Source organism: Centruroides sculpturatus, unplaced genomic scaffold (genome assembly GCF_000671375.1).
Source record: "Centruroides sculpturatus isolate CEXI.00-Female unplaced genomic scaffold, Cexi_2.0 scaffold1223, whole genome shotgun sequence".
In the NCBI taxonomy this organism is placed as follows: domain Eukaryota; kingdom Metazoa; phylum Arthropoda; class Arachnida; order Scorpiones; family Buthidae; genus Centruroides; species Centruroides sculpturatus.
Window position 1 is genome coordinate 169828 of NW_019385329.1, and position 72089 is coordinate 241916.

Below are 72089 nucleotides of genomic sequence, written 5' to 3' on the forward strand. Positions count from 1 at the left end.
TGAAGAAAAAAAATTTAGGTCTGTAATATACTATTGTTTCTGTTTCAATAAAACTTGATTGATCCCCGTGGGGTTCGACCCCATTGGAAGTCGCTAGAATCTTAATAAAATAAGGATATATTTTATTTTTTGGCTATTCCTTGTTATAATCTTGTACATCTTTGACCCTGCTAAAATGGCTCCTGCATTGTCCATTTGTCTTCGATTTATCACGTGACTGCTGCTTTAGACACTGATGTGTTCTTCAAATATACTTGTATTAATAAATAAGAATTGGTTTATTGGTTTAAAACTGCGTATGAACGGGCGTTTGTAACGGGGCGTTCCCATCCCTCGAAGTGGCTAGTAAATCTCTTAACATTCGAACTTTCGCCGCATAAACCAGTGCTTCTCGAACTGTTTTTTGGATTACCGCCCTCTTGGTTGTGTCTGTTAGTAGTAACGTCCCCTGTTCTGTGTACACAGGGATCCTCCTATCATTCCTAACGCCCCCTTGGATAATTTAAACGCCCCCATCGCCCACTTTAATATTGTTACACCAAGTGGGAACTCTAACGCCAAGCAGAATCACCCACGTAAAAACAATAATTGCATTGTTTAAGATACAATTCCCATTAGTCCTATTATTCTATTTAAAATACGTGCTCATTTATTCCCATTTCTGGTTAGCAAAGCGAAACGTTTCCATTGACTCGAATGTAAAAGTAAATGATTCCCTTGCATTGGCAAATGCCGTGCCACACAATTCAGGAGTTTCTCTTATCACCTGATATAAAAACCAACGGTTAATTCAAGGAATTAAAGTCGATTAAACCGAGTTGTGCACAATTTGAAAGGTGACAATTTCTAGTGATTTTTAAATAACCCGATGCCAAATCAAACGAGAAACTTTATTACAGAAATAAAATAGTTTACAACAACAATTCAATTGTTACGACGTTTCTTAGTAATTATATTTATATTATTCACCAATTATTCTTCATACGGAAATGATAAATTTAGAAATTCTCGAATTGATCCAATACCAAGCTTTGCCACCGAATATCTTGTAGAAATCCTAAATTGATTTGAATTCTTCTGCAACTGTGTTGCTTCTGTGTTTAATTCGATTAGTTCAGAATCTGTTTTATGTAAATCACAATTCTGTCGAGTTCTCCAAGTATATCTTAATAAAACTTTACGATCCTGGAAGCGATAAACAATGCTTAACGACATTTATTTAAATTTGTATTCCCTTAATAATAATGCCACTTACAGTTTCATTCAACGCAATTTTTCTGTCGAAAACCGCGTACTTCACGAGAAATTTCGGAAATAATCCGTCTTCATTTTTTTGTATTAACACATCATCTTTTCGTGTTCCCGGCATTCTTCGGATATTGAGTAAATTAATATGACGAAGTAAGCAATGGATACAATTCCAAGAGACAATTTAAGAGTCCAAATTCGAGAGAAAATACAATTTAGGAGACAAATTTGAGCACAAACATATTCGGGAGAGTCCAAATTCGAGTGCAGACATAAGTCAGGAGTCAAATTCGAGGATAGACATAATTCAGGATAGTCCAAATTCGAGGATAGACATAATTCAGGATAGTCCAAATTCGAGGATAGACATAATTCAGGATAGTCCAAATTCGTGGGTAGACATAATTCGTGAGTCAAAATTCGAGTAGTCCAATTTGGGAAAATGGTAATTCACTTAAATTAAAGATAATAAAGTTAAAAAGGTAAAAACAAACCAACTTTGCAAAGAGAAAGAGAGAAACGCTTTTATTATTTTGGTACATCCCCTAAATGCATTTCGCCAACAATATCGGCCTCTTCAGTAAGGTTATTTCTTACACAGCTTAAATTCCGACAATTTTTCATCATGGGATTCCATTTTAAGTTTCCATTTATATTCGGGTATATAAGTGCATATTCGGGTATATACAGTGCATTCTCACTTATCTAAACTTACTTAATCCGAACAAATTTTGTTTTTTTTTTTTTTTCATAATTTTTACACAAAATCTTACACAATTTTGAATTGTCCTTAATTATAAAAAAAATAAATAAATGCGAGTACAATATGCAATATTGCAAAATAAATATCATCGTGTTTTATTCAGTATGATTGATTTCGAAAGAAACAGAAAAGACTCTAAGAATTCCTTACTTCCGACAACCTTCACTTCTCCGAATTCTGTCGAGACATCCTCTGAAACGGAGCTATCCTCCTACTTCGCCACCAGACTTTCCATTTCTACATTCACTGTGCTTACATGTCTCACAGTCCACCACTTCAGACATTCCTTTCTAATCTCGATCCGCTTCTCCTGCTATTAGTTTTGCCGGTACATCGTTAGTCCTCTTCCCTGTCGTCCTCTGACAGATTCTTCCAGTAACTTTTATTGCCACACTGAAAGTACGTAACCTCCAAACACATTTTTGCCATAGGCCCCAGTTTAAAGCATCCCAGACAATCTGTTTGTCTCTGCTTAATAGACATGTGTAATAGTACCGGAAACAGCTAAAAAGTTACGTTTTTCTTTTGGGTGAATAACACTTTCTTCTCGGTAAACAACGAACGCGTACCGGCGCGAATACAAGAAAAGCAGTTCACAACCTTGAGGTAATCTCCAGGATCTTACAGATTCTCTGTTCTGAGAATCCATCCGAAACATAATTCAATTTGACTGGTTTCATCCATCCGTCTCAGTAGCGTTACTACAGTTTGAGCCGCCCGGCGAGATCTGTCAACAGACGTTCTCTTTTTGGGTTATACATAATACACTTCAAATCTATTTAGACAAAGTTTGAAAATTAACTTTAAGAAAACATAATTTTTTCTTTTATTTACAAATAATAATATTTATAAATAATTTTATTCTTCTTATTATTATTATTAAACAAAAGTGTTTAACAAAAATTTTAATGCCAAAAATGCCGCCCAAAAAAGTGCCGCTCGGGGCGGATCGCCCCCTCTGTCCATCCCTACCTACGCTATTGATCCGTCAATAGTTTCCACAGGGACCTTCTTCCTATATACCTCTACATTGTTATACAAAACCACCCACTTTGCAGTTGACATTGTGGCATTTCAATAGGCACCTTTGAAGACGTTTATCTGCTTAACCCAGAGGTCTTTTTTCTTACTCTTTCCGCCCTGTGGACAGTAAGAGAGCCACATTTAGCAAGCCCATTATGGGTTCGGCTAGACTCACAGGCCGAATAATGACGAACGAGGGCCGACGTATCCTGTTGGACCACCCCGAAAAATTACTCGGGATTTTTCAACCGTCTGAATTCGATTCCGGGTCCTCCAGAGCGGTAGACCGCCATATTAACCTCTCGGCCATCCGACCGTCTAACCCAGAGGTCACCAAACTACGGCCCGCCATCGCATTACGACACAAATGAGCTAAAATATAATTACTGTATTTATAAGAAAATATAGATTGTAGATAATTTACTAAGCAAAAAATGATAAAAATAAGTGTAAGTAAAAATGTCCAAATCTGTCTAATCTGATTTTTGCATCTGACAGCAATATAATTTTAGGAAAATCGGTAAAATTAAAAGATTCGGCGACTTTTTGCGACTTTGGCTATCAGAACGCATTTTGTGTAAGTGAACCTGCAATGAAGTTTCTAAGTAAAGCGATTACGAGTCTGCTGAGCGAACGTGTTTTAACTTGCATTGCCCTGTTTTAAACTATCTTATTGCTAACGTCGCCTTTTTTAATAACTTTTGGTAAATAAATATGTTTGTTGTCTTTAAAATACACAAAAAAAATATTTTATAAATAAATACAGTATGTTGATTATTATCTGGCCCGCTGTGAAAAAAAAAGTTTGGTGACCCCTGTCTTAACCAAAGAATCGTCAATGATGTTATATATATCCTTCGAAAAAGTTCGTACTAGGAGGTCGCTATCGTAAACACGGAAAGACATCTCTCCGGGCATTCCATTGTCAGCAGAAACAAATTCAACAAATTCTAAAGTTGTGCCGTCCTGATACATGATAAATTCGTCCTTCTGGTAGTTCAATTTCTTGTTGGCCGGATGACAGAGTAGTTAAAAACGCAACCCATTCTATATTTGATTCCTGGAGGGGCCAGGAATCAAATATAGACGGATTGGAAAACCCCAGGAACTTTTCGAAGTAGTGCGTCTACCTAAATGTTGTATGTCAGGCACCGCTCCTGAAGATCCGGCCGTCCCATTGTGGGTCTCCCAATCGGCTTCCCAAAAGAAGGCCCTTTTAGTGCCCACGAAGTGAAAAATGAAAAGACTAATTTATTATTTTACATTAAAAATGGAAACAAATTTAAAAATAATAACTGTAATGAATTGTCAAATTTTAATTTATAACAAAAAAAAATAATTAAAATTTTTTAAATTTCGTATAATTATAATATTTTATAATAAAATCTAATTTGTTTTCGAGATTCTTAAATTATATATATAATGTAATAATTTTATTATAATATTGTATAATATAAATATGTCTATTTTTAACGGTTATTATGATATTTCATATTAAGTAAGATGGCAACACTTATTCGTTCTAGTGTTTACCTGAAGTTTAAGTTCACACGTGGAAAAGTAGTAAATTTTAGTTATATTTTAATCGCGTATTTTGAAATATGTCACGTGTAATTGTGAAGAATTTGCCAAAACGAGTAAGTTCCTTTTTTAATTTTTAATGTGATATAGTTATTTAATTTTGAATATGAATGCTTATTAAGATAGTTTCTGTAAATGATAATCTGTTCTCATCATTAAAATATAATGTATTAAATCATTCCAATATATTATGTATTCCTGTTAAAATTTAAAACTTTAATTTTATTATAAGAAATAATGTAAAAAATTGGATAAAATTACCATTACGCATGAATTAAAATGTAATTTGCATAAAATCAAAATCTACTTGGTTACGCTCTATTCAAAAATATTCCTTTGGATAATTAGATGTATCTGCTGTATTTTCAAATACATTCAGAAATAAATTGTAGTAGAGATGGATGGGTACTTCTCTATTAATGGGATGCCAGTTGATATATACAGCACCGTTTAAAGAAATGGCTATTTTATTATATGTAAAGTACAGTACATTCAAGAAACATGGACAAGTATAGAAATTAACAAATAAAAAACTTACAAATAGTATTCTCCACATTATATGGGAGGCATAAAGCTGCAGATTTCATTTAACGTTGCCAAAAACATTGTGATTTTTTTTCAAGCTTTAATTATTTTGTGTATTATTAAATCTACTTCACTTATTCTCTTTTCTGTTATGTCAATAAGATGATGGCATTGCGCATTGGATTACAATTACAACTGGCATCCCATTAACAGAAAAGTACTGATGAGTGAGAAAATATATAAATACATACATACCCTCATGCTCATAATCCAAAAAGGATGAGCAGCAGGCAAAAGCAGAGTACAGTCCTATAAATTATCCATTCAGAAATGAATGCTATGACATATAAAATGCGGAAGTGCATACTTTAGTGGGTTTGATTGTTTAAATTTTTGATTTTCCATATACTATAATTGGGATAAGATAGATTATATATGTTATCTGATTTTATTTATTTTGAATTATTAGCATTTATTGACTGAAATGAGAGTTCAGAATAAAAAAGAACAAACAAACTTGTTATTGATTTATAGGTTTCATTTATAAATCAGATATTATATTTATTAGAGACCATTATTAATGTATATAATAAGTTCAACATTTAATTTTATAATTGTGGCATAGTAAACACTAGTATTGTGTTTTATTCCAAAGACACATGGCAAGTTTTCCATCAAATTCCTTTATTGAGTGTTTACTACACCACAATTATAAAACAGGACATGGTTTCAAAAAACAAATTTAATTTTATAATCAAGAGAAAAGAATTTTTATAATTGTAAAATTATAAAAATTCTTTTCTCTTGATTATAAAATTAAATGTTGAACTTAATATCTTAAATTTTTTCAAAATAATATTGCAAATTGCTTCTGAAGTTAATGCTATTTATAATTCATAAACAAACCATCATGATATTGTATCAAGGCTCAATTGAAGAGAAATACTGTTTTCAACCATACTTTAATGGTAATCATCAGTTACGGCTTTAGAATGTATAAACAGAAAAACATAATTCAAAAATAAAGCATTTAGCATGGTAGCTCGTTTTTTTAATTAGAATAAATGTACAAAAATTTTATGATTACATTCCATGAAATTTTTATGCAATCAAAAATGACCTATCCTCCCATATAATGTGACCATTAAAGTATGGCCAAAAACATTAGTTTTCTTAAACTGAACTTTGCTAGAATATCATGGTGATTTATTTGTTAATTGTTTCCAATTTTGGTTAATTTCTTTGACTTTAAATGTTATCATCATTTGTTTTATTAATATTTATTTTTGATTAGATTTGTAAGATACAAGAAAGAAAATAAAAAAGTAAAATAAGGTTATGCAAAAAGAATGAATTAAATTATAATCAAACATTAATTTGTTGCTCCATTTGTTCATTTTTGAAATGATATTAAATTGTGTGTGATGCTAAACTGAAGAGCCTCAAATAAAAAAATTATTTACATATGAATTTGAGAGTTTAAAGTTACATGATTTGTAATAATATATCATTTGAATTTGAATTTTGAATTACAGATACTGAAGGATTCTTTATTTAATATTTATAGGGATTTGTTTACAAGGATGGTGCTATTCAGGAAAGTGCCATATTGCAATTTGACTGTATATCATATATTTATTGAATAAATAAGCAATATATTAATAAATGTTTAATTTAAATTTTTTAAAATATCATAAAATTATGAAGGAGCTGAGTACAGAAAAGAATATCATGGTAGTTTGAGAAGTAATAACTGAACTAAGTTAATTCCACGAATTAAATTTAAATACTTTATAATTAAGATGTTTTCTGTAAAACTTTATTTATTAATTTTAAGAAAGTCAATTCTTAGATATTGCATAAAAAATATTATATTTTCTATAAAAATAAAAATCTAACAATAATACAAAATTTTAAAAGTATTCTTCAAATTTTTTATTTTATTGTAATTCTTATAGATTACTGCAGATCGTTTAAGAGAAGTATTTTCATCCAAGGGCCAGATTACTGATTTACAGTTAAAATATACAAAACAAGGAATCTTTCGACAATTTGCATTTATTGGATTTAAAGAAAAAGAAGAAGCAGAGGCTGCTGTTCATTATTTTCATAATACTTTTCTCGATACTTCAAAAATTTCAGTAAGTGAAAATGAATTTGTTTAAATTATAAAATTCCAGCATTTGAAAATATAAATTTAATGTAAAATGAACATTTTGGTGTTTGATGGATGTTTTATATTATAAGCCAGTTTCTAAGTTGTTTATATTTTTTTCAATGTGTTTTTATGGATAGAATAAATGACAGTCTTCTTAGGAACATAAAAAAACTAATTTATTAATTAACAAAATTAGCTAAATAAATTGGTTAACACAAAAAATGAACAAAAGATTATACTGGAAAGGGGGGAAAAAACAATGATTGTTGTGTTTTGAAAAGGTTTAGAGATGGAATAGTTCCATGAGCAATACTTGTTTAAACAGTTTTTTTTACATTGGCATAAGCCTTCTTCCTTTGAACAAAGGTCCAACCAAAAAAATCTGCTTAGTGACAATATAAGTGACTATAGAATGGTTATTCTATAATCATTTATAAATGATTCATGTGAATTAATTTCTTATCAGCTTCTTATTCAGCTGATTTTATATCATACAATCTACTCTTACTTCAAATTCTTACCACTTCAAAATCTTGGTGCATTGGGGAAATTGTCAATATTAAATAGACAGATTTATTTTCATGTTTTGATGATATCAGAATTTTCTATATAACAATTAATATAATATAATATAAGGACCTTGAATAAGTTCTCGCTGTTTTCCAACAGATGGAGTTACCAGAACTACGTGTGTTTATTTTTAGATGGTGACACATCTGTAAGTCTCATCATTAAAATATAATGTATTAAATCATTCCAATATATTATGTATTCCTGTTAAAATTTAAAACTTTAATTTTATTATAAGAAATAATGTAAAAAATTGGATAAAATTACCATTACGCATGAATTAAAATGTAATTTGCATAAAATCAAAATCTACTTGGTTACGCTCTATTCAAAAATATTCCTTTGGATAATTAGATGTATCTGCTGTATTTTCAAATACATTCAGAAATAAATTGTAGTAGAGATGGATGGGTACTTCTCTATTAATGGGATGCCAGTTGATATATACAGCACCGTTTAAAGAAATGGCTATTTTATTATATGTAAAGTACAGTACATTCAAGAAACATGGACAAGTATAGAAATTAACAAATAAAAAACTTACAAATAGTATTCTCCACATTATATGGGAGGCATAAAGCTGCAGATTTCATTTAACGTTGCCAAAAACATTGTGATTTTTTTTCAAGCTTTAATTATTTTGTGTATTATTAAATCTACTTCACTTATTCTCTTTTCTGTTATGTCAATAAGATGATGGCATTGCGCATTGGATTACAATTACAACTGGCATCCCATTAACAGAAAAGTACTGATGAGTGAGAAAATATATAAATACATACATACCCTCATGCTCATAATCCAAAAAGGATGAGCAGCAGGCAAAAGCAGAGTACAGTCCTATAAATTATCCATTCAGAAATGAATGCTATGACATATAAAATGCGGAAGTGCATACTTTAGTGGGTTTGATTGTTTAAATTTTTGATTTTCCATATACTATAATTGGGATAAGATAGATTATATATGTTATCTGATTTTATTTATTTTGAATTATTAGCATTTATTGACTGAAATGAGAGTTCAGAATAAAAAAGAACAAACAAACTTGTTATTGATTTATAGGTTTCATTTATAAATCAGATATTATATTTATTAGAGACCATTATTAATGTATATAATAAGTTCAACATTTAATTTTATAATTGTGGCATAGTAAACACTAGTATTGTGTTTTATTCCAAAGACACATGGCAAGTTTTCCATCAAATTCCTTTATTGAGTGTTTACTACACCACAATTATAAAACAGGACATGGTTTCAAAAAACAAATTTNTTTTTTTTTTTTTTTTTGTAATTTGGATGATGATTTGAATTTTGGATGAATTTTAAGGAATGATTTATGTTCACTAATATCTACATTCACTGAGTTTTATTGTGAGTTAACAACTTTGGATTAGAAATTAGTTCCACATCTGATCTAGAGTTGTTATTCTTTTGTGTTCACCAAAATTTTTGAATTAAAAAGATTATCAAGTCAAGAGTTAACTAGCATAAGCTTAGTAAAAGTAAAATTTTCTTTTTATTGGATAATATCTAGAATTTTCTAGAATTATTTTTATTAGGTCCTTATATGTAATATTTAAACATTAAATTATTGAAAATGATTTAAAATGATTGAACAATGTTACTTAAAATTGACTTTTATTTCTTTCACAATTTTATTTGGGTCTGTTGATTATATTATATATTTATTGAATAAAATTTATTTAAAGAAATAAGGATATGCTTTAAATTCAATTAGGGGCTGTCCATAAATGACATTCACACTAGAGGGGAGAGGAGGGATACAAGTTGGACAAAGTTGTACAAGGGGGAGGGGGGAGGTTGATCTTTATTGGACATCTGGTTTATTTCATTAAATTTTATACAGTTTATGCATTTTATTATATTTATTTCAAAATTTCTTGTATGTTTTGTTTCTACTTATGACATCTATCATTTACAAAGTTTTAAAGGGAGTTTTGTTGGATGTCCAAAGAGGAAAGGGGTTACAGAAACTTGGACAAACTGGGATAAAAAGGGGGAGTACAAATTTCAAGAAAAATGCATACATACAAGGTCTGTTCAAAAAGTATTGGACCTTTTTTTTTTCCGCGTAAACCAATGATGCGCAACAGGCCTCCTTCGGTGGAGTTGTGGAGGAGACAGTCATGCACAACCCTGAATTTTTTCCCGCCTGCAGGAAGCGTCAGTCGTTGGCAATCGGCCTATGAGTGAGGTCATGTAGTGCGCTCTCGTCGGATTCCACTAAGCTGGAAAATGACTGAACAACGTGAGCAGCGATATTACATCAAATTTTGCCAAAAACCTTGGCGATACCCGAGCGTAAACCATTCGCAAGATTCAGCAGGCTTTCGGGGACGATCCTCGAGGCCAAAAAAAGCGCGGCAGGTCCGCAGCAATATCAAAGGTCATGTTGACAGTTTTTTCGACTCTCGTGGGGTGGTGTGTCGTGAGTACGCACCACAAGGCCAAACCATCGCAAAGGAGTACTACCAGGAGGTCCTTCGTCGTCTTTCCGATACAGTGCGACGCAAACGACCGGATCTGTGGTCGATCAAAACTTGGCAGCTCCATCGTGATAACGCATCCGCCCATTCTGCGCATCTGATTCGGGCTTTCGTCGCCAAACATAACACTCCTGTGGTTCGTCACACTCCATACTCTCCCCATATGGCTCCGTGTGACCTTTGGCTATTTCCCAAGCTGAAAATGCCGCTAAAAGGAACCCGAATTTAGTCGAGAGAAGACATTGTGCAAAATCCGACGGAGCGGCTGATGGCCATTCCAAAAGATGCGTTCCAGCAGTGTTTCCAGCAATGGCAGGAACGCTGGGAGAAGTATATACATTACCAAGGAGACTACTTTGAAGGGGATTAGGGTTTTGTACCTCAAAGTCAATAAATTTATTTTTACCGACCAAAGGTTCGATACTTTTTGAACAGACCTTGTAATTTGTGGACAGCCTCTTCTTTGCAATATTTTTAATTAAAATTTATTTGTAAAAAATATGTTATTATTATAATAAAATATATAATTAGTTTATAATTTATAATATTATTATTTTTCAGGTTGAATTTTGCTGTGATTTAGGTGATACAAATAAACCCAAAGCTTGGAGTAAATATTCTAAAGATAATTCTGTTCAACAGAATAATTTTGAAGTTATTGATGTTAAATCAAGCAAAGTATATACAATATAAATTTTTAATTAATATAACTGTGATTTCAATTAACAAACTTATAAACTAATCATACATTGCACTAAATCAAGAATTTAAACTTCTTCTTTATTTAATATATGTAAAGAAATTGTGCATAAATTAAATTTCAAAACTCTTTATATTCATTAATATTCAGTTTAAATTGTTTTTGCTTATAACATAGTAATATTATTGGTTTTAATAAGTTACTTAATAAAAAATTTTATTAAGTATATATAATTTGAAGAAGTTTATTGCAATGTAGAATTTTTTAATATTTTAAGCATGTTTTATGCTTTATTTTTTAATAATTTATTTTAATATAAATTAATTTTTTCTTTACATATAGAAAGAAAAAACTAAAGCAAATAAAAATGTGAATAATGAAAAAGCCAAATCAGTATTTGAAGAAATGTTAGAAGAGGTAAAATTTAAATTTTATTTACTTCTCTTTATTAAAAACATCAAGTTGTGTGAAAGTTGACATCAAATTATAAAAATTTTTATGCAGTAATTCATAAATTACAATGATTACCATTCAATGTTGTGTTTAATATTAATTTTGTCTGAACCATTTCTGTATTGAATATAATAAAGATGAATTTGTTTTATGGTCAATTAATTCTTCCAAAAGATATTATGCTATGTAGATACAATATTCCCATTTTGATAGTTATGATTTTCTCAAATATATGTTCCATAAATTTTCTTGATTTTTGTAAATTGTAAAAGAAGGAATTGAAGATGATGTCAACTGCCAAGCACTCAAGTTATTAATTGCAATTTCAATTTTGTAGCTTACCAATGGCTCTTTAAATATAATGAATGTGTGGCTTGGGAAAATATTTATTTATTTAAACATCCTGGATATTGGCCTGGATACATCCTTGGCCTTGAACATATTACAAAAAATAACCATAGGTAGACAAAATTGCTTTAACCAAATATAATCCATCATGAACCAATTACAGAATTAAACCCAACAATACACATAATCAAAAATACAATTAAACTTGTGATTCTTTAAAACATATAATTAAAATTAAAATTGAAGCTATATATCCAAAAATAAGAAAAACAAGGAACAAAAAACATTCCTACAAATGAAGAAATATTAGCATACAATCAAGTGACAACAGCATATACAGTAGATATGTCATATGACAGCTCCACCTAATCAGAAACTAAAAGTTTACCTATCTTAATGCATAAAACAAAGTAATTTATTACATATAATTCTTTTGAATAATTTTTTAGTCGAAAATTCACTACCAAAAATTATTGTCTTAAATTAACTAATTTACAGTGAGCTAATAAATGAAAGACATTTAAGCAGGAACTTTCTTTACAAATTTGACATGATTCTTTTTATAAGTTGGTAAAAAAGAAATAACATTGCATTTGACTCACAAAAGAAGAAATATTAGCATAAAAAGTCCACCAACTTTGGACAGCTCTCCCTAGCTTGTAGAAATATGCTGGTTTAACTCATTTTGCAACACAATTAATATAAAAGCAAATCAAAAAGTTTTCAAGCATACTGAATACTGGTGGATGGTCTCAGGTTGATACCTGATCAATGAACTGGCCATGTAGAGTTTCTGGGTTTTGTTATATGCATTTAACAGCTAAATAGGAACAGTTAAATGGGCTTCTATTTAATTGATAAATCAGATTGCCTTATCCCTTTAGATCAAATCAAACTAAACCATTTGAGAAAGACATTTAACTAGTGAAACTAGTAAAAATTCTTAATCAAAATTATTTGTTTATAAGCCCTATAATATAGAAAGAGTAACTCATGGTATTATTATATGAATAAACTAGTTTCAGATTAATCTTGAACAATTTATTTAGAAAATAGACATTTAATGGTTAGAAATTTAATATTTTTATGAAATGGTACAGATTCAAATTCTACTATATATTGACACAATTGAAATAAAAGAGTATTTGGACAGAAAAATCCTATTTGATTCATTTCATGCATTTTAATCCTAATAGACTTTTCTTCCTAAACAATTGTTTCTTTAGCATTTAAGAAAAAATTTCAGTGAGAAAAAGTCATTATTATTCTTTCCAAAATTTTATTGTTAATATTTTAACTGTATTCATTTTTTGACAATTATATGTATTTTGAGTGATTTTTAAATTTTTATTAGGTCAAAGATGATAAAGAATTTTCTGAATTTATACAACTACACAAAAACAAAAAAAAATTCTGGAGTAATGATACTGAAGAATTTACACCAAATAATATCTCATTACCAAGTGATTCAGAAGATGAAACAGGTAATTAATTATAAAATAAGAAATGTTATATTTATAGAAGATTGTGATGGTGTTTTAAATTTTAAAAATACAGTCAAACCATAACTGGTCACTTCAGGTTAGAAGTCACATTTCTTGGTTCGTTAATTTTTCATTGATGTTAATGTAATTCATGAACCAATTTGTTTAAAAAGTGAGTCATTTGAAAATCAAGGTTTGACTGTATTTTAATTTAAATTACTAAAAATATTAAATGAAAATGATATTTTATTTTTAATTAATACATAAAATTTTATATTCACAAAAATTTTATCCTGGCATAGTTTCTAATTGTTTCTGTAAATTAAGGAAAATATAAAAAAGTATAGTTTTTTACAACACATCAAAAATGCATTAAACTAGGATGTGTTACATTGTTAAAAGAGGATATGAGAACAACAAATAAGTGACACAGTAATAGATTTGTACAAATGAGTTCCATCATAAAAAGAGCTGTTTTCAGATGTTCCTTAATTAGGTGTTCTGATTGTGTAAAAATATTTTCTGAAATAGGAAATTTGTTTATTATTTACCATATGAATTGCAATGGAGAGTCATCAGAAGATTAGAGGCTTTATATTCTGATCTGGAGAGAACGAGGGATGTGCTACCAGCCTTCTAACATTTGTGAAAGGAACATCTATTGTGAAGGCATCTTTATGGTTTGGGATGGTATCTCATAAGGCAGATTACAGACTTCTGCTCATTTCCAAGAGAAACCATGAAAGCCATAAGATAATAAATTCTTTTTAGGGATAAAAATACTAATACTAATTCTAATAGAATTTTAAAAGAATTAGTATTTTTATCCCGAATATTTCTAATGTTCGAGCCAAATGATTGCCATAATTAATTGGGCTAATATTATGCTATAATTAATAANATATTATTAACTTTTTAAGACAGTCATACAAAATAACCATTGTTTCAATTCTATTTTATTGTGAATCAAATTTTTTCAATTCTTTTTGCATGTTTCAAATTTTTTGATTTTTAGAAAATTTAATTTTTATTTCAATAGACATAAAACTGGTATTTTGTATTTCATTCCAGTATAATATATACATGTTAATATTTATACAGTAAATTAACAATTTATAGTGTTCTGCATGGTAATTTTTATATTAATTAAAACATAATAATGTTTTTTTTTTTTATTCAACTTTATGTTCCAGAATACGTCGTAAGCTAAAAATTATTTTATTTATATAAACAGTAGAGCAGTGGTTCTTAATCTTTTTGAATAGTGTTTATATGCGTAGATATTTAATATTGTGTTTTGTTTAAATGTTTTATATAAAAATATACAAATAATATCAAAAAACAGACAAAAAATATTTTAAATGAATTTATGAAATTTCATGACATCCCATGAGAAGTTTGTGGAATATCAGTTTGTCTTAGCACACTGGTTGAGAACCACTGCAGTTTGTCCTAATTTTCCAAGGTAATGTGGACTGAGTATACCTTGGATAATCAAAAACTTGGATTAAAAAATGTCACACACAGGCAGTCAGACTCAGAGTTTCATATAAGACATGATTTACATTCTTCAATCAAAACAAGACTAACATCACACTCAAGCAAACTGTAAATGCTGTCGTTATTTTCTCTTGCTTTGAAGATTTAGTGAAGAATTTGAAGTATTTACATCACATTTCGGTTGAAAAACTTTGACATAATTTGCATATATTTTGATAGTAGATATATATTTATTAAATACTTTCACAATTACTTTTGTGTTTATACTTGTTTGAGATGAAAATGATTCCTATTCTGGTTGATGATAATGGCAGCACATCTATCAATAGTTTCATTATAGTGCAGTTCTATTTTACCTTTTATAATTTATTTTCTTAATTTTATAAGTCTTTTATCCTAAATATCCATCTCATGCATAGCCAATCAATGTGATTAATTGAAATAATTCATTGTTTTATTAACTTAGTTTATTCCTAAATATTCATAAAAATATTTAAATGTTGTGAAAGCAAGTACAATTCAAATTTTTTTTTTTTTTTACTCTTCATCTCTATGGACTCAAAGAGGGCCTTTTATCAAGCCCAGCATGGGTTTTATCAGACCTGATATGTCTGGACAGACCACCTTCTTGAAAAATTCGTGGAATTTTTTGATCTGTTCCTGGATCCCCAGAGATCTAAGCTGATACTTTAACCAGTTGGCCATCAGATCATCATACAATCCACATTACAACATAAAAGGAATTTAATATAGACAACATTATGTATATATCAGCAGCATGAGTGCACCACGTGCTTTCTAGTTATTAAATAAACTACATTTGATGCATTAACATGTATGATGTATTCTATTCTTAGGCTAGATCTAATTATTGAACATGTGAAATCCGGAATTTTTACTGAATTTTCCAATTAATATCCCACATTTTTCTAAACCCCAATTAAATTTTCCTTTAAATTCTAAACTAAAACTTAACTTAAAAAAAGGGAAAAATTCCAATCTCCCCTTTCGTTCAAAGTAAACATCCGTCCATTTCGAAAACAATCCCACATTCCAACTCCAAAGTTGATAGTTAGCATGGGCCCGGGAACAACTTTGACCCATCTGCATACCTTTTACCTCACAACAATTGGTCACATGACCATTCTCCCACGACGAAACTATAAAAGCCACTTGCTTCCCCCTCTCGGAGGAGTCGTTCATCAGCCGCCAACTATAATTTCCTCGAATATTGTGTCCTGCGAAATTATTATCCTTATCCTACCAGTTTGGAACCCGTTGGATATCATAACCTTTTTCCTCAAGAATATTTAAAGACATAAAGAGGTATGGAACAAATTTTTGTGAACTTTCTCTTGGCCCTTCGCGTTTTAAGGACTCAGAAATTTCCCTCGATAATAGTTATTGTACCATCTATGTAGATAGCTAATAAATCATTGTTTCCTTGTTAAATTGGTGTCCTCATTTTACTCATATTGCCTGTCACCTTACCGACGGCACTCCTCCCTCCTCCACTCGATCCGAACAATTAAATCCCATTACCGTGGGATAGGGAAGAAGAAACATTTAAGCCATCTTGACAGTGAGCAGGTTTAACGACCGGTCGCCGGAAAGGGAGACCTCCAACCTCCCCGGCGGTTCACATATTGGTGTAGCAGGAGTGGGGTTCCGAACTGAAAGAAAAATCCTTCAAAAATAGCCTCACAAACATAATGACTTAAATTATACAATAAACACTTTTAATTTTTACAGCTATATTTATTAATTCAAATGTAAACCTATGATTAAAACAAATTTTTAAATGTTTGTTTTAATTTATATTGTCATGAGTAATTCTGTCTAGAGTTGGGTGCAGTTATGATCAATAATATAACTTTAAATGCTAAAAGTTCATATTAACCAATCAATAAATCATAATATATAAACTAGAAAATATATTTTCTGTATATGTTAATATAATCAAGAAGAGCTTAATATGCATTATTGAGAGAATGTATGATAGACATTTTTGATTAAAGACTAATTTTAATAATAATAATAATAATAATATATGAATTAGTGGAACTAGTAGTTGAACTTTCTGGTATTATAGAAATAAATATGTACACAACATGCTTAAGGTCAGTTGTATTAATTGTTAGTATATGATCTTTTCTAGTTATATTGTTCAGTTAAATACAAATTCAGTATAATGATTAATAATGAAATATTATTAACTTTTTAAGACAGTCATACAAAATAACCATTGTTTCAATTCTATTTTATTGTGAATCAAATTTTTTCAATTCTTTTTGCATGTTTCAAATTTTTTGATTTTTAGAAAATTTAATTTTTATTTCAATAGACATAAAACTGGTATTTTGTATTTCATTCCAGTATAATATATACATGTTAATATTTATACAGTAAATTAACAATTTATAGTGTTCTGCATGGTAATTTTTATATTAATTAAAACATAATAATGTTTTTTTTTTTTATTCAACTTTATGTTCCAGAATACATCCTATGACAACCTGATCTTTCCTTTTATGCTTGTTCTTGGTTGCCAAAAAATTTAAAAAATTTCCTTAATATGAGAAAATATCTCATTAAAAAAAAATTTTTTTTTTCAACTTGGGGCAGAAACCACAGATGTATTTTAATGTCATCCATATCTCATAGGAACCATACTATTGCTTGAACTTTTATACAGTGTGAAAGGCAATGGTAATAATTTATAAAATTTCAGGCAAGTTATAGTATGGTTCCAAAGCAGTATGGATGGAAAGTAAGAAGACATCTATTTAGTTTCCACTCAGATTTTTAAAAAATGTTTTATTTTTTAATAGGATATTTTCTCATGTTTTAAGCAATGGTTCCCACACCCAGGGATACTGCCAAAAACTAGTTGGGCACTGTGATCAGGTTAGCCATTATTTTAATTATTAGTGATTTCTGACAGTATTTATGCATTACATTTTTTGTATGCTTGCCTAAATTGTATATCTTCAGATCCATCTCACTAGAACATTTTAAATAAATACAAACTTATATATACTTTTCTTTTCAGAATTATGTTATGTTCTTTCCTTGTTAACAGAAAAAAAAAGCAGAGAAATAGTTTCTTGTACATATTTTTACTTAGTTTTGTGGTTAATCTTATGAGTTAAAAGTTGTAGTCAATGAATATGAAGCATTTACCTTGTATAATTTATATAAAGTATTTAACTTAAAATCAACACAACACTTTTTTTGTCATAAAAAAAAAATAGAAACAGCAGCACTGGAAATTGATTAATCATCAAGTAATTTTTGAACAAATGAGCAAAGTTTATGGAACAAGCTCCCTAGTATGAAAAAATTGTATTAAATATATTTTATATAATATATAGTAGTTATTCTTTTCTAAAGAACTATTATTTTCTTTTATTTGTTTGTATCATTTAATTATAAAACCAACACACCAATTACTCTTAGATAGGAAAACAAAAAACTACCAAGCCTAGGTTTTCCCTTCTAGATATCTATATATATTGAGAGTAGCTGCCAGATGATGGCAGGTTAAAGGAGCTGCAAGTCACAAAAGTCTGGAAACCACTGCTTTAAGGAAATTTTTTGGCAACTAAATAGCCTGAAAGGAAAGGTCAGGTAATGGAATGTATTAATTGTGAGATATTAATTGTAAAATACATAACTTTTTTTCTTTAAGCTTATGATATCAAGATTTTTTTTTTCCTACTTATCTGTGAATCATTTATAACACATATATTTTTATTTATTTATCTATGAATTAAAAGGATGATGATGATAAATCAGAGCCTTCAGTTCAGAAAGAGTCTGAAAAAAAGGTACATATATTAAATAAAAATATTTTAAAAAATTTTTTTGATACAGAAATATGGTATTATAAATAAAGATTTTCATTTATAAGTGATTAACTAAATCAGTCTGTAATTGCTAGGTTGATGTGTATATTTTTTAAAAATGCACATCAACACATCATCTTGATTACTTGTATTTGAATTGTATTTGGATTAACACTTTTTATGCTTATTTATACTGTTAGTTTTTTAAAAATATCATAAATAGTACATAAGAATAAAATATACTTTTTTGTATGCATAGGCTAAGAGTTGGCAACACAAGAAAATTATCAACTGTAAATTGCTTATATTTGGATTGATGATTAGTGTGTAATAATTTAACTGATAGAATTACCAAAATGATTTTACTTTTTTTTAACAAAATTTAATAGCAAATTCATAAACAATAGAGATTATCATCATTATGAAGTAATATGACTAATTACAGTATATAATAAGAAGACCTTTTTTAATATAAATTTAAATAATGTACCATTGTTAACATATTGCAGATCAATAAATGTTACACTTCTCCAGATATTAACTTTTTCATATTTCGGTTAATTACTATTGCATGATATGATTAAATCAAGATAAATTTATTTGTTTATGATAGTTTGTCTAGATGCAATTTGATTAAAAGCATTTTAATATTTAACCTATATTTAAAGAAAATCAAGAATATGAATGATGAGTATACAGTAAAATTGAAGAATCTGCCATACAAATGTAAAAAGGTAAGAAGTTAAATACATTTATTATTAATTATTTATTTTTATAATTTATGTTTAAATGTTAGTTAATAGAATAAAATTTAATATGATTACTATTTTTTTGTTTTATTAAAATATTTATTTAAAATTTAAACAAAAATATTAGTTTTATGTTCAATACTAATTGACAAGGAAATGAATAAAACAACACTCTTGAATAAATATTATTAGATTAAGGAAATAAAATTTTTATTTACTAACATTAGTGTTTTTGACTCTATCCATCCAAATATAAATAGCACACAAAATAAAGCTGTTTAGTTTGCATTCTAATTATGTATACTGGTAGTTAAAGGTTTTCTTTTATTTGATTACCTCCAGTAATTCAGAAAGGAGATAGTTTTAATTCTAATTCTGTCTTAATGGAATGAAGACAGCTAAAGTTGCATCAAAAATATTACAGCATTAATAAATAGAAATTTGGTTTTCTTAATCTAATAGTATTTATGATTATTTTAACTGGATATCATATATTTTGAATTAAACTTATGTATCTTTTACAAAAAAAAGATATAAAATGAAATTGATTTAAATGTAAATGATGTAAACATTGTAAGTAAAATTCACATTCTGTTAAGTTTAAGTAAGAAGAGGAAGAGGTTTTTTTAAATATGTGAATTATATATAATATAATAATTATTTAATAATTTTTTTTGTTCAGAAAGACATTAAAGGTTTTTTTACTCCATTGAAAATAGTCAGTTTAAGACTTCCTCCTAAAGTTAAAGGTAAATGTAGTTTATAATTATTTTGAATTGTAAAATACAAGATCTAGTTAAAATAATAAATGGTTTTCCAAATAATTTTTTCTTTCATAGATTATTTTTTCTTACATATGGCAAAATTAAAAGTGATTTGAATCTTTTTCTTCATTAGTTAGCTATGAAATACTATGATTTAATTAGGACATTTACTTCTGAAGTTGTCTATCCAGACAGGATTTACAAGAACTTAATAAATTAACAGAACTTAACAAATGTAACTATCTTTTCATCTTGCTGTTTATCATTAGATAAAGCAATTGCATGAAGAAGGCTCTTATCAACATAAAAAGTCATTAGCTTGAAATTATTTAGTGCATATATATTAGTCGACAGATCAGAAAAGAAGCTTACCATTGCATTGTAATTTTTTGACAGAAATATAAAAGTATTCTACACAAAATTTAAATTTCAGGGAGACAAAATCCAGATTACACAATATATCTCAAATGTTGAAATAAGTGATGAGGAATATATCACATTACACGAGTGCATTGAAAATAATTGTCCACTTAAAGAGCATCATTTTTAGAAAATAAACAATTGAAAGTGAATTTTAAGAAATGTAAATTAATATGAAATGCATCTATTATAAATGTAGTTTACTAATTAAAAATGATTTTATTTGTAAAACATTTATTTCTGCTAGATCTTGTATTTTATAATTTTTAAACTATATATCAACATCTCAAAACACGATGTATTGCTACTAAGCCAAACAATTGCCATAATTAATTGGGCTAATATTATGCTATAATTAATAATTAGAAATTAAGTAATTTGGCACCAACACTTACTATGTGGTGCCAAATTTTCTAACAGTCTAGTTATTACTCTTTATTGAATTTTATTATTTTGTCATCATTATTTATTTAACTTTTCACTTTTATCCATTTCTAAATGTCTGTGATTAAACCTCCAAAATCTTATATAATTAACATTTTTTAATCAGTTATTTATTATTTTAAATAAAAAAAATTTTCATTATATTTTAATAAATGAGTGCATAATACTATGTTTGCACACAATCCATGACTCACTTCAATCTCAGTTTACCTACAATCTGGATTGTAACTGTTGCCAGACAAACATTGAGCTGTTCACGCAGGCAGTCCGCTTGACAAGAACTCGGCTATTACACACAATGATAAAACTGACATAACTATGCAATTAAGTCACGAACACCAACAAACAAAATGGAAGTTTTGGTTAGAAATAAATACTTTTTCTTGCCATATATCTAATAATAGACAGATGTCATCGTCTCTACAAGTATCTTTTTTATTTCTCTGTTGATAGCCTGACATGTGTTCTGCAGCTGTCTTGTATTTTCTCACATGCGTGGGATTTGGGATCTCTCCTATGACTGGATCTAGTTTCAAGAACTCTCTTGAGTCAATTGCGATTGAACCTTGTTTCAGTCAAGATTGAAACGGTCACAAGAGGGTCACCATGGCATAGTCACTGACCTTGGTCACAATCTAGATTGAAATGCTCAGTGCGAACAAGGTATAACAATTATCTGGGATGGATTGAAATTTTTTTAAACAGATATTTTTTGCACAATTTTTATTTTTCTTTGTTAAACTGTTTATTTGATTTAACTGTCTTGCCCCATAAGTTTCACTAACTTGTTCCCAATGTAGATATTCATAAGAAAAATTTTGTGATGACTCAACCCTTCATGAGGAGCCAATTTCCTTCAACCAACCCTCCCATTACTCCCTTTGCTCTACTTCCCATGGGGTGGGTGGCTCTATTCTCTCCCATATAGGACCTAGTCTGTCACCAGTGGGACTAGGTCCTATATATACTAGATCTACATAGAGATAATAGGGCTTATGCCCTGGACCCCTGTGAATCTCATTCCTCTCGCTAACCCTTCATTTGCTTCATTCGCTTGTTCAAAAATTTTGTGATAATTCATCAATTTTTTTGTTTTTTTGGAAAAAAGTGTTAACAATTTTAAACTAATTATTTTATATATCTAGAGTAGGTATCATATCAAAATATATAATATAAATAAATATATATTCATTTAATAGAGTTATCCTTTATAAATAATTTTTTCCTTAAAAATATTTTTTATATGAAATGAGGAAAATAAAAGACTATTAAGCCATCTTTTATGACAAATTTTTAAAATAATTACTCAATTACATGTTGATAATTCAAACTGGAAAAATAATTTTAACAGAATAAATAATTAATTTTTTGTTCGATAAGTAGATAAAGGATTATAATCTTATTAAAATAGAGTATTTTTTCATTAAATATTTTTAATGTGATTTCAAGATATATCAAAACATGAACAATTTTTCTTTTTAGGTATTGCCTATGTGAAATTTAAAACAGAAAAACAAATGAAACAAGCTCTGAATAAACATAGGGGTTTCTTGTGTAAGTAAAAATTAATAATAATAGTTATTTAAAAATACTAGATATGTATGTATGGAAATTAGTGGTTTATATAATATATTATAGTATACTTTATATATCTGTATATTTATATATACAGGGTGTTCAGAAATTCCCATTGCAAACTTCTAGGACTTGTAGAGGGGAGTGAGTACATAATATTTTGATTAGGAACTCGTGTCCGGAAACGTACTGTTTCTGTTCTACGATGGTTTCAATTCAGATGTTTAACTCTTTCACTTCTGCTTGAGGAATTTGAATTAGCTGTGATGCAGTGCAATTATTAGGTAACTATTCGAAAGGAAACATAACGAAACATCCATTTATCACTTACATAAAAGTTACTCTGAGACTTTTCTCTTTCCCTCAGCAGAAGAGGAAGAGTTAAACATCTGAATTGAAACTGTGATAGAACATGGGTTCCTAATCAAAATATTATTTACTCACTCCCCTCTACAAGTCCTAGAAGTTTGTAACGGGAATTTCTGAACACCCCGTATATACTATTTTAAAATAAATAAAATGGCTGATTTTACTTAATTGTTATATTAAGTTTCTTCTCATAAAATTTATTTTATATTAAAGCTGGACATAGAATTGAAGTTGTTAAATATGTTGCTAAAAAAGAATCACATTTTAAGGATGACAATAAAGTAAGAAGAAATTTTATATTAATTTTGTTTTAGTGAGTTAAGTGTACATTCAATATATATTTGATTATTATTTAAAATTACAATAGATTGAAAATTGTTTACAACTTTCAATGTACTTTTACATATGGAATTTTAAATTATATTGCTTAATTATTATTGTTAGAAAAAATGCAATTGTAAATTGATAGAATCAAATTGTTGGAAAGCTAATCCAATACAGTCGACCCCCGTATAAGATCATTGATTATTCCGTTTTATATGAATTCCATGTTGTACGAGTCACTTAGATTTTACAAATACGTATACCGGACTGTGAACGGCTCACGTATTTGTAAAATTTAAGTGACTTGTACAACATGGAATTCGTATAAAACGGAATAATCAATGATCTTATACGGGGGTCGACTGTATTCTTCCAGCTGAACTAATTGATCTAACAACTGAATTTAGAATGTTTATATAATATAATGTTGAAAGCATACTGTTTTCTATGACATATTGCCAGATATCTGATAAAGATATGTAATGTAAACTACAGTTTAAAATTTTATTTAATTTATAAAGATATGAAGTAATTCAAAATGTAGAAAAATGCCTATAAATTGTGCAATCATGTAAAACATATTTTACAGTATTTTATGCAATGCAAATGCTGTACAGTGTCAATTATCCAAAATAATTGGGTGAACAATTTTAGATATGGAAATTTGATGGAATAACTGATTACATTTGGTAAAAAAAGAATAAAAAGATTAATATGTTTAAAAATAAATACCTTAAATAGAGTATTCTATTACAATAATAAAAAGGGCTTGGTAAGAGACATAGAAATTTAATACACATAAATTATAAGAAATATTAAAAAAAAAAATTGTTTTTAATAAATTAAACATGTATTGGCCTTTTAATTCATTCTATAACATACTGATGAAACTTCGAATTCAAAGTAAAAAATGCATAATAGTAAATTAATATTAAATAAAGTATAGTTCTCACGTAAAAATTATTTATTACAGTTTTTTTTTTTAAAGAAGACACTTATTTTGCTTTCCTTTACATAGTTTTTCTTGTATAATGATGATAAACCTCTACCTTACTTGATTGTCATGAGAGTTGAAAAATTGCTTAAGGCTGCATTTCTAATCATTGTCAGTGCTGTTTCTAATGTATCAATTGCTGATGCATTTGGTGTATTAAAAGCCTATACTCATTACTCATGTTTTTTTTTTTTGTATGCTAATAAAGAAAACCTAACACTAGTGTTGATAATGAGATAGATTGATGCAAAAGATTGCTAACAATCATTATTATGTCAAAAATTTGCAATTTCTGGAATTAGTATTCTATCAAGTTGATTCTGGTTAATCAATTTTTTTTTTATTTTGTATAATTGATTTTTGAATAATTGACACTCTACTGTAATCATAAATGGCTTTCTAGTAAATAATTATTTTTATTTACTTTCTAGTAAATCTAGCCAATTTAATCAATTTAATAGAAATTTTATTTTGGAATATTTAGTATACATGAAAACTGAATTAACAAAAATTTACAATAATTTTAAATTATTATTTAGTCTTTAAAAAAATTTGTTTGTTTAATTGCATAAGAAATTTTAAAATTGTAAAGATTAGATATTCTTAAAGCTTTCAAATACAATAATGAAATATTTTTAAATATTTAATTACTTCTGTTTTTTTTTCTTTTTTTTAGTGATTTTGTTTATGACAATATTTACCATTTAAAGCTGATTGTAACCTCTTTGGTTATGTATATGATCTCCAGCAGATGACATTAAAAATTTAATGCTTTTTCTATGGGAAAATCCTTTTAAAAAAATTTTCAAAAACAGAAACAGATAGAACCAAGCAGTTTTTGCATTAGAATCCTACTTAATTCTTCTAGTAATGTATAGTTAAAAATTTTGAAAATCAAATTCATTAATTTTCTACAACTTTAAAATTTTGTAAAAAAGTTAATGAATTTGATCTTCTTGCCACAGACATCATACCACATACACTACACAAAAGTCTTGAAACATAAGGACTTCACAACACCATATAAATCACTCTCCAGAAGGTAGCCATACTAAACATATGTCACATAGTCAAGAAATTCTTAAACAAAAAATACAAACATGAACAGCATGTACAAAATGCTTTTTTTTTTACTGTAGTTGTGCTTTGAATTTGGTCTGCCACTAGGCACTATTATATATACTATGAATATTCTACCAACACCAAATAATAATAATCTATAGTATATAACAATAATAAAATAAAAATATTTTATCTTTTATTTATATATGTAATAAATCATGCAACATTTATTAGATACATAGTTTTTATATTATTAAAATTATTTATGGAAATCTTTACTTAAAATAAATTTGAATTAAATAACATATTAATTAATGAATTTGTTTTAGGAAGAAAGACATTATGTTCAAGTAGAGGAAGATGTAGGCGAAGTAAGTGTTTTATATGTAAATTCTTAATTAACTTGATTTTGATAATTTTGCTAAAATGACATTCATGCTTCCTATTAATTTTTTTTTAATAAACTATTGAAAAAACACCAGTGTGCTAGCCCATACATCTTTGACCATGTAACATTTCTTGACATCCAACAGCATGATGTTTATCTCTCATTCACCTTACACACTGTTTCCAATTTGGCTCTCTATGACTTTTTCCTATTCGCAAACTTAAACTCAAGCTGAAAGGGAGAAGATTTGTGATAGTAAATGAAATCCAAGAGTAATTGCAAGCAGTATAGAATGCCTTGAGAAAGTCATCATTTGTGATGACTTTCTCAAGGCATTTTGATTCTATTTGTGGGAAGTATGTTGGGATAGGTATCTACTTTTCTATGGAGACTACTTTGAAGGTGATGGTGGACAATAGCATGTACTGTACAATGAATAACTGCATGAGATGCTACCCAACAGTGAATGAAGTATGTTTGTAAAAACAAACATACTTCATTCACTAATAAAATAATATGGGAAACATAGTTTTCCCATATTATTTTAGTATGTAAATTTACACAAATAATAAATGTTATGTTTTATATTGGTGAGTATTGCATTTCATATGGAATTTTAAATTATATTGCTTAATTATTATTGTTAGAAAAAATGCAATTGTAAATTGATAGAATCAAATTGTTGGAAAGCTAATCCAATATTCTTCCAGCTGAACTAATTGATCTAACAACTGAATTTAGAATGTTTATATAATATAATGTTGAAAGCATACTGTTTTCTATGACATATTGCCAGATATCTGATAAAGATATGTAATGTAAACTACAGTTTAAAATTTTATTTAATTTATAAAGATATGAAGTAATTCAAAATGTAGAAAAATGCCTATAAATTGTGCAATCATGTAAAACATATTTTACAGTATTTTATGCAATGCAAATGCTGTACAGTGTCAATTATCCAAAATAATTGGGTGAACAATTTTAGATATGGAAATTTGATGGAATAACTGATTACATTTGGTAAAAAAAGAATAAAAAGATTAATATGTTTAAAAATAAATACCTTAAATAGAGTATTCTATTACAATAATAAAAAGGGCTTGGTAAGAGACATAGAAATTTAATACACATAAATTATAAGAAATATTAAAAAAAAAAATTGTTTTTAATAAATTAAACATGTATTGGCCTTTTAATTCATTCTATAACATACTGATGAAACTTCGAATTCAAAGTAAAAAATGCATAATAGTAAATTAATATTAAATAAAGTATAGTTCTCACGTAAAAATTATTTATTACAGTTTTTTTTTTTAAAGAAGACACTTATTTTGCTTTCCTTTACATAGTTTTTCTTGTATAATGATGATAAACCTCTACCTTACTTGATTGTCATGAGAGTTGAAAAATTGCTTAAGGCTGCATTTCTAATCATTGTCAGTGCTGTTTCTAATGTATCAATTGCTGATGCATTTGGTGTATTAAAAGCCTATACTCATTACTCATGTTTTTTTTTTTTGTATGCTAATAAAGAAAACCTAACACTAGTGTTGATAATGAGATAGATTGATGCAAAAGATTGCTAACAATCATTATTATGTCAAAAATTTGCAATTTCTGGAATTAGTATTCTATCAAGTTGATTCTGGTTAATCAATTTTTTTTTTATTTTGTATAATTGATTTTTGAATAATTGACACTCTACTGTAATCATAAATGGCTTTCTAGTAAATAATTATTTTTATTTACTTTCTAGTAAATCTAGCCAATTTAATCAATTTAATAGAAATTTTATTTTGGAATATTTAGTATACATGAAAACTGAATTAACAAAAATTTACAATAATTTTAAANCAATCATTTAAATAAAAGGTCCAATGGCAAAATATTAAAATGATTGTTGATTTTTAAGATAAAAGCAAAACAAATAACATCTGAAATGCAATACTCACCAATATAAAACATAACATTTATTATTTGTGTAAATTTACATACTAAAATAATATGGGAAACTATGAAATAATGCATGAGATGCTACCCAACAGTGAATGAAGTATGTTTGTTTTTACAAACATACTTCATTCACTGTTGGGTAGCATCTCATGCAGTTATTCATTGTACAGGCTATTGTCCACCATCACCTTCAAAGTAGTCTCCATAGAAAAGTAGATACCATAGAAAAGTAAAGTATTGCATTTTAGATGTTATTTGTTTTGCTTTTATCTTAAAAATCAACAATCATTTAAATAAAAGGTCCAATGGCAAAATATTAAAATGAACAATGAAACTAATGCCCTTCCAAGATAAAATTTAAAGTGCTAAATTGTTTGCAGGGAGAGTTAGTAATTATAAATTGTTTGCTCTTTTCTCATAATGAATCAACCATGTTTATTATAAAAAAACAAATTAGAAATGTGATAATATCTTCCAGTCATGAAGCAAAAAATTGCAAAGATGATCAAAAATCCAACCATCAAAAAAAATAAAAAACACTTTAAGTGTTATAACTGATCTTCAGTCATAAAAGAATGTTCTGAGTAGGTCTGTTATCTATGAAGAAACAAAGCATTTGTTTGATCATTTTAGTGCAAGTATTAATCTAGATCAGGGATTCTCATAAAGCATTTTATTATTTCACAAAATTATTTATTTGCAGAAGGAAATTTTTCCTGTTGCAGGGGGAAATACATAGTTAGATTAATAAATTACACATTATTAAATCAGTTAACAAAATATCTGTAATGAATAGTTGTTTTACATTAGTCTACATATTAGTTTTATCTTGACATATTTTACAATAGAGAGACAAATTACTGTTTGCATTTCTACAATTATGCAACAATGTTCAGATTGATCATTATTTCGAATTTACTTAGATAGTTTAGTTTCCAGCATTTTTATGCTCTTGGTAAAATAGTTGTATACTTTATAAAGGTCTTTTTTATTCATATTATTTAAGTTTTTTCTATATTCATGTGATGATTCTCCTTGTAGAATTTGAGTAATGTTGAGGGAATCACGTATTTTTGAGAGTCTTTGACATTTTAGAAGTAGATGTTCCATTGAAAGTTCTTCAGATTTGCACCATAGACAATGATTATTTGAAAGATCAATATAAGTATTATTAATATAAATAGAGTATTTATTTAAATGTAATTGTGCTACCAGTCTTTTTACATTTAAGTTAATTGGTTTCATTATATATGGTTGTAAAGAAGGTATATTTAGTATTTCTAAATACCAGGGATGATAGGAACTGTGATTCAGGCTGATTTGATCAGAATTTATAGACCAGGATATTGCTGATTCCATTAATATAGTATAGCCATACTTCCAGTCTAGGATATTATCTTTAAATAATAAATTAGATACTCCAAAAGAATTTAGTATGCGATTTAATTTGGTTTGCCAGGATTCTTAGAAAGCATTATTTGTGGCTGTATATGTGACTATGGAAAATGGCTCATAATTGCACCTGTGTGAAACATAATAAGAATTTATTCCATAGTATTCACATTCCCTTGCATTTAGGATTTATTATCCAAAATGAACTTCATTCAAAAACCACCAAATGGCAACTATTTTGATGATAGATAGTGAGTTAAGTTACAACATTGGCTTTCTGTATTGGTGAACTATGAAAATTGACTAGTAATCGCACATAGTTAATGCAGTTAGGTTAGGCCCTTTCTTTTCTCCTTCTCCTCCTGAAGATTTAAATAAAGTTATACCGGATGTTGAAAGGATGGGTGAGGGTCTTAACAGCACCCAAAAGGAGTATTTCCGATGAAAAGCTTTCTTCACTTGATGTAACCACACAGTCAAAACACAAGATGAAGTAAGGTATTGGAAAGCCATACATAATTCAAGGGGATGGATGAATCGTAACAATATAGTCACTGTGAGAGCTGACAAATTCAGAAGCATAGTACTAATGAAAAGGAACACGTATAGAAACAGCTTACATGAATACATACACAACACTGAATGCACTAAGACCCCTGAGAAGATTCAAGCTAGGGTAAAGCATATAAGTAATTCCCCATTAGCTGGAATACTCAAAGTAACTAGGGCAACACTCTTGGTGCCGATTTCCCCACGCTTGTTCACTTTTGTCAAACTCCATAAAACTGGTAAACAACTACACCTGTCGTCGACAAATCAAGATCTCCATCTATTCTTATGGAGTGTATGCTCAAATTTTTTTAAGCAGCAACATGGAAGAATATCCATACACTGTGTCCAGTCTGGTGGAATTGATTCACAGATGCCCTCCAAGCCCTCCAAGTTGCCAAGAACGTTTAGCCCTTGGCAACTTGGCGGGCTTTATAGTATGTGATTTTGAGTCCATGTTCCCTTCCATTCATATTGAACGATGTTTTTGTGAATTATGAGACTTCCTCATTCATAACATCAACAACTCTTCCAGATATATTTCCAACATCTTAGAATTAGCACATCTTATATGTCACACAGCCTTTTTTGTATTTGAAGGAGATACTTTCCTTCAGAGTAGAGAGGTACCCATGGGTAGTCCCATCTCAGGAACACTTTGTGAGTTGGTGGTCAGGCAACTTGAGCAGTATGTCTTACCTGGCATAAGCAATGACATAAAGTTGTACTCTAGATATGTGGATGATTTGTTGATTATTTGGAGAAGAAAACCAAACTTGTCAGTGTTCATCAAGGCTTTCAATGATAACGCTTACGGCCTCTTGTTGCAGGTGGAACAACAAAATTCCACCATGTACACTTTCTTGATATAGACATCATGATACAACATGGCCAATTAAGAACTAAGGTATTCCGTAAGATTTCATATGCTCCGCTTTTCATCCATGCAAACTCTCATGATCCTTTTGGTTACAAGATCTCTGCTTTTAAGGCCCTATAGTAAGAAAGGCTTACACCCATTGTTTGAATGCAGAAGATAGGAGAATAGAACTGGAGTATATTTCAAGTGTAGCTAGGCAGCATGGTTACCCTGCATACCTAATTAATGATCTTGTTGCACATTGGGAATAACCAGCAGAAACACCACTTAGAGGAGACAAGTCCTTTTTTATCTATTACTTACAGCAAGATCCTTACCAACACCTACAAACAAATAGCCACTTTAAAAATAATAAGATCACTTACAGGAGATTCCAGCAGTTTTCTCTTGTTTAAGAAACAATAAGGACCAATTGGATTGAAATAATATTCCAGGTGTATATTCTATCCCTATTTACAATCATAGGGTAAACCATCCTGGTGAATATATTTGTGCTACCACATGTTGTCTTAAAACAAGGATCAAAGAACATAAATACTCCATTCAAAAAGGTCTTTCCACTACAGCATTGGCTTCTTATGCCATTGATAATGACATCACGGTGGACTTTGATAATGCATGATTACTACAATGGTGCAAGGACCAGGCCAGCCTAAAATATCTCAAACAGCTGGAGATATTTAAAGCATTCAAGAAGGGAACAGCCATCAATTTTAATTAAAGAAACAGACTTGCTGGCAGCAGTGTGGAGGGCATATTTTGATGTATAATAGATTGTCATCAAGTTTATCTTTATAATTTATATAAATATCAAATTTTTAAAATAAGAAGCCAGTTTGAAGACTCATTATTTTAAAAAGCTACATTGAGCATGTACGTATCTTCAAGATATGCAATTTTTAAAGTTTTGGAAGATGCATTCTTTTACAAACATTCCAAAGCATTGAAACCTGATGATGACTGTTAAAGATGGAAAAAAATGTTTGTTTATAAGAGAATTAATGCTGGTTATAGGTAATTGCTTATTTATTTATTGAATTCTACACCAGTAATATCGTTATGATTATAAGAGTAAATAAATACATGCAAGCTATAATAATTATTTTTTAATTTTACTTTAAAATAAAATAAATGAAAACATTCTTCAAATGAAAATGTTTTTATTTTTTAATTATATACTTTCAATCATCTAACTATTTTTTAATGTACAGTCGACCCCCCTATAATTACGATTTCTATAAAACTACGAAAAAATATACGTATTTTGGAAATGTTGAGTCGGATTAGTGTAGAATCGATTAATTTTATGGAAGAAAACCTTTCAATCAGCCGTAGTCCGTAAACTTGACACGTGTCGGGCTGTGATTGGAACGACTTGTAAGAAATCGGATTCCTAATAAATTGGAACGTATCTATATCTTATAGGGGGGGTCGACTGTATAGTATTTCTTCCTTCTGTATTCAGTTTCCATATTTGTATCTGTAGTAATGTGAGAAATATAATCCCTAAAATATAGAACTTATTTTGTATTTAATTCAATTTTTAATTTTTAAAGTTGTCAATAAATGATGACTTATCTTAGTGCTCTTTTAATCATTATTATTTTCATGTATTAAATTTTGTGTGTGATCAATAAAACATCTATAATTATGATATTTTACATTCATTCATATTTGATTCTTAATATTTTCTATTAAGTTTTATAGAATTACTTAATTTTTTATAATAATAATATCCCTTAAGATTATTTTTATTAGGCTGCAATTTGAAAAAATTGTAGACCTATAAATTCCCACTGTTGTCCATCTGTCCTTCATTAATCGTGACAACAGTGACAAATACATGAAAATCAAGACCAGATGTCGAAAGCTTATACTATGTTTGCACACAATCCACGACTCACTTCGATCTCGATTTAACTACAATCTGGATTGTAACTGTCGCCAGATAAACATCGAGCTATTCACACAGGCAATCCGTTTGAGAAGAACCCTGCTATTACACACAATGATAAAACTGACATAACTACACGGTTAGTCACGAACACCAACAAACAAAATGGAAGTTTTGGTTAGAAGTAAATACTTTTTCTTGCCACATATCTAATGATAGACAGACGTCTTTTTTATTTCTCTGCTGATAGCCTGACATGTGTTCCGCAGCCATCTTGTATTTTCTCACATGCATGGGATTGTGGGATCACTCCTATGACTGGATCTAGTTTCAAGAACTCTCTTGAGTCGATCATGATTGAACCTCGTTTTAGTCAAGATTGAAACAGTCTAGAGAGGTCGCACCACGGCATAGTCGCCAACCTTGGTCACAATCTAGATCGAAATGCTCGGTGCAAACGGGGTATTAGGGCAGGAGACCCTAATTAACTATATATGAACTTCTGATTTGGGCCTAAAGTAACATTATTTCAATTCAAAAATTTTCTCCAGAACAGAGATACATGATTTTTTCTCCAGAACAAATTAGATACATAATTGGCATGACTTTATTGTTAACAGGAAAAGTGTGATGTGCAGGGGCAAAATATTATTAAACAGTGCATTGTGACAAAACATTGCAGCCTGGCATTGTGATGATGTCACAATAAATAACTGTTCATTTCATATAATATTAAATGTACAAAGGCTGTTTCTTTTTCAATCTCTGATGGTCCATAAAATGAAGATAAGAAATAGGAAGTCTTCACACATTAAAAAGTTCCAAGATGGGTGGAAGTCTTCACCATCTTTAAACACCCAGCGTATAGATAGCCCCAATTCAACACTGAGTGATTTTCACCTCTTTCCTGAACTGAAAACGTGGCTAGGAGAGCAGAGGTTTGAGACTAATGACAATCTTCAAAACAATGTTGTTGAGGCCATCTCATTTCACTGGTGACAACATTCTATAAAGAGGGAATTGCAAAGTTCATTTACAGATTCAATCTTCACGATAATTACCTAAAAAAATAACCATGTTTATACCTAATTTTTGGTAATAAATTCATTTTGTTATTTGCATTTGTCTTTGTTTTATGGACCATCAGAACAGAGGTTGAAAAAGAAACAGCCCTCATATATCATATCTTCTTAGCAATATTACTATAATAATGTTTTTTTTTTCCCTAGTCTGGTAGAATTTTTGTTCGAAATTTATCTTACACAGTTACAGAGGAAGAATTAGAAGAACTATTTAAAAAATTTGGTTGGTTGACATAATTTTGATTGTAATTAACTTGTTTTGTAATTATGTTTATAATTATTTTTAAATTTTTAGGTCCTTTAACTGAAGTTCATCTACCTGTAGATGGATACACAAGAAAAATAAAAGGTTTTGCATTTATAACTTTCATGTTTCCTGAACATGCAGCAAAAGCTTTTTCAGAGCTTGATGGTTCATGTTTTCAAGTAAGTTATTTCATTTAAATAATTACTTTTTTTTTTAATTTCATTAATTTAGAAGAAATATTTTACAAAAGGGTCGCAATTTACATCTATTGCCAGCTAAACAGAAAAAGGTGGAAGAAAAAACGATAACAGGTCTGATCAAAATAATTTAGATATATCTTAAATATTTTAATTTGTCATGATGTATTTTTAATTATTATTTCAAATTTAAAGGTTATAAGCAGAAAAAACTATCTGAATTAAAAGAACTGTCAGACAGGTAATAATTAATTTTTATAGTATTATACATATATTTAAAGTTGTTAATTAAAATGTTAAATTTGTGTTAGTATTATCTGTTAGGATTTTCAAAATATCAAAATAATGTTAAGTTTTATCATCATCATTATACTATTTTTATTAATTATTTTTAGTAATTAAAGCGTGACTTTTAGTTACTATTTAGTGCAGTTTATTAATTAAGACATTTGTTGTTGTAAAATTTTTCATTGTCTTTAATGCTAAATTTTTTTATAATTATAATAAATCTATAAATACAATGAAAACTAATGAAGGAATTTAAATGATTAAATGAATTAATTAGGCTTATAAACAAATTTTTAATAGTTATAGTTTTATTATATATCATATTAGTTGAGATAAACAAGCTATACCTGGGAAAATGATATATTAAGTAAAGGTAATACATTCATATAAAAATATATATGTGGAAAAAGAATATGTATGTATAATGAACTTAAAATATAATAGGTCAGACCAAAAGCAATTTCACATTGAAATTTACTCTAAATACATTCTATAGTCTGATAAGGATTTAGCCATTCTCATGTTATATTTGAACAGAACAAACAACATGAATTGCTTAAAACAAAATAAAAAGGAAATAATATTAACTAAAAAATTACCAATAAAGATTTCAGCCATCCCATAAGAGAGCTGTTTTCATCATTCCTACCATACTTTGTTTTTGTCAATGCTCACGAAGATCATTTCCTTCTTTTTTGGTGTTAATCATCATATATATATATATATATATATATATTTTATGGCTATTGCAACCTTTTCTATTCTTCTCCGTGGTATCATTTTCAATTCATTTTTGAAAATGATATCACATATTTGTGCATGCTCCCATTGTATATGGGTAGCTTTGTTGCTAAATAAAATACTTTCCTTACTGGAACCACACAATAAATAAAAATCAACACCTTTAAACATCCAGCAAATCGTTTTTTAATATTTAAAAACGCTTTCGAACGCTTTAAGCGATCATCGTCAGTTAACATTTGTGAATCGAACGAAGAAATTCGAAAATTACGTAAAACGAAATTCAAAAAGCGGTTACATAAATATATGTAAATACGTTAACATTTACCAAGTTTAAATAATCTTAAGAATTATAAAAGTTAAAACTAAATAAAGAAATAAAATAAATTATATGCATCCAATAAAAATTATCTTATATAATCTTCCCGCTTACATAAATTACGTCACTCATCGTAGAAGGATTTCCATGCCGACGATAATCCGTCAGCATCCCTATGATTAATACAGCTTGTGTGCATTTGCGCCTTGTGAATTTCTAGTTTTTCCAGATGTTTCACAGCCTGCCTGGATTTTGTGGCTTTAATGATCGACGCCCGATCCCAAAAGACTTCGATATTCTGCTGCTTGGCAAAGGCCGCAAGCACCGTAGAGTCTATGTTTTTATTGACTGATTGCTTATGTTCAGCAATCCTTTTCTTTAAGTTTCTTAAGGTTGCCCCTATGTACACTAGATTGGTGTTAAATCTACGGTCTTTTAATGGTATAGAGTACACCCCTGCCATTGCGCTGTGTTCGTAATTGCCTTTATCGTTCCTTAAGAGCCTGTATACGGTGGGATTACGTTTGTAAACTATCCGTACATCCTTATCCCTGGTAACTTTCTTAACCATTCCTTTAAGGAACGGTATGTAATTGAGTACGATTCTCTCTTTGCGTTGATTCCCTCCCTGAGAGGGGAGTCGCTTCCGACAATTCGCGATGAGGGCATCTATTCTTTCTCTATAGTATCCTTGCTGCATCGCCATGTTTTTATATACTCTAATTCTTTGTAAGTGTCGCAGACGCTGGTGCAATGCGTGTGTGCCCTCCTTATCCATGAACGAAAAACGGCCATTTTATATGCTCAAGGTCTGCGGAGCAGACCTTGAGCATATAAAATTATTTAAACTTGGTAAATAGATTATTTAAACTTGGTAAATGTTAACGTATTTACATATATTTATGTAACCGCTTTTTGAATTTCGTTTTACGTAATTTTCGAATTTCTTAGTTCGATTCACAAATGTTAACTGACGATGATCGCTTAAAGCGTTCGAAAGCGTTTTTAAATATTAAAAAACGATTTGCGGGATGTTTAAAGGTGTTGATTTTTATTTAGCTTTGTTGCTCTAGATTTTTTGCAGTAGATCTTGTGCAGATCTCTTTTCAATGTTCTAATTGACTGAACAGTTGTCTTTAGGGCTACTATCTATATACAATTTTAATTCTCTTCCCTTTTCATTATTTAATTTAAGGGGATCTAATAAACTCTTGCTTTTTCTGTTTGAAATAATCTTCCTTCTTTTTGTTAACAAATATTAACAATAAACTTTTGTTTGTTGTTAATATTTGTCCATTGAGCATGAAAAATATTCCATATTATAGTTTTTGAAAAGTTATAATCTTGTCCTACTTTTTATGTAAGTAATCTCTTTGTATAATGTCTCTTATGTACTTGAAATAAGGATTAAATTCTTTTGACTGATATTTGTTTATTTTGCCCTGAAAAATCATGAGGTCTGAATAATTTCTTGATGGTATGACATCTAAGATGATTAAACAAAAAATGGCATACTTAAACTGGAACTATATAATCAACTAACAGACACCTAAATGGCAAATTTCAGCATATAATAAATAAAGAAATTTTAATATTTTCGGCCATCTTTTAGAGACTCTCATCAGGAACGAATGCACAAAAAACACAAAAACGGTTCTATTCTTTGAAAATTTCCAACTTTTGAACTTCACTGCACTCCAATTTTTAAACATTTAAATGATGTTTGATACAGAAATTGTTACATTTACATTGCATTAAATAAACAATTATTTTTTAAAAATGAAATTATGTTCTGTGGCAGTTTAAAAGTTAGTCCGACATTTTTAACATTTAAACAATGTTCAATGCGGAAATAGTTTTTTTTACATCACATAAATTAAATAAATAATTACAAATAAAATTATTATTATACTCTGTGGCAATCTAAATAGTACTTCCACGATTGCAGTACTGTAATATAGTCAAAGTTAATACAATCTCCCTTCATGCCCGCTATATAAATTTCTAGAGCCTCTAACAAACGTAAGTCATGCCAGTCAAAAACCTTATGTATAAGAGTAACTTCATCCCAACAGAGAAAACCCTGGGTTTGGTAGCATACTGGGCAAGGGCTGTATTATAATTCCCCTTGGCCACATCATATTTGCAGTTGCATATTCTGGCTTCAACGGATCTGTATGTGGATCCGATGTATGATATACATCTGTTGAATCCATCCTGCATTGTATCTAAGATGATCACAGAGTGAACCACAGTACTACTACTCAAACTTTTAAAAATGCAGTATAATTTTAATTCTCAAAACATTTTTGGTTGTTTAAGATGACTGAAAACATTTGAAAATTAAAATTTTACTGTATTCTTAATCTCTTCAAGGCCAAGTTTTATGATAGCTGCATGCAACCATAGGCCAAGTTTTTGTCTGAGTTAAGCTTAACATTAAGCTGACATTTACAAAACTTATTTCTTTTGGTTTATTTATGAATAATAATACAACATTTTTATATGTGTACCGTTTTATTTGTAAAAAGTTTATTTTTCATTGCCATATGGCAACAATGTATGATTCCTTCACTAAATAAAGGCACTGTGATGTCACCTCTCATGTGATAATTTTCATTAATTAGTTCATTAAATAAAAAAATCACTAATGTGTTTAGTATCTTACCTGTATAAATATAAAAATTTTGATTTTTTTATCACTGGTTAACATTGTTGGCTTGTGAATTGCCATTTTTTAATAAACTCTTGCTGCAAGCTCCAATTTAAAGCAGTTTATGCTGATGTGCAAAAGAAAAATTTGAAGATGGTTTTAGTGGCTAGAAGTGGTCAGTCAAATGACATCATTGGATTTTTTTAAATTTTACCAAAATTAACACAGTCTATTGTTAAAAAATGTATTACATTGTAAACGAGTATACTCAGGTTTGACCAAATGATGCCACTAGGCTTGTCCCAAGTGTGGCCTTGAATAGGTTTGCTCAAGACCACATTAGAAGTTTGAGCGGTAGTACTGTGGTTTATGACAAGTTCAGTTTTCAGAAAAGTGTGATTACAGAGTGATATTTATCTCAAAGTCAAACAGGCTTAAGTTATAGATAAGATAATCTAGATTATAATAGTCAACTGTTATGTAGCAGTTGAATGTGCTGGATGCATCCATCATTTACTACGAGTTGGCAACCTATGTCCCTAGGCCTCATACAACCTGCATTAATATTTTGTGCGATATTATATAATATTATAATATATAATATATTAATATTATAATTTATTTATTTATATTAATATTAATATAATATTAATAAATATATCAATTTTCCAACTTAAGGAAGTATGCAGTAACAATTCTATCATTATTTTCTACAAGTTACATATGTGAACAGTTTCTTCCACAATGAATTTATTAAAAAACTGAAACAAGAAATCAGATGGCTGCATCTGTTCAAAAGTATTAAATGTTGCCTCCACATAGAAAAAGGTTGCCCATCAATGATTTACCATATGGTTACATTTTACACATAATTTTTAAAGAACTCTAGTTACTTTTTTAACTATTTTCAATCTCATTTGTCACTTGCAGCCTTGTCATTCTCACATGATATTCAAACAAATGGATAGATAGACAGACATGAATTCAATTTTATATATATAGATTTCTTTAATTGTAAGATGCTAGTCATTCTTGATATCAAACTTTTCAGGAAAGAAAAATTTTAAAGTAATTTTGATTTTATTACGTTTTGTTAAATAATAACAACTTAGAAAAATATTACAAATGCCATAAAATATGTAATGTTTGGCACACTATTTTTACATTCTTTTGCATATAAATAACTTCTCTTGTAATGGTGCATCATAATAATGTGATGCACCATTAAATGTGATCATGAAATGTGATCATTTAAACATTAAAAAAGGAGTTTATATTAAACACTCCATATCAGCAAAGTTCATTTGAACTAATGTGGCTCTTGAGCAGCATTGCCAAATGTATATTATTAGTGTATAATGCATCATGTCTTGCAATGACTTTTGATTGTTTTTTTAGGACTGTGAATATAAGATGCATCTCTCTTTTAGATATATAAAAATGAATAAAAATTTGATCTTAGAATGAAAGATACACCTGTACATGTTTACCAAGTGTTTACCATGTTTCATGTTTATCAAATTTACAAATTTGCAAGAACACTTTATTTACAAAATGATCAATTTCTTTTTATAGTTTCTGAAAAATTATTTTAATTTCTGTAAAATGTTAATAAGAATATAAATATTGTTCTTTTATTAGAATTTTCTGAAACTAATATTTTTTGAAATAGTTCTCACAACTGGAATTCACTTTTTCTTGGAGCTGACGCTGTTGCTGAAGTTCTGGCTGAAAAATATAACAAAACAAAGGCTGAAATATTAGATGCAGTGAGTTTTAGATGAAGTATTTATAATTATATTTCAAGAAATATTTTACTGATGATAATTTTAAAAATTTTAATATCTTTGAAACAATTGTACTAAATATTAATGATTTGAAATAACTTTTTAAATAGGAAACGAAAGACAGTGTTGCTGTACGTATGGCTTTAGGAGAGACAGAATTAGTAACAGAAACAAAACAATTTCTTCTCGATCATGGAATCCAATTAGATTCTTTTGGCCAGCCAACTGCTGAACGCAGCAAAACTGTTATTCTAGTAAAAAATTTACCAGCAAATACTAAACCAGATGCCATAAATGAATTATTTTCTAAATTTGGTGTAGTTACAAGAGTTATTTTGCCACCTTTTGGAATAACAGCTATAGTGGAATTTGAGGTACCTGCAGAAGCAAGAGCTGCTTTTAAAGCATTGGCATATAGTAAGGTAACTATAATAATAATAATAATTTTCTTGTGGTTTTTTACATTTCTAAATAATTATATCTTTTAATTATTATTGCCTTACTGTCCTTATTCAATTTATTATATATTTGTCAACATGGACATTAATCATTAACAGGACAATTATACTAGCTTAATAAAGCAAGTCTGTTTTCTCTAAGAACATTTCCTCAATTCTTGTGTAAATGCTTAACACCAGTATAATTGTCCGATTAATGTCCACGTTGACAAATATATAATAAATTATATTTTTTGTGTTTGATATACATACTTGTATACACATATTGTCACATTATATTATATCAGATTGTAAAGATAAAATTTAGATATCTTGAAAAAGTTTATTGACAATTAACTCAATAATGATTACAGTCCAGTCTTGTAGATAATCACCATCAATTTGCAAGATATCTTTTGCATATAAATAACTTCTCTTGTAATGGTGAATCATAATATCTTGTGGCAAATCATATCTTGCCACCTTTGCTGCAAATTTTCAAAACTGTGAGCATAGAATGACTGGGGTTTTTCCTTGAAGAATGCCTTGAGCTTGAGGTGTTGTAATTGAGCTGTATATTGGCAATATGGTTCTGCAGGATGTGAAATAGATGATATTCAGTTTTTCTGGGTTTTAAAGTGGATGAGACAGAACCTCTCAGCTCAGACTGGCCAGCTTCTCTAAGGTTATCTTAGCACTATGAGCTGGCACAATGTCATGTTGGTAATGGACGTTTTTAATTTTTGGCTGAAGTTCTTTGTTCTTGATGTTCAAATGATAGTTGGAAGCAGCTCCATCATGATGATGCCAAATAAATGCAAATCATTGTTTTCTTCTCCACTATTAACCCTTTGACATTTGCAGCAGCTGATTGATCTTTGTTCACCCACAAATGCTTTAATAAATGCTTTGCAGGTGAGATTCTGAGCCTTTGTTGTGTTGTGGCCACTTTCGAAGTGAAAAAGCGATAGCATGCAAATGTCTTCTTTCAAAAGTTTCATATTGTCAGACATTGCTGATACATCTATTTCCAATGAAATATGTGATGAAATGACCTTTGGTTACCCTAATTACATACCTACAACAAACGTTTTAGAACATCTTTCCTCAGTTATTTCTATAAAAAAAATGTCTAAATTTTATCTTTACAACATATGTATTGTCTATTCTTTTTATTTGTATCATATCTATGCATACATTGCTGTGAGATGAAATTTCATAAATAGCTTGTATTTATTCCATAGAACTAGTAGTTTTTAAAAAATTAGTAATAATAAATAAAAAAGTCTTTAACTAATTTCTACATTTATTTGCAACTTAATCTAGAAGGAANATGCAAGAGAGCATAAGCCATGCTACAAGAATAATAGAGAAGTCATTGATAGAGCATATGCACCATAACAGTCTGTTACAACTGAGTTTGCTTATTTTGAAAATTTGAATTCATGATAGCTGCACCAAGATCACAATTCAGCAACATTGAGAAGCATGTGATCATGAAGTTTTTGTTCCTCCAGAAGAAAGGAGCATATGAGATTCACTCTGAAATATTGGTAACTCTAGGGCATAACTGTCCTTTCTTTACAACAGTGAAGTAATGGGTGCATATTTCTGAATTGGCCATTTTTGAGATAACAGTTGAACCACACTTTTGGCCCATATCAACAATGATAGATGAAAATCATGATTTGACCCTTAAAGACCACCACATTTCAGTCAAGATGATTGTCAAAATCTTGTAAATTTCTTACAAAAAATTTGATTGGTTGGCAGATTACTGTTTGTTATTTGGCTGTGAGTGACACACGCATGATTGCAGCAGTAAATAATAAATAAAAAAGTCTTTAACTAATTTCTACATTTATTTGCAACTTAATCTAGAAGGAAACAAGGAATTAAACATAAGATTTGATGAAATAAAAATAAAATCCATTGTGCTTATCTTTGTTCAAAATATAGACAGGATTTTTGTATAGTTGCAAATTTTTTAGTCTTTTTCAAAAATATTATTATAAATAGCTTATTATTTTAGGGCTTAAACATTTGTTGGTAGAGAGAGTTCAAAACATTTTCTAATTCCTACAAATCTTTATGTTTTTCTTCAACAATAGGAATTATTTCTAGAATATCTTTAAGGAAAATATCCACAAAAATTTTCATATTATTCTCTGTGGTTTCTACTTTTTTCTTCTTGATTTTTCTTCTTTTTCATTCATAATTTTACTAATTCACTAATTCATAAAGTAACCTCATCCATAAATGCTCGTTGATGCTTATCACTAAGTTTCTCCAGTTCTTCAAGATCAGATTAGTTCTCTTTACTACAAATTCTAGCAGTTGATATATCTGTAATCACATATTTCTTCAAAATTAATAGATTCACATTTTCAGTGGAATCATTATCATCATTTAGTGGAATCTGGCCATAGATCCTTCCATGATCCATTTACAATTTTTTTTAAAGATTTTTAAAATTGGGACACAATCAGCATTGATGTAATTCTTCAAACATTTCAGCATCAACTTTGTAAACTTTGTTCATTCGACTTCTTAATCAAGAAGGTAATAAAGATATTCAAGTAATACAGGTATTTACCTGTACTTCCTCATTCAATTTCTTAATCAAGGATTACTCCTTGATTAAGAAATTGAATGAGGAATTAATTTTTTTGAAGACAGAAATAACAATTTTTTAATCTTGTGGAAATTAGATTAGATTAGCTTTACAGATATGATGATAAAAAATAAAGCCAAACTTGTTGTTTGGCTTTGTAAATTTATCAGGTTTCGTGATGTCTGTTTATGTATAAAAAATAATAGTTTTTTTTTTTAAATCTTTAAATATGAAGGATTAAGTACTGATATATATTTATATATTGTTTATTGATAGAAATGTAATTATCAGTAATTAAAATTTTTTAATTTTTACTTTAGTTTCAGCATGTTCCTTTATATCTTGAGTGGGCTCCAATAAATGTCTTTAATTCATCTCCATCAAAAGAACCAAAAGTAAGTGAAATTAATAGATCAAGTTAATATTTTATAAAAACTAAAATTGTACCTTTTGTTTCTTAATTTTATGTAATTTCCATTTGTATAACTTAAATCATTTACTTTTTTTTATTTTCATAAGAAATTAAGGTGATCTTTTCTGCTTTGATCAAATCCTAATAAAAAGTAATAATTTATTCGGTTGAAAATTCAACTAAAACTATTTTCTATAAAACTTTATTAAATAAGTACTTAAAATTGTATCATAAACTTTCAAAATTAGATATTGAAAAATCATTACATAAAACAAATTTAATCTATGGCAAATGGTTTTAATTATCAGAAAATATAAGTTGTCAAAACAAATAAATAATTATTAAACAATGTTCCATAAAGTCATTGATATAAACTTAAAATAAAATTTAAAGTATTTTTGCATTTTCTAACTTTGGAGGATTCTTCATTACAAAAAAAATTATTTAAATTATAAGTGTTTTTATTAAACATTATTTAATCATTGGAAAGAGATTTTTGTTTTTTTGCTTTAATGCAACATTTTATGTGGGAAATGCTGAAAGTTTGCAACTTTTTCTAGCAAAAAAGAAAAAAAATTGATAAGCTGAATATATTTTATTCAACATAAGTAGCCTTTAACTCTATACACTTATTACAATGTTTTCCCAATTTCGTTTAGCCTCTGCAAAATGAACTCCTTAGGTTGGTCTGTAGTGTAATTAGTTATTGATAAAGTATAAATGATGTTCCTTTTCAAAAACTGGAAAAAATTTTCTAACAATTACTGGTAAAAAAACTTCATGACTTTTATAAATCATGACCAATATTGATGCTGTAAAGTTTGTGATTTTACCCAGATGCAAGAGAGCATAAGCCATGCTACAAGAATAATAGAGAAGTCATTGATAGAGCATATGCACCATAACAGTCTGTTACAACTGAGTTTGCTTATTTTGAAAATTTGAATTCATGATAGCTGCACCAAGATCACAATTCAGCAACATTGAGAAGCATGTGATCATGAAGTTTTTGTTCCTCCAGAAGAAAGGAGCATATGAGATTCACTCTGAAATATTGGTAACTCTAGGGCATAACTGTCCTTTCTTTACAACAGTGAAGTAATGGGTGCATATTTCTGAATTGGCCATTTTTGAGATAACAGTTGAACCACACTTTTGGCCCATATCAACAATGATAGATGAAAATCATGATTTGACCCTTAAAGACCACCACATTTCAGTCAAGATGATTGTCAAAATCTTGTAAATTTCTTACAAAAAATTTGATTGGTTGGCAGATTACTGTTTGTTATTTGGCTGTGAGTGACACACGCATGATTGCAGCAGTATGTATGCATGAGCATCTGCATACTGCTGCAATCGCGCGTCATTCTCACTCTCATTCACAAACGGACCTTATTTAAAAAAATAGCCCTCGTATATAAATGAGCCTCAGATATATTTTATATCTGAGGCTTGTGAGTATGAAAAAGAACAAAATATAGATCAATATAGTAATAAAAGTTTAGATGATATACATTATAAAACACAGTATGATTTCATTTCTATTTTCAGCTAGCTATGAATTGCACATATAAAATTTGAGTTTTATACATATATATGGGAAATCCTAATTAATTCAAAATTCAAGGGATGAAATACTTGGAACTTTGAATATTGAGTTTTAAATTATCTGAGATTTATATATTTCTGTACAATATGCCAAATGACATATAACTGATGTAATTTATTGAGCAAATGGAATACAGCTACATATACATAACATAACACTATTTTCATTAATTAATAATATTAATATAAATAAACTGTAGATAAATAGCTCATGTCTGGTGAGAACCTCCCATGTTGCCAGATATATTTTATAAAAAGTAAAGCAGAATTTCTCAAAATATAGCTTCAACTATTTTAAAGTGCCCAAATGTAGTATCTTAGAGCCCAACAAATATCTCACTCTGCTACTTGTAGCTCAATCTTTCAATCCTGAAACCCAGCCACATTTTATGAGATAAGAGAAAAAAGCATAGTCCATGGGTAAGGTGACACCCAAAAATGTGTTACTGTAAAAGCAAAGTCATATTGACCAGATTTGATCTATTGTACTCTTGAACTATAATGGCAGTTCAAGCTAAATAAACAAGTTAACATATGCATATCACAGTTCAGACAGAATTTTCATTTTGAATTTAAAGCTGACATATTTCGAACTAACCAAATTCCTTAATATGTAAATCTCTGTTTCCCCAGCCAAGATAAATAATATATTTACAAACTAACAGTTTTTTTAACTATCCAAATTCGAATTAACAAGGATTTTCTGTATAGCTTTTATTGCTTTGATCACTATTTTTTTTTTTAATATAATTGATTCAATTAAATTTTTAAGTTTATATATTAAATTAATATTATTTTTTATCAACAAAAACAGACTATAGAACCTGAAAGTAAAAACATTATTCCTGATAATGATACAAAAGCTGAAGATGATGATGATGATGATGATGATGATGACAATGATGATGAACCAGAAGAAGGCAGTACTTTGTTTGTGAAAAATATTAATTTTCAAACTACAGAAGAAGAACTGAGAGAAGTAAGTGTTGTATTTATTAAATAGTAGAGTATACTTTACACATACAGGAATAACTTTTTCATCTTAACATATTTAATAAATATTGTTTCTTATGAAAGTATTCTTTATTCTTTATCATATAGTTGCATAGTTTTGAGGTTTGTTTAAAAGTATTAGTGCTAAAAGAAATATTTAGAAATTAAATGTACTTGATAAAATGTTTTTGAGACAAGATATCTCATTATCAGAATCAAATGTAAAAGAACTTTGAACTACCAGTCACTGAATAAAAGTTTTTAATAATTTATTGACATTTTAACCACAAAATGATTGAAACTTAAACAACATTTTTTATTTAGAATATGAAAAGTAAATAAAATGTATATAAAGTTTAATTATTATTTTCAAATAAAAATTTGAACATTAAATATTTTAAATGACATGAATTAAGACATCAAAAAAACCCAAAAAAAAAAAGAAATAATAAAATAATAATAATTATTTACTTTTATTAAGTAATAAACTGATTCCTTCAAAATTATTAGCATTGTGTCTTGTGGATGGTGTAAATATGGAATTGCTTATCAACAGAGAAATATATTTTCTAGCTAGGTGAAAACTTAGAATTGCCACTAAAATATTAGAGAATGAAGAATAACTCCTTTTTCTAAATCAGTATCAAATTAATAGTATCATGCAAATAAGTCTGTAGCAAATATAACTTCTGTTTTACTGTTTAACATTGAAGAAGAGAATAATTTGAAGAATGTTTGAAGAAGTTGATATCTACTAAAAAAGTACATAGAATGTGGATCTGGAGCTTAAAACTAATGGGCATAGCAGAATCTTCTTGGTTAGAAAAGCTTAAACTGACATGTTGGAGAAAGGTTAAAGTTTTAAGATAAAAAGAGAGGCTCAGATATATAAGAAAGAATAAATGGATTTTCCAAAAGCAAATATGTGATATTAAATAGAGAAGACAGCTTGGTAAGATAGTTTAAATTCATGAAAGTAAATATGCTCCCAGAAAAGTATTTGATCTGTTCTCAAGAAAATATAAATGTGTACCAGAGTTTAGAAAGAACAGACATTTAATTACAATATGTGACAAGCTGGATAAGGTGTGTAATATTTCTTCCTATTAGAGAGCAAAAAGCTGCTAAATGGATGATGGCAAGAAGCTTAGATAAAATAGCAAGAACAAATATGACATCTAAATTTGATTACTTTGACTATGTTTTACTTCAGATCATTAGATATTAGAGGAATGACAATTAGTTAATTCTTGTATTATCAAATAAAGAGAAAATTCCTACAATTATCAAATGAAAAAAGTTTATCAAAACACTATAGGAACATTTAGTTGATGTTAAAGTGCTAGAAAAGATCTGATTTTTAAATAATCAATAAGATTGAAAAGTTAAAAAGACATAAACTATTCTCCAACTTTGGCATTCAAGATACTGACTAAATAACTACCACCTAGATAAGTTGGTTTCCCAGACACACTAGGTACCTTGGCTTATTAGATCAGTTGAAAAATGCTTGAATGAATGTAGGAATGGAAGAAACTCTGGTCAACTTTATCAAGAAAAACAGAGATTGCCTGCCTATGTCATTAACAATGCTTACAAGGTGATTAAGAACCTGAAGACAATTTCAATATTTCAAGTTTGTCCAATTACTGTTTTGACTAAAAATATCTCTTTCCATCCATAAGACTTGAAGCAATATATAGTTTAATGATCAGCTTTTTCTTTATGGAAAAAGCTAACAGGACACTTTGGAGAAATGTCAGTTTGAATAATTAAAAACCTGAAAAAATAGTACTGTATTTGGGTTAAATAAAATAATCCATAATTTACTTTTATTTTCTATCATATATAAGCCATATTTACCTGTAACAAAATGAATTATTTTGTTGCTATGGAAATAAAGTGAACAGGTGATTTGAGTTAGGATTAAGAAAAGCATTTTTTGGTTGGCTCGTCAGGTTTTCTCTTATACCAAATGGAATGGAAAATCTGGCCTTTTATTGATATAATGCAAAATTAACTTTAAATTTATTACAACTTTAAAAATATATTCATTTTGCTTACAATTTCTTAAGTTTTCATTTAACATTATATTCAATATAATATTTCATAATATTCAAATTCTTTTTATACTTTATAGAATTTTTAAAAAATTATTTCTATCCCACAGTGATGAAAGGTTGTATGCATATTCTGCATACTTCCATTACATTACTGTAGGATTTACAGTATACGTGGGAGTGCAAAAGTAGGTATACAGTTGATGTTATGAAAAAAATCATACAGGGAGAAATAGGAAGAAAAACATTTATTTTTATGTACAAATTAAATCACAAATAAGGAATACGAACTAATAATAATACATGTCATAGTACATTGTCGTAGTACTATGACAATGTACTATGACAGAGCCATAATCACAGATAAAACAATTTACCACAACAGACAAGACATCACACTCATTGACAAACACAATAAGATCACATACATTATAGAATATCTATTTCAAACACTCACAATATACAAAACACGTGCACTGAAAAAATTAGCAAGTACACTGAACTCACCCAGGAAATAAGGCATCTGTGGAAGATGGAAAGGGTGCTTATTGTACCTGTCATTCTCTCCTGTACAGGTGTGATACCCCACACACTACACAAAAGCCTGGGAACATTACAATTGAGTAGAAATACATACATAACACTACAGAAGGCCACTATATTGAATACATGCCACACTGTTAGGAAATTCCTGAATACAGACACAGACACACTTATTTAATTTTAGCTCTTGGTTGCTATGCCTTGACTCTGGTCCGGTATAGTACACAGCCACCGGTGTGAACCGAGTATAACTCACAAAACCCAACATAATAATAATGAACATCAAACATTTGTATTTCTCAGATTCTCAACTGTATACCTACTTTTTCACCCTCCCCCTCTGTATTTTTGCCATATTATTTATGTCTAAACAATTATATTAATTTTTTTATCTGTATTTGTAATTTTCATGTGTTCTTTTAATTTTCTTTTATGTACATTTTGTTCTGTACAAATTATTTTTATATTTTTAAAATCAGATTGATATTAAAAATATAACCTCTACACATCTGTAGTATTGCAGTGTTTGGCTACTTCTGAGTCTGACAAAATTGTATTTTATTACACAAATCTGTTTTTTTACTCTATTTTCTAATTTTCTTTCAGTTTTGCCCATATAAATTTTATTATTCTCACATGTACAGTACATATTAATTTATAGATAATGTTTTTTTTTATTTAATATTTTCATATTATTTGTCCGTAATTTAATTTTTTATTTTATTATTAAGATCTGATATTAATGTTATATTATAATTTTTAAAATACAAAAAAAATTCTGCAATTTTCTGACACATACCAATAGAGCAACAAGATATTAGAGGAAAATTAAAAACTAGAGTAAACAAATTAAAACAAAAAAAAAATTATATATATGATAAGAAGTATTACCAACATAAAAAATAATATATGAATGTAAAAACTTTTTAAAGAATAATAATATAGTTGTAATTAAAGTGGATAAAACCAAACAATAATAATGAATGAAAATTATATATTAGAAACACCTCAGGAATTCAACAGTTACATGATGGAATTTGCTTTTATTTTATTAACATGTTTTAAACATTGAGCTGGAGAAGATCCTCAAAATAAAGGTCAATTCTGCTGTGTGATTTTGTTGTATTCCTGAGATGTGAGAAAAGAATGAATTATGAAGACACCCCAAAAGAGTTATTCTTTTTTATTATGAAGTATTATGAATGTTATGCAAACATTCAAACTTCACAACAGGATCATTTATTTTATATCTGGGATTGTGAGTATGAGAAAGAACAGAATTTGAAATATAATGCAAACAAAAACAAAAGGAGCAACAGGATTCACAACATTTTATAACAGGGCCCAAAGTTTATCCCTCTTGCTAAAATGAAATTGGGCCAGCTAGTTCCAGTTTCTTGGCAGCTCTCAAAGATTGTCAACGTACAAACTTGCATATTGCATGATTATAATTTTCAATATAAATGTTTAGCTACTTATAAAGAAAATAATAATATAGAAACCTTTGATTTTATTTGAAATAATCTGAATTTTTTTTTTATTTATATGTATTTTAGCATTTTAAAAAAATTGGACCCATACATTCTGCAACCATAGCAAAAAAGAAAGATCTCAACCATCCAGGTAAAAATGATTAGCATCATAGTAATTATAAACAGATTTTTAAAATAATTTTTAATTATTTATTACTTGTTTAATTAAAAGGTTGTCTTTTATCAATGGGATATGGATTTGTTCAATATAAGCATAAAAATTCTGCACAACAAGCATTAAAACAATTACAGCATTCAAAATTAAATGATCATGCATTAGAACTAAAAATTTCAAACAGAGCAACACAGTAAGTTACTTTACATATTGACCGTGTCTAAAAGTAAACAAAGCCTGAGGCAAGTCACGTGATTGGACCTTCTTCAACTTCCAGTTGAACATGGAAGTTGTGTTAATATTCTATGCGAAAAACATCATGTGTATCACTCACATTTCTTTAAATAACTATATTGTCTCATAAAATTATTGTTAGAATATATTATTGTTTATACATAAAACTAAATTTAATTCAACTTTCTTCTCCATTTCTTTGATGCATTTTTTAGAGAAGAAAGTGCAACATTCATCTTTTATTCTTGCTTTGTTTACTCAATACTATTCAGAAGTGTCTATAATTATTCAAAAAACTCTTATTTATATTTAAATTAAATATTTTTGATTTTTTAAAATTTTCTACAGGATTTTTATATGAAGATAATGCTCCATACAAAATAATTTTGAAATATATTTTATATGGAGCATTAGAGAGGTTGCGGCTGACGTTTTCATCGCGAAAACGTGTACATTGGACGTTCAGTGCCACCTTCCTGTAAGCCTAGAAGTTTGACGATGGCATTTGGTATGTCGAGCATGATTCCACTGACATTCCAAATGCCATTGTCAAACTTCTAGGCTTACAGGAAAGTGGCACTGAATGTCCAACATACACATTTTTGTGTTTAAAACTTCAGCCTCAACCTCACTATTATCTTCATATAAAAACCCTGTAGAAAATTTTAAAAAATCGAAAATATTTAATTTAAATATAAACAAGAGTTTTTTTGAGTAATTGTAGACATTTCTGAATAGTATTGAGTAAACAAAGCAAGAATAAAAGATGAATGTTGCACTTTTTTCTCTAAAAATGCATCAAAGAAATGGAGAAGAAAGTCGAATTAAATTTAGTTTTATGTATAAACAATAATATATTCTAACAATAATTTTATGAGACAATATAGTTATTTAAAGAAACGTGACTGATGCACACAATGTTTTTCGCATCGACTATTAACACAACTTCCACGTTCAACTGGAAGTTGAAGAAGGTCCAGTCACATGACTTGCCTCAGGCTTCGTTTACTTTTAGACATGGTCAATAAGATTTTCTAAAGTTAAAATATTTAAATAAATACTTACTAGAATGTTTAAAGTGATATGTTAATTCTGGAAATTATTGTATTTGTTGTTAATATATAAAACTTAGTATTTAAGATATTTTAGAAATATTTCTAAAATTAAAATAAAGATTATTAATAATCTTTACAGGCCAGTAACAGCTACAAGGAAAAAAGCTAAAGAAGGAAAGCAAAAAAGTTCTAAAATTTTAGTCAAGAATATACCTTTCCAAGCAACAACAAGAGAAATTGCAGATTTGTTCAGGTCTGTAAAAATATTTAAATCTTACATTTTGAAAAAAAATTATTTTACTAAATATGTATTGGGTTTTATTTTATTATATTGTTAATTTATATGACTATCACTTTCATACTAATATTAAATTTTACTTTTTGGAAATATCTCAGCAACTTTGTATATTATTTTTTATATAGATGTATTTTAATTGAGTAATTACTAATAAACTATAGATTAAATAATGTGAAGTTGTACTTCATATCTCTTAGTGACTTAATGCATTTGTTACACTTCATAACAATATATCTATACAACTTGGCATATTTTCTCTCTTAGCAAATATAGTAATTGTCTAACATACAGACACAACATTTTAGATTTAGTTTATGATAATGATTTTTCATATATTACAGTTAATAATTAAAAATTTATATACCAATATCAAGCTGATAGAGATGTTTTGTGTCACATATCAAGCTATTTTATTGTAGATCTTTTATATATTTTATGAAGTAATTTTGTAGCAATATTTGATGAAATTAATGCCAAACAATCTGCTGTATTATTGGACTATAAGGCTAATTTAAATAATTAGTTATAAATATAATTAATATTTTAAGTAGATGTATTAATTATTTAAGTATTTAAGTAAATATGAAGTAATTTGACTAGAGTTAGGCAGTTATTTTATATCTAATTATTAAATTAGCCTTATTAAAGCCTGATAATATGGCAAATTGTTTGGCATTACTTAAAAATTGGGTTTATGGATTTATTGTTTGTGTAAAGAAATTAACATAGTTAAGAAAACTGACATTTTTAGAATCATAACTTTTACAGTATGCATTACTTTAATTACTAATTTGACATGGACATCAATATTTTTATCTTGGAAACATTTTGAAATATTAAGTATGGTAGTTTAAATCTTTAAATTTGTATAGTTTTATAAATTATTTTCCTGCTGATTTAAGTGAACAATAAATGATAAGGAAATTTTATCCTTTGTTTATAAAAAAGTTTATTTTTAAGTAATTACGTAAACACTTTTTGATGCACATGAGTGTCCTTAGCATAGGGTCCAGGTACTCGGGAATAAAATCTAGAACAAAATGAGTTCTTCTCTAAAGATACTGGGATGCTTCAATTCTAGGACATGTAGGATGGTTTTTACTCTGCCATGACAGACATTTAAAATGTGGAAAAGAATAAAATATTTTAATGTAGGAACAGTTTTTAGAATAAAGTACTCCTATTAATAGATGGCAGTTGGAAAAAATCTAGAACATCTGGCAACCCTATCTTCACATATTGGATGAGACAGTACATTCCAAGGTAATCCTCAGCATTGAACATGGTTAAAATCTCATCGTTTTATACATATTAACTAAATGAAAATTGCATTAAATACCTGCTTATTCTGGATTTTTATGTAATTTTCTATAATTTAAGCATTTTTGGACACATCCATTTTCACAGTCAAAATGAAATATTCAATTTCTAAAATTCTATCAAATGCTACTTCTGTTTAAAATGTTTCATCTACCATTTTAAATTCAAATTGGAAGAAGCAATGTAATTATTGTAATTTTATGTGAAAGTTTGGAGTCTAGTAACAATGATTTAATTGAAAATAAAAAATTGAATAAAGGGAATAAATTTCATGATAACAATGATTTTATATGAAATTATAAAATTATTTTAGTCTTATCTATGTAACTTCATGCTTTAGATGAAATTACATAGATAAGACTATCATAATTTTATAATGTAACTTTATGTAACTTATCTATGTAACTTCATGCTTTAGATAAAGCATGAAGTTACATTGTATTTAATAAACTGACTCAAATTTGAAAAAAAGCATAGTGACAGAATATACAGTAAAGCAAATAAATGGAAAGCAAATAGATAGTAATTCAATTTGACATATAATAATTTTTTGTTGTTAAAACAATATAATTTACAATATTTAATGACTAATTTACTGAAACCTTAACATTTATTTTGTAACTTATGATTAATTGAAGATATAATTTGTATCATATATAGTATAAAATGATGAATAATACTACGATATATTGATTAAACTAGAATTCTGATAGTGAGCGAAAAATGATATTTATGACTCTCATATGTATTTTATTATTTAAACTAAAGTATCTATCTTAGTAAAATAAAATAAGTGTTTAATAGAAACAGTGATTTAATTAATTAAATTAAGTATTCTGGAAGTAATTTAATATATTTAATTTTCATTAACATTTTAATTATATTAAAGAAAAATTTATTTCATATAAGATTAATTTATTTTTTCATAAAGAAATCAGTTAATTCCATTCATTCATTGCAATAAATGGATTTTAAATATTTTAAAATCAATAATAATTTCATTGCTTTATATAAAATTTTTACAGAGTATTTGGAGAATTACAAACAGTCAGACTACCAAAGAAGCTTCACGGTACAGGAACTCATCGTGGATTTGGTTTTGTTATTTTCGTAACCAGAAAAGATGCTAAAGTAAATAGATTTAAACTTTTATAACATTTTAAAATTTATATTAAAATTGCATTAATCAAAATAATACATTTAATTCAGCGAGCCTTTAAAGCACTGTCCAACAGTACTCATATTTATGGTAGACGATTAGTTCTAGAATGGGCTAATACTGATGATAATGATGTTAATACATTAAGAAAGAAAACATCAAAAAATTTCTTTAATGGTAAGGTTACTTAGACAAAACATATAATGTAGTATATTAGTATAAGTTTATTTAATTTTCCATAAATTGATTTATATATAACATTTTTTTTTAAATCGATTCATTAATTAATTCTATGAAAATTAAGTTCTTAATTTAATTAAAATTATTTTACTAAATATGTATTGGGTTTTATTTTATTATATTGTTAATTTATATGACTATCACTTTCATACTAATATTAAATTTTACTTTTTGGAAATATCTCAGCAACTTTGTATATTATTTTTTATATAGATGTATTTTAATTGAGTAATTACTAATAAACTATAGATTAAATAATGTGAAGTTGTACTTCATATCTCTTAGTGACTTAATGCATTTGTTACACTTCATAACAATATATCTATACAACTTGGCATATTTTCTCTCTTAGCAAATATAGTAATTGTCTAACATACAGACACAACATTTTAGATTTAGTTTATGATAATGATTTTTCATATATTACAGTTAATAATTAAAAATTTATATACCAATATCAAGCTGATAGAGATGTTTTGTGTCACATATCAAGCTATTTTATTGTAGATCTTTTATATATTTTATGAAGTAATTTTGTAGCAATATTTGATGAAATTAATGCCAAACAATCTGCTGTATTATTGGACTATAAGGCTAATTTAAATAATTAGTTATAAATATAATTAATATTTTAAGTAGATGTATTAATTATTTAAGTATTTAAGTAAATATGAAGTAATTTGACNCATATAAAATGATTTTGGTAATAAAAGAACAGAAATTTATGACTTTTTGTATCAATTTAAAATAATATTTACCTTATTATACATTGCAGATATATAATATTACATTTATAATTAACATTAATGATTGATATAATTCCATCACAACAGAAATTTACTCAAGGCTCCATAATGCATCATACTATAGCTTGCAAAAAGTACTACAATCTAAACAACTTTCTAGAAAGGTAAGGTTAAGATTGTATAAAACCATTATCTGATCAATGCTGCTATATAGTGTTACCACCCGTCCAGTTTTCACCCGGACAGTCTGGGAATCGACTCACTGTCTGGGTGAACTATTTATTTTGTCCAGGAATATCGTGCGCAACCTGTCAACTTTTTTTTCTTTGTTTTGCTTGTGCAATTCATATTCGTACACATCTCCAATATCCAATAGAGCTAAGTCATCTGTAGTTGTTTTTCTTAATTTAGGTTACTTATGTTACTCCTACCCAAGTCTCCCTAGTCCCTAACTGTAACTGATTTAGAACCGGCATGAACTGCAATTTATTTGCATTGCAAAATGACATTGTGCATGCATCAGGAACTTCTGTTCAAACAAACCTCACCTGCCGTCCAGGTCAGCGATTTTGAAAAGGTGGCAACACTACTGCTATATGACTGTGAAATGGTGTCACTGAACACAAATTGCAAATGTTTGAAAACGCAAGTCTTTGGAAAGATCTTTGGATCCATGCAGGATAATAAAACTGGTTCATGATTTCTCTGTTACCAATGCACAATGAGGAACTACATTGCAAAGTTGATGACTATGATATCATACAAATTATAGCTGAGAGACACACCAGATGGGTAGTACATGTAACGTGCACTGACATGAATGGATATGTACAAAGAGTGTTGACCAGGAAGGTAAACAACCTGTTGGATGCCCTCCATTGTGATAGAAAGAGGGACTGGAGTGGGATCTACAAAGTGGATCTACTGCCTGGGTGGATGCTAGAGACATAAGACAGAAAAATGGAAGATGGTAATGGCAGTTAAAAAATGATTCACTTAACGAGTTCGTCACTCGTTAAGCGACAAGGAGAAGGGAAGTTCCAGATTGTGCACATGCTCCATCATGCTGTTATCTGATTTTTTTGTTTTCTGCAAATCGAATCCTCATTCCAGGTTGGTTCATTCCGTACTAGAAGAAAAGATGATGATGATTCATGCTCCATAACAATGTATATTATATAATTTTCTTTGAATATAAATGTTATATGTAAAATACCGTATTTACTCGCTCGCATGTATAGGACGCCTAGGTTTTTGAAGCACTGAAAAATGAATAAAAACCTCATATTATATGCAAGTAAATACAGTATTTGAGTATTTTTTTCCGGCATTGAAGTATTTTTTATCATATTTTAAATTAACTTCTATGGGAAAAATTGTTTCGCTTAACGAGTGTTTCGCATTACGAGTAAGATTCTGGAACTAATTATGCTCGTTAAGCGAGGTTTCACTGTATATAAAAATCAATATTTTTATTACCGAGAGAGCTGATCTCATTGAATGTCACTAAATAAATGCTAGAAGAGATTTGAGTTAATAGGCACGTAAACAACACACCAAGACATTCATAAATAGATATGAATTAGTCTTGTCCTTTTTGTTTGTTTCCATTTAGAGATCTGCTGACATTCAAACAAACCAACCTTCAAATCAGGTATAGGTTTTTCGAATTTTGATCTTTTCAGAAGAAAGACTAATCATAGCAATTATCAGTTTATTCTAGGAAGAATAAACGGACAAAAAGGGCGAGAGAGGATTTGAAAACTAATTAGCCTATACATGCATGATAAATCAGATTAAGGGCGAGATGTCCTCTAAAGGTGGAGAAAGCCGAACAGTTTCTATTCTTAGGAAAATAGTGGCGCACCAGCACTCGAGTTCAAGTTCGTCTTACATGTTGGATAACTTACAAAGTGATGACATCTTCATAAATTCTCTCCCTTAACAAAGAACCAATCATTATCAGACACGTACTCCTTTTCTTGCCTGTCCTGTATGACCTTCCAACCATTTGCCTTGTACTTTATGTTTTATGTATACGAGTATAATACTCTTGCAAAAATAATCGACGCACTTCTAAACAATAGAACAAGATCCACCATACTCCGTGTACAAATGCTATTTGGCTAGATAGGCAAATGATTAAAATTTTTTTGCCAATGACCATATCTGACGTTTCCAGAGCGCATTCTGGGATTCATATAAAGAGGTCTTTCAAATATGATGTCAGCAATTTTAATTCACTTTCGACTACATACACCTCTGTGTCACATTTTTATCATCAATTTTTAAATACCCTGCTGATGTCAAATTTAATCTCCCGATAATAAAATCAAGCATTTCTGTAAAACAGATCTACAATACGTTAATTTATCTATGTTTCCTGCCAAGACAGAGCTAATTTCAAAAATAGATCGATTAAAAAAAATTACTGATGATTATAAAGGCGATATTTGCACAATGACAACTAGCCCCAGTCTCTCCTAACTATTTAGGGTAAATAAGCAAGAATTTCTTATGTGATCATTGATTAAAATACTTCAGCATGATTTTGGTAAAAAGTTACTTCAAATAAACTTTTTCAGAACATCGTCATTCTACTAATTTCTCCACCTCTTCACAATTTACAAAATTTTTGCATATAGTATTTTACTCTCATTGCGGACATTGTATTTGAATGACACGTTTGCACTGACAACGTAAACAGTAAACTCTAAGAAATCTGTGAAGATGCCTCAGCGCTCCCGTTGGCAGTATTTCCTAAGCGCGTTTGAGAAAGGTCACAACTTACGCTTAATTAATAAAAGCAAAATGGAAAATGCAGACGTGTCTGCCGCCTTTTTTTGATTGAATCGATGCTGCAGTAAGATGATGTTGAACAGTGGGTCTAGAAGAATACACATAGTGCAGTGGCGTGCCGTCATTAGAAGCGGTGGAAGCGCCGCTTCCCTTGTATTTTCTAAAAAATAAATACATATTAATTTTAATTATATGAAAATAATCGCACAATGTTTTATTATAACCGCATTGTGTATCTTATTACAAATTTTTGTACTACACGTGAAAAAAAAATAAGATTGCTATTTATATTCGAATATTAGTGCGGAGTGGAATCTATGTATTCTCAGATTCCAAAAAGCCAGATTTGCGCATGCACTTTACAGAGCACCAACCTCACCCGGTTTAGCCGGTGGAAGCCTACGACCTTGGGTTGAGGCCCCCACCAGTGGGCGAGTGGTCTCCGTTGCCGCTCATAGCGGTGACCAGACCCTAAACACTGGGAAGTTCGGTCGTGGGTTCGCGCCGCGATCGGACAGGCTGGCTGCTTGGAGTTTTCCGGGTTTTCTCCTTGCCCATAACGACTGAATAGGAGGCCAGTTCCCCATAAAAGTCCTTCCGGAAGGCATTAATTTCCCGCGCGTACGTATAGGCTGTTCGATACAGCCGGCAAATCCGTCTCATAGCGATCATACACACACGTCTATTCGGAGAAAGAGCCTACATTGAGCTAAAATCTCCATATTAACACCACCGAAGAAGACCTTGGGTAGATGCTTACACATATAGCGCTTCCAATTCTATTCGGGACCGGTTCTGGACTGTTAGCCGCCCGCCCACTAGATATTTGGCCAATTACGTGAATAACGAGTAGATTATTCACTCGTTGAAAAATGACACACACTCGTTGAACAAATGACACACACTTAACATAACCAATAAGAGTTTACTGGTATGTTTTTACGATAGTTCTGTATAGTTGACAGGAGTTTAAAAAATCCATTAAAATATAAATATTTGATATATTTATTCCGCTCTCCGATTTTATATTACTCACGGATTTCAATGTTAAACCGATGATATTACGATTTCGTATATCCCATCTTTAAGGGGATGTAGAAAAAAACGTGTACAATTCTCGTATAATGTTAAAAAGTTAACCGTTACTTTGGTAGCATAATTTACAACTAAATTTAATGAATGAGAGAGATGCACGAGGTACAGAAAAAGCTCTAGAATTTATTTTCCTTAAATTTACGATTTATGTATCCGTTTGTCATAAAAATTTGTCTTTCCACTTTTTCCCGAGACTACAAATATTCGAGTACAAAGTAACCGGTTTCGACTTATTTCTACTTAAGAAGTAGTTAAATAATTAAGCGATTAGGGAATTGGCGACACAAAACCCTGACGAAAGAGCCGGAATATTACTTAAACAAAAGCTTAACCGAACCAATCTATAGCCGAGTACAGTGGGGATTGATTTCTTCGAAATACTGTATTAGATGTAATAAAGACAGAAATTTTTTCAGTTCGACGAGAGTGACCGAAAAGTTGTAAATTTTGGAAATTTCCGTTGACAACACCTGGTCCTAAAACGAATTAGTTAGAAAACAAACGAAGGACAATCTATGTAGTTTAATATATTTGGACTTTTACAGCTATGGTAAGAAACGTTTAAAATTTACAAGAACCCTGTCGCGTCTTTTGAGGTATAGTAGTGATGCGACAAAAGGGGCATTTGAAATTGACCGGTATGGGCACCCTCGGGATTTGGCAGCCCGCGTGCATGTACAGTACACATTGCACAGCTATCAGGACCGTCTCTGATTCCACTCGTAGGGTGCTATTTGACTAAGTGATTAAGATTTAAAGAGTAAAGAATATGTTATGTTATTTTCATGTACGTTTCATTACAAAGTTATATTTAATTATAATTTTCTTTAAAAGTACTGTATATTCATACAATTGAAGAAGGTTTTGTACCAGGTATGTATATCCACCACACATTTTATTTCACCGAGTAAGTTTTTATAATTTTATTTTTAATTTTAGCTCTTATATCGTGGCTAGCGATTCGGAATGTAATCGCGATATTGAAAATTTATTTTAAAAAGTTTTGGCTCGAGATCGTATAATGAAAAAGAAAACATTATTAAAAGAGAAAGGCCAATGCCTAAGTTAAATATAAACACTTCAATAAAAAAATTTGTTCGACATTTTCACGATAAAATGGCTCTGTAAATGCATAAAAATGCAAAAATTGTTTTGTTGGCTTGCCTACTATTTTCGAATGAAATTAGTGTGTGGAATAAGAATGTCTTTGACAATTTAGCTGGCAAAAAACACGAAAAATCGTCGATTCTTTCGTATTTGAAGCGATTTGGAAATCGAAGCGGAATAGAATTTAACATTAGTAAATAATATAAAATAAATATTGAAAATTATAACGAGATAGTTACGGTTAATAGATATAACATCTATTTATTTAGATATAATATATGTTTTTATCAAAGCAAGAATTGGCATTTAGAGGGCATAGGGAATATATTGGATCTAATATCAGAGGTAATTATATTGAACTTGTTTATTTATTAAGTACGCCAGATAAATAATCTATTAAAAATACATTTAAAGACAGAATTAACTGATTGCCCCTGGAAGTCGGCTTCTTATAGAAACACAGCTTCCCTATCATCAAATGTCACGGCACGCCACTGACATAGTGTGAAGATCTGGACAGGTCCGAACCTTCACTGAAGTTTGCATTAAAAAAATAATTTTTGAAGGAAAAAAAGAAGCTAGAAATAATTCTTTATTTATGAAAAACGCGACGCGAACGTAAAAGCAATAGAAGAATGTAAGTCCTGAGATCGACCATTGGGATCGAATTAAACATTGATTTTGACCTCTCCCGCGATCTAAGCTGAGATCTCGTTACATTTTTTTTATAATTAAAAAAAATCCTGTGGGTACTAAGAGGGCCACTTTTTAGCAGGCCCACAATGGGGCGGCCCGGTGGTGAAGGACGAGGCCCGACATATCCAGACGGACCACCCCGAGAAAAATTCCTTGAAATTATTTGACCCGCTCGGATAGATCCCGGGTCCCCCAGAGCAGTAGGCTGCCACCTTGACCGCTCGGTCATCCGGCCTCTCGTTGCAATTAGTAACGAGGGAGCAACCGCTTGAAAAGTGAGAACGGGGAAAAGCAACCAATTGGAATGGGCGATCGAAGTCAGAAATTAAATAAAACCCCGAAATTTCGAGGACGTGACGGCTTCTTCCGAAAATTCCAAGTGTCTGATCAATTGTTTGTGTGTCTCGTACCTATCTTTCTCTACGTCTCCCTTCCTCGGATCGACATCTTCCCATCACCTGAAATCAACCGCATCGTCCTAAAACCGTCAACACGTCGAAGAAACTCTCATTCGCGAACCGGGGTCACTCATTTATTCGGGACTATCTTAGAAAAGAGAAGACCCAGAGGTCCTTCTCTGTCGACTTAGAACTTCGAAGATCATGAAAATTTTTTCATGTGAAATAAACGGTTTTTTGTAACCGTAGAGTCTGTCTTATTGCCGATCGTACCCACATGCGACCATCTTGACCTCTCGTCAGTCCCGGCCATTCCATCCCCGTCGGAAACCTTACAGTCGCAGCACAAAAAATCTGGACGTCCCAAAGTGACAAGTACTCTAATGGATCGCACAATTGAGAGCAGCCATTACAACACCAATCGCGTCACTGTCTTCCATCCATAAAAAAAATAACTTCCTTTACGCCGCTTGTAGTATCAAGGGACATCATTCGGCAACGTCTGGAAGAGACAAGACTTCATTCCCACCATTCCTTACCACTTCTACCACTGATCGCCCAATTGGATTATAGTATTCAGTGACAAATCCTGCTTCTCTCTGGGCGCAGTTGATAATCGTATCCGCGTGTAGAGGATAATCGCTCTAATCCAGCTACAGTAGTGGAGTGGCAGACGACGACCATTATACTTGGGGTTATAATTTGAGCAGCCATCTTCTATGACAGTAGATCATCTAGTATTGCTACAAATACTCTGAAACCTCGCCAGTATGTCGACAGCATTTCGCAATCAATTGTACTGTCTATGATGTCACGCTGTCTATACTATTTACCAGAGCATGGTAATATAAAGCCTTACATGGAGAGAATCTCCAAACAATTCCTCCGTGGGGTTCATACCGTTCCATGACCAGCAAATTTCCATGACCATATTCCTAACATATGTGGAATATGCTAAGGAAGAAATTGCAGCCATCACGGAAAAAGAGCAAATTAGCCCAACAACTACAGAACATCTGGCGGAATCTCTCATAGGACAACATTTAGATTGTTATTTGACTTCATATCATGCCTTATATCGGTTTATATAGTCATCGAAAATATTTACTACGTACTAACATGTGACAGTTACGTTGCCACAGCGCTCCAATTGAAAGTCCAATTGGTAATGAAAAATGTAATTGTTTCTTTATCTTTACACACTCATTTCATGTTCCAAGTTTCATAGCTAAAGAACACTTTCTTTGCATAGTTTTTACAGAGTAAATTGATGTATTATAAAATAAACACTGCATATAGCTATTTCTAAATATGTTTGTGTACTTTTTAGAATTTACTCTTTTATTTAACTGTAAATTCTAAAAGCTTTGAATCTATAAAATTTTCGAAGAAATCCACCATTAATTTAAAAATAGATTCTTTTAGATAGTGCATTACTGTATTCTCTACTTATAATTTTTTGAATAAGATAGTAATGATATTAATTTAACTGTAAAGCGGATATAATTCCAATAAGGCGCTACATCTCTACTTTACTTATTAATAAAAAATTTGTAATGAGATGACCCGAATGTGTAAGACATGAAGAAAACATTAAATTGGATCAAATCAACCATCACGATTGCGAAATTCGGCATCCACTGGCTTTGTACGGACTGGTGTTAGATGACGTTTATGCAACATACATAAGCATTATGAAATATTTGGCAAGATTAAATTAAATATAATCTTATCATAAATCCAAAATCTGTGGTCTTTTGATTCATATCGAACATGTAACCAGATAGTAGCCTGAAGTTTAATTTAATAATTCTTCACTTTCTGCCAACCAGTGCCGGATTAACCAATAGACAAATGTCTAGGGCCCCGCTTCAGTACAGAAAAAGATAACCGCTTCAACTTTGCATCTGTCATCATCTAAGATAACTGGAATAAATCTAAAAATCTGTTTATGGGATTGATTGAATCCATTAATAACATGTTATGATTAATATATCTTTTGTAATGTTCATTTGTTCCTAATGCTAATATTTACAATGAATAGGTTTATTGTAGTTTGATTTAATGAGATAATGTAACGTAATACAAGGGCAATCTTTCTAGAGAATACTTCTCAGAACTTTCTATGAAAATCTGGTCCCTTTATTAGGCACGCGAAGAAACCCGGAAAACAGCCCATCCATCAATTTATAATGAATAATAATCGATAAGATCGCATCTTTATGAGATCTAGCCATATAAATTTATTCTCTCTTAATAATATTTTTTAACAGTCCTGCAAGAACTAAGAAGAAATTTTCTATGCCCATCTTATATTTGGTCAGATCCACAATGGGAATGGTCAGGAGGTGAGTGACGGGACCTGATGTATTATCAGAATCAACTCACTAATAATAATTTCTGAGCCGACACATATTCTAGATCCTTCAGAGAGGAGAACTGTTTTATTTATTCGTGTTCTAGCTCTCATCTGTGCCCTAAAGAGTCTTTTGTAGATTTCCCTTCCTATATTCATTCGGAAAATCAGAGGAACGGGAAATAGAAATATTTAACCATTACATAAATTTATACATTTCCATTCACTCCCTTTTATTTGTTTTATTCAATGAAATTTATGTAATAGCGTTTTCAGAAGCCATACTCAACAAGAGGTGTTCTTTCATATTCCTGTATGAAAGAACACCTCCTGTATGAAAAAATACCGCTTATTGAGTGTGGCTTCTGAAAAAACTATTACATAAGTTTCATTGAATGATAAATTTAATATTTTTTTAAAAAAAAAATTGCATTATATTATAGTTTAAAATATTCTTGAAATCGTCGGAGTAAGCGACATTTAAGTGATACAACATCATTTAGCTTCTAGCAGACTGTTAATATAATTTATATTAATTTTATTTGTTTTTTATTCTTTCTAATTATAATAATATTTATTACTTTAATGCATTTTTATAATAAAATTTTTAAGAAAATTCGAAATACGACTATAGATTTCTATGATAATTCAGTCGAAGATAATTAATTAAACAATACGAAACAATACAATTATTTTCAATTCAATTTTGCTCAACCAATGAAACATTATTTCATTACAAATATATGAAATAATTTTTAAATAAAAAATTTTTATTTAAAACANTAATCACCATTGTGTTTCCTGTGATTTGTAGTTCAGTTGAGTCAGATTGCTGATCCATGCAATGTCACATTGAGGCAGTAGATATGTTTATATAGACAATCACAGCAAGTCCATGCAATTTCTGATTAGTTTGGTATGTGTGATTAACTTATAAAATATAAATATAATTCTTTTTTAAAATTTTAAAAGTAGTAATAAATAAAATTTACTGCTCGTTAATTAAAGTATCGATAACGCATTTCCTATTTTCGATCGCGATTTCTTTCCCGGAAAGGGTAAAAGATGCACATGGCGGAGGTGAATGGAAATTTTCTGTCCACGTGGTCAGAAGTTATTAATGATCCGAGTATTTTAAATATCATTGTTATGGTTATGAAATCTAATAGTTATTATAGCTAGTGCTTACCCTGCAAGTAAAATAGCACGGAATTTGTTAGCCGGTAAGGTGCCAAAACACACTTTTGTCCTTGTATGAACCCAATATGACTTCCATATTGTAAAAAAGAACTAGGGAAAAATCTTAAAAGAAAAAAAAATATATATATATGCATGCGAATATTCCAATATCAGAACGTAATAAATAATTAATGTATCCGAGAAACGATTAAATAAATAAATAAATAATTTAAGTAATTAAGTAGTATGGAAGTCGTCTTAAGTTCGAGTTTATTGGTAACTTATATGCAAATGTTTTCGAGTAAAAGTAGTTATTACTTGACTTAGATATGAAGTTCAATGTTAAAGAAGTATGATATTTGATTACTATTTATATTTACTAGGTTTTAATTAAATAGTTAAGTATAAATATTCAAAAACAAAAAATATGTTAGTGTAATTTGTATTTATCTTTTTATTTACAGTAAAAATTAAGTATATTTGACTGATTTTTAATTATTCTAAATTTAATGTATGAGTTATTAACACTTAAAGAGATGAAATGCAGATGGAAGGTTTGTGATGTAGAAGTTAAAGTGCAGAGTAGTATTTTATACAGTACTAAATTCTTGCAGCATGAGCTACTTTATAATAATATCTATGTTTAACAATACTAGTTTTAAATTCTATCACTAATTATTTGTAGTGCCGTAACGATTCAAAGTTGATAAGTATGATATAAATCTTTAATATTGTAAGAATATTTTAGCTGTAGTGATTGTAAAAAATATTGCTTAAAAAGGAAAATCTTATTAATGAGCCATAAATACAAAAGACATTTTTCTGTTCTGTTTCAGAAGATAAAAAAAGATAATAAAAAATATCATTTACTGTTAATGATGTTTAGAGAATACTTACTATTTATCCTACATTTTTTTTATTTTAAAGAAAAACAAATGATTATTTTATTGCAATTTTCTGATCTAAAATTGTACATCTTCTTTACTGTTACAATTATGATTTTAGTTTTGCTGACATTTGGTTTGAAATTATCTGTTTTTTTTTATATTTTTTTAAAGTTATTTTTAGCTTCGTCACCTTATTTCTTGAACTTAATCCAATAGATAACTAAAACAATAGATATTGTTTTGGATTTTTTTTTTACAAATCATGATTTTAAAATAAAACTGATATTGATTAGCCACATAAATATTTAAATTTAGACATATGCTACTTTTTAGAATTTCTAAGAGTATTTAGTTAGCTAACTGATTATTAACACCCCATGATAGTGATAATGATGACACTGCTTTCCAATTAAAAACTCTTATCGAAATATCCAGAAAATTTTCAATTCTTTCTCCAGTTACCAATGACCAAAAAATAAAAAAAATTGAGTGATATTTGTAACTATAACCATTTATGCCAACAAAAAAATTTACAATTATTGAAATATTAAAAAAAAAGTATCTTTTTCTTTAATAAGATTCAAATTAAATTTAGATTTTTAATTTGTGTAAAAATTATATAATTACATCGAAACTATATTTCTGTGTGTGTGTATTTAGGAAAATCAAGAAAATTATACTATTGAAATTATTAATAAATTATAAATTAATAATTTTAACAAAATTTAACTTCAGTATTTTATTGTTTTTCACATATTTACTTCAGTACCAAAAGGTATTTAAGTAAATACATGTGTGCCTTTCAGTGCTGAAGTAAGTATTGGCTTTTATTGCATCATGCTGTCTTCATGAGGAGATGACTAAAGCTATGTAGAAGGGTATTTAAAAATATATTAAATTATTGTATTTCTACATAAATTTAATTTTTTTGCTTAGAAGTAAAATTTTTTATTCAAAAAATATTTTTATAATTGTTTAGTACAGTACCAGTATTAAAAAAAAATTTGTTAAATCAAAAATATGTATTTGGAAAATATATTATTTCAATTTAAATTTTATTTGCTTTTAACAATTACATTTTTAATTAAATATGTTATATTAAAATTATATTTTATTATAAATTATTATAATGAAAGTATTTGAATTTTAAATATTACATCAAAACATTTATTATCTCAGTTGGACTTTCAAGTTGTGATAATGAATGTTTTTTTTATGTAAATTATTCAGAATATATTATATGATTGTTAATTGTTTATGTATTCTTAGTAACTAACTTTTGCCTATTAATTGTGCTGCAATTTGAAAAAATCATAGATCTATAAATTTCCATTGTCGTCCATCTGTCTTTCCTTAATATCGAGAATGGGGTTAGATAGATGAAAGACAAGACCAGGTATGGAAACCTTAAGGATAAAAGGCTACAATTAACTATATATGAACTTCTGATGCAAACTGGAAGTTGTGTTTTAATTAAAAAATATTCTCCTGAAAGGAGTTAGTTAGATGATTGGCATAACTCTATTGCTAGCAGAAAAAAGTATGGTATACAGGGGTAAGCCACTACTAATTTCAGGTAGCAAACGTATATTTTAAATTAAATTAATTGAAAATATGATTAAAAATTGCAGCCTGCATTATGATGTCAGAATAAGTAATTGCTCGTTGTCTATTAAGTATAACATGATGGCTTAAAACTATGAAATGTGTATCATACTTGAAAATTTAATTTTCTTTGAACTGAGAGTCTTTTATAACTATATGAAGTTAGTTTTTAGAAAACTGCCAATATTGGTTGAGGTTTGTCCCAAAATACAATAAAATTCTAATATAACAGAAGTGCTTGAGAGTAAAAAAAATTTTCATTGTGAAGATGTCTGTTTAAAAGATTTTGCCTTTAATCCCTAAAAATGGAAATATGATTGCTTTCTCGCTTTATTTATAACATTGACCTAGCTGAGAATACAATCCAAAATTATGGTGCTGTACAAAAAGATTATTCATCATTTTTACTATAGTAATTTTAATTTACACAATAGTAGACTTAAAGAAAATAAGCTGTATTGTGATTTGGCATAGACTAGCACTTTAATGAATAGAGACCATCTCCTTCCAATTAAATCATGCACTCTAAGGCATTTATAGAGTAGAAACAAAATAATTTCATATCTATTTTTGTTTGTTTGCTTTAAGATCTTTCAGTTTCCTTAACTCTTGTAATGCATTGAATGAATATTCCAAGTCTTCTTGAATAAAAATCTCTCTACATTTTGTAATACAAATAAAGAGCTAAAACATGGCAGAATTAGATTTCTCTTTTCTATTCTAGCTCTTTCATTGTTACTTCAGTTTTATCATCATCAAATTGAGCTATATTTTTGTTTTCTTCAGTTTTGATGGTTTCATGAAAAACAATATAATCTTTAGCATTTATGTTTGCTTCTGTCTCTTGTTGCTACGATAAAAGTTTGTCATCTTCCTCAAAAACTGAAAAGTTATTAAATCTAGCCTTTTCAAAGCATTTTGAAACTGATTTTACTAGATTTTAAGAATTTTTTACTAGCTTGAGTGATACATATCAGCTTTTTTAATGGTATCTAGTACTAAAAACATTTTTAGATGCCTCCATGCTATTACCAGGGGATATTCAGCAATTATGTCTTAATATCAACTGTTGATAATGTGTGTTAACAAAGTATTTGAGTTCTTTATCTAAGGGCTGCAAAATTGAGATAGTTTTTGCTGGGAAAAAATACCAATATGATTATAAGTTTGATGTGGGTATGGTATATAGCCAGGGTGGCCAAGCTCCTTGATAGTCCGAGCCATTTTTTCAAAATTTGAAATTTTTCGCGAGCTGCAATTAAATACGTATTAAAAAAGTATGCAAAAAATTCCAGATTACAAATTATATCTATAGCAAGAGTGATACAAATTGTTTCCTCCAGAGCACAATGTCAACTGTCCGTTGCAATGACAGTTTACAAATTCAGAATCGGTCTGGAGTCGGTCGATAACAAACGATTACGCCACTGTTTATGTTCGTTCGCACAGTTTTCGATGAGTCATATCATTATTAACTTGGACGGAAATGAATTTTGTTACAACGTTGCACTTAGTCTTTCATATTTCTTGTTATTAATTTAAAAGACATTTTGAAACACATACGGAACGATAATACAGTAGACCCCCCTATAATGCTTAGATACGTTCCACGCTTACCGAAAATTACGTTGTAGGAATGATTAAATACATGAGCCAATCGCAGCCCGATAGGTGGGAACTTTACGGACTAAGGCTGTTCGAAAGGTTTTCTTCTATAAAATTAACCGATTCTAGACTAATTCGACTCAACATTTCCAAAACACGTATAATTTTTTGGGAGTAATCCGTATAAACTATGCTATAAACAAAAAATTATAGGATTACTTACCGAGTGTGTACCGTTCGACTACGCCGTTGCTTAAAGCTGGTTTTCATCGCGGAACAGCACATTAAACGGCGGCCGCGATTTCTAATAACGAATTTTTCGCATAAAAATAACTTGACCTTTGGAGACATCATTAATATAAATAATTTTTATGGCCGTTGAATAAGAAGTGTTTCTTTCACAAGAAATGTATAAAATTAGTGCTGTATTAGACTTACGGTACCTAATTTACATACTGTACAGACGATAATAAACTCAACTTACTAGCCTAAAATCTCCGTAGCGTGTTGCCAGGCGGCAGAAAGCATATATATAATTATAATAAAGTTACAATAAATTAAGTTAATATATAATTATATATACAGTACCTAATTTATATATAATTAATATATAATTATATGTACAGTACCTAATTTATATATAATTTATATATAATACTAAACAGACGATAGCAAACTCAATTTAGCCGCTCCGTAGCGTGGCGCAGGGTCGGAGGAAAGTAGTTCGGCTGCTCATCCACTATTGGTCCAGACTCTATCAATCTTGTCGCGAAACGACGTTATAGGAGGTACGTTATACGAAAGTTGCTACAATTTTTTCGCTACGTTATAGGAATTTCCATTATAGGAACGTACGTTATAGGGGGGTTGACTGTAATTTTTTAAAATATAATAACACAAAAATGAAAAGGGAACTTGGGTACATTTATCGAGAGCCACAAATAATCCTTCAAAGAGCCGCATGTGGCTTGCGAGCTGCAGGTTGGCCACCCCTGGTATATAGCATTGTCTAGAAATAAAAGAACATTTCTGTTTTCCTTTTGCATTTTCTTGTTGCAATTATGTAGCCTTATCTCATTATGGTAGCTATTATTTAGATTTGCATTAAATATCATATCACTGGCAATTATTATTATTATTATTTTTTTTAGTGGGTTATACTCAGTTCACACCAGTAGCTGTGTACTATGCCGGACCAGAGTCAAGGCATAGCAACCAAAAACTAAAATTAAATAAGTGTGTCTGTGTCTGTTTTCAGGAATTTCCTAACAATATGGCATGTATTCAATTTAGTGGCCTTCTGTAGCGTGATGTATGTATTTCTATTCAATTGTAATGTTCCCAGGCTTTTGTGTAGTGTGTGTGAGAGAACGACAGGTACAATAAGCATCCTATCAATCCTCCACAGATGCTTTATTTCCTGGGCGAGTTCTGTGTACTTGCTAATTTTTTCAGTGCATGTGTTTTGTACATTGTGAGTGTTTGGAATGGCTATGTCTATAATGTATGTGATTTTATTGTGTTTGTCAATGAGTGTGATGTCTGGTCTGTTGTGGTAAATTGTTTTATCTGTGATTACGGCTCTGTCATAGTACATTTTGTGCGTGTTGTTTTCCAATACTATCTGTGGTATATACTTGCAGTATGGTTCATGAATGTCTAATAATTTGTTTCTTTGCAAGCTCTTGATATATTATATTTGCTACTTAATTGTGTCTATGTAAGTAATCTGTCTGTGCCAAGAGCTTGCAACCAGAAATGGTGTGTTGTATAGTTTCTGGAATGATGTGACATTTTATGCATGTGTCATTTGTGATTGTTGTATGTTTGAGTATGTGTTTTCTGTAGTTTTTAGTATTTATGACCTGATTCTGTATAGCAATCATGAATTCTTCTGTCTCCCAAATTATTATTATTAGTTTTGCCAAAACACTTGGGTGATTTTGATTTCCCTTTAACTAATAGTTTCTCAAATTCACTGTACTGTATATATTGGAACATATTAAAAATTGGCCTTTGTGTTATAGCACAAGTGTCCTGCTTGGTGTAACAGTCTGTAAAATAGTGCTTTCTTGTTGTAGTTGTACCAGTTACAAGGATCATATCTGGAAACAGTTTGCTCCAGTTTTTTCCAGGTTGTCACAATTTCAGGATCAACATCTCTAGCTTCTTTATATAATTTAGGATTATTTTTAAAAATTTTGTTTTTGAATTTTTCTATACAATCTGTAGAAGTCTTAAAATCTCTAACCTTGTTGACAAATGAGCTCCGAAGCGTTCTGCTATAAAATGTTCTGCCAATAAATATTTTTTGTTCTTATTGTTGTTAGTCATTCTCATGCACTTCCAGCTATATAAAGATCTGAACAACAGTGTGTTATTTTCCTAAATACTACTGTTAATTGTGTTTTGTTTCCAATGATTTCAGATAGCTTCTTTTTTAGATTGAAGATCATATACCTGGGTTTTACTGATTTCTGTACTTTTTACATATTGTTTTTATGTTAATTCCAGAGCTGAAAAGATTGAAATGCTGAATGGTTTAATTAAATTGTTTCTTTGACATTACACTGTTAATTATACACAGGGTTCCTACACACCTAAAAAAGTTAGGTAAAATCGAGAAAAGTCAGGGATTTTCACTAGTGGTCAAAAAGTCAAGAAAATTGTCAGTCAGGAAATTTGCCTCTTTGGCTGCCTTGTTCATTTTTTGCTGATTTGCCATCCAGTATGCATGACTAAATATAGCCATCTGCAGGCAGCAAGAAGTAATGCATGGAATACAACTTATGAAAAGGGGTGCAGAATATTTTCAGAACCCGAAATTTCTCCTAAGCATATACAAAATTTCCTCAAAAATTTACAAAGTACAAAAATGATTAATTTGAATTTAAATGGTATTATCATTAAGTTAACAACTGCTACTTCACAACTGGTTAATAATAAACAAAAATAAATACTGCAAAACATAACCAGCAAGAAAATTGTACACAAAATGAAAATGTTTTTGCCTGTGTTAAATGGGCATCATCAAGAAACAAAAACTGCTGAGGAGAAGACAGGGAATTGCTGAACACTTATGTAGGGGAAAAGGGTGTATGACATAAGAAGAGAGGAGAGGGATTTATATTTCATAGAAAAACTTCCAAGCAGTGGGGAAGGAGTCGACTTTGCAATAGTTTATGGCTGCATTATGGCGGGTGGC

General features: G+C 29.3%; 1 protein-coding gene across 1 annotated transcript; it reads left to right on the forward strand.

The window, feature by feature from the left end:
• The first annotated feature begins 4539 nt into the window (after positions 1–4539).
• LOC111637728 (probable RNA-binding protein 19) lies at positions 4540–58004 on the forward strand. Its single transcript, XM_023383290.1, has 27 exons — positions 4540–4671; positions 7099–7281; positions 10943–11059; positions 11424–11498; positions 13237–13366; positions 16926–16986; positions 17698–17773; positions 18646–18696; positions 19383–19448; positions 20146–20212; positions 22574–22645; positions 23249–23316; positions 25745–25786; positions 33704–33779; positions 33852–33982; positions 34054–34114; positions 34196–34241; positions 39674–39770; positions 39899–40210; positions 43160–43234; positions 45677–45841; positions 50015–50081; positions 50163–50298; positions 51534–51647; positions 54038–54143; positions 54222–54348; positions 57937–58004. Exons 1-27 carry the CDS (start codon positions 4636–4638, stop codon positions 58002–58004), a joined length of 2625 nt encoding a protein of 874 aa, XP_023239058.1. The 5' UTR covers positions 4540–4635.
• The last annotated feature ends 14085 nt before the right edge of the window (positions 58005–72089 follow it).

Bases quoted from the DNA above. Each gene is read 5' to 3' on its own strand.
- LOC111637728 (XM_023383290.1), top strand. From the start codon at position 4,636: ATGTCACGTGTAATTGTGAAGAATTTGCCAAAACGA. The intron at 11,060-11,423 runs GTATATACAATA...CTTTACATATAG, and splicing joins TTGATGTTAAATCAAGCAAA to AAAGAAAAAACTAAAGCAAA. The intron at 50,299-51,533 runs GTAAGTTACTTT...TAATCTTTACAG, and splicing joins ATTTCAAACAGAGCAACACA to GCCAGTAACAGCTACAAGGA.